The sequence below is a fragment of the Schistocerca serialis genome, chromosome 3, assembly GCF_023864345.2.
Source record: "Schistocerca serialis cubense isolate TAMUIC-IGC-003099 chromosome 3, iqSchSeri2.2, whole genome shotgun sequence".
Taxonomy (NCBI): Eukaryota; Metazoa; Arthropoda; class Insecta; order Orthoptera; family Acrididae; genus Schistocerca; species Schistocerca serialis.
In genome coordinates, this window is record NC_064640.1 from 369,758,552 (window position 1) to 369,830,640 (window position 72,089).

General features: G+C 44.4%; 1 pseudogene; it reads left to right on the forward strand.

Moving 5' to 3' along the window:
* The first annotated feature begins 22,691 nt into the window (after positions 1-22,691).
* On the forward strand, positions 22,692-22,809 carry LOC126471678 (5S ribosomal RNA; annotated as a pseudogene).
* Positions 22,810-72,089: the final 49,280 nt, after the last annotated feature.

Sequence of the window (72,089 nt, forward strand, 5' to 3'; positions counted from 1 at the left end):
ACATCACATACATCCATGCCCGAGGCAGGATTCGAACCTGCGACCGTAGCGGCCTCGCGGTTCCAGACTGCAGCGCCTAGAACCGCACGGCCACTTCGGCCGGCTGTGCATCGATTCTGCATCTCTTCCTAGAGACTGGAACAATATTTACTTCTGACGAGTCACATGTTATGCTACGTAGTTCCTGGGTCCTGAGGTAAACTAATTCCACAAAAGGGGTCATTTCACCCTTTTGTATCCTAACGGACTGTCAATCACGTCTTTTGGCCATTTCTCAATCAAGTGATCAAGTGGTTGGAGCTGTTTCTCACCCCATGTCCCCCCTTTTTTTCTTTTTCTCCCCCCCCCCTCTCTCTCTCTCTCTCTCTCTCTCTCTCTCTCTCTCTCTCTCTCTCTCTCTCTTTTTTAACTGTCGAATAGAGGAACTACGCGGTGATCTTATTTTCTTCGGCGAATAATTTAGGAGTTAGTATTTCGGTTACCATTTTATAGCCTTCTGTTTTGGTGGCACATAGTAACGAGTATTTGGAAAGTCAATTGCCCAATTTTTGGTGAGGAGTATAAGTGTTTGTCTTACTACAGTAAAGTCCCCTTCAGGCCAAAACAGTCCTCTCAGCCGAACAATTCTATCTGAAAGCACGTCTATGATATTTATCCAATGCGAATGAATAAGTCATAGATGGATGTACAACGTAACATCATGGATAGAGTGCCCACTGTGGCATTCCAGCGTGCTTGAACGTGTAGTGTATTCTAAAATACATTCTTCCGATGCATCCTACCGTAGCTCAGAAACAGGCCATGTAAACTCCACCTAAGTGTTGTACATAGTCAGCAGATGGCGACACAGCCCCAGTCTGAGCTGTTTCGTCCATTTACGAGAATGCTTGCTTCTCGACAGTGATATCCAATGCATGTAATGACAGGGAGAGTGTTCTTATACATGGTGATTCAGCTGTCCCTACCTATCGATTGTACGCAAGCCCCATTGCCTTTAAAACTACGTGTGAGATTTTCATATTCTCTTGCTCACTTCCTACGAACTATTGATCCTACAGAAAAAATGAACAGCACATTTTTGTAGAAAGTTTAATGTAGTTAAATTTTCAAGTGGGATACGTTTTCGCTGTAGACTATGGTTTTCGAGTTATTCAAGAAAAAGGCGTCTGAATATCACTTTTGTATGTTTTTCATGATTAATTCTAAAACTATGGCCTCTAGTGAAAATGTATCCGAGTACAAAATTACATTAAATTTCCTACAAAAAGGTCCTGTTAATTTTCTCTGTAGGACTAATAGTTTGTGCCTAGCGAGAAGGAGGATATGATATTCTTGTTCGTGGTATTTGTGGCTTGCATAAAACCCATAGGTCGGGTCAGCTGAATCCCCCTGTATAGTTCACGCAGGAAGCTGTCAAATGGTTCAAATGGCTCTGAGCACTATGCGACTTAACTTCTGAGGTCATCAGTCGCCCAGAACTTAGAACTAATTAAACCTAACCAACCTAAGGACATCACACACATCCATGCCCGAGGCAGGATTCGAACCTGCGACCGTAGCGGTCACGCGGTTCCAGACTGAAGCGCCTAGAACAGCACGGCCACACCGGCCGGAGTGGAAGCTGTCGCCTGAAATAGTTTCACTCCTGACTTTGAACTATGAAAGTGAACACTGGTCCCACACCTTTGACAGAATAACTGCAGAATATCTCTCATCGTGACAAAAGCTTGCGATTTGAAGTTTATTTGGTGTCCTGTATGCCAGTATCATCATTTATTTTTTCACAAAGCTCCTCGTTTAATCGTACGAGGTTCAACGTGCCCCGTTACAGTTTTCCCATTCCGAAAAATTCTGATACGGTCATTGACAGCCTAACTCATGACCTCTGGCGAAATATTCAATAATTTACTCAAATGGTATGGATAATTATTTTTTGCGTAGATGATTGTAGCAGTGAATATTTACGATGACTGAATGAGACTCCTTACCCTTCTTATGTTAACTGAACTGACAGCACTGTCGATGCATTGTAGTCCACAAAATGGTTGCTCTTTATGGACTTGTTTGTGTTTTTGTGGTGTAGAGAGGTGGGGGTGGGGTACGGAGACAAACGCACGCCATGAAGCTACTCCAATGCATTCTTAATACAAAGGGATCAATGGTCAAGAGTGACAATTCGGGTAAACTTTAAAATGTTGCCACGGTGTAGATCTTGTGTGACGTCTCCCTGAGGTTAATTTCCAAACCAGCTTAACACTTACCGTAAAACGGATATACGTCATCTCTGTTACACACAATCTATGCTATTTGAGAAGGCCAATGAAAATATAGATTATTCATAAAATAAAGTATATCTCAATTTCAAAATGTGTTTAGTGGTGTAGATAGTGTCGGAAGTTCCATGCGGCTTTTCGCGGATGATGCTGTAGTATACAGAGAAGTTGCTGCATTAGAAAATTGTAGCGAAATACAGGAAGATCTGCAGCGGATAGGCACTTGGTGCAGGGAGTGGCAACTGATCCTTAACATAGACAAATGTAATGTATTGCGAATACATAGAAAGAAGGATCCTTTATTGTATGATTATATGATAGCGGAACAAACACTGGTAGCAGTTACTTCAGTAAAATATCTGGGAGTATGCGTACGGAACGATTTGAAGTGGAATGATCATATAAAACTAATTGTTGGTAAGGCGGGTACCAGGTTGAGATTCATTGGGAGAGTGCTTAGAAAATGTAGTCCATCAACAAAGGAGGTGGCTTACAAAACACTCGTTCGACCTATACTTGAGTATTGCTCATCAGTGTGGGATCCGTACCAGGTCGGGTTGACGGAGGAGATAGAGAATATCCAAAGAAGAGCGGCGCGTTTCGTCACAGGGTTATTTGGTAACCGTGATAGCGTTACGGAGATGTTTAATAAACTCAAGTGGCAGACTCTGCAAGAGAGGCGCTCTGCATCGCGGTGTAGCTTGCTCGCCAGGTTTCGAGAGGATGCGTTTCTGGATGAGGTATCGAATATATTGCTTCCCCCTACTTATACTTCCCGAGGAGATCACGAATGTAAAATTAGAGAGATTAGAGCGCGCACGGAGGCTTTCAGACAGTCGTTCTTCCCGCGAACCATACGCGACTGGAATAGGAAAGGGAGGTAATGACAGTGGCACGTAAGGTGCCCTCCGCCACACACCGTTGGGTGGCTTGCGGAGTATCAATGTAGATGTAGATGTAGATGTAGATGTAAATGTAGATGTAGAACTGTTTCACGTATTATATTGTGAGAACCTTTTCTTTAATGCTAGCTTTGAAATTAGTTTAATAGTTTGAACTGATCTTCACTATTTCTTTAACAAGAACAGCAATGCCGCTGATGTGGCTGAATACGGAACGTTGCCCTTCTTGTCCTCCTTGGGGAATTTCTGGAGGATACCATGCTAGGCAGTTTGCTACACAGTATGCTGACCGACTTCCAGCGCTCGATTCTGCGTCCTCGTGTGCTTCGCTGAGACAGAGCACTCCGGTTCCTCATGAAGAAGTGTGTCCAGCTTTAGTCCTACTACTGTCACCCGTCTCTCCACTGGAGCGTGAAACACTAGTTAAAACCGTTAGTAATACATCGACTGTTGAAAACGTCGCTTCAAGCGTTTGGACACAGCTACTAATCCATGTGCTGTTAGCGCAGCCTATACTCTGAATTATGAGCTCCTCTCCAAGCTGTCCTTAGGTAGTTAGGTTCAAGTAGTTCTAAGTTCTATGGGACTAATGACCTCAGATGTTAAGTCCCATAGTGCACAGAGACATTTGAACCATGCAAGCTGCGGCAACACTTCATGCCGCTCGCCCAGTAAAGGATCTACTTAATACAGCCTTCCAAGAACACGTTATCTCCAGACGTTTTCCGGATGCGTGGCCAACAAGATCTCTTGATATGAATCCACGTGACTTATGGTTCTGGGGAATTCTAAAAGAACGCGTTTACCACGGACATGCCCACGCTCCAAGCTGGGTGTATTCTCTTCAAAGAGGAACGAAACGAAAATAAAGGTACTCGTGAAACCACACTAAACAATCACGTACGGTGAGTACTGTTGCTCTTCGTGCACAACACGCGGTTTAAGAGTACCCCAAATTAGGTAGGTGTATGTAGTCACTGCACCCTGTAGTGTAAAATGTGACTCGTCACTCCATAGAATATTGTTCGGCCGCAAGTCATCAACTAGAATTTGATTTTCACTCTGCAGCGGAGTATGCTCTGATATGAAACTTCCTGGCAGATTAAAACTGTGTGCCGGACCGAAACTCGTTTTCGAGACCTTTGCCTTTCGCGCGCAAGTGCTCAACCAACTGAGCCACCCAAGCACGACTCAGAACGCGCTTTCCCGTGAAAGGCAAAGGTCTCGAAAACGAGTTTCGGTCCGGCACACAGTTTTAATCTGCCAGGAAGTTTCAAGTCATCTACTTCTATCATTGCCATAAATCGACGAGCAAATTTAGAACGTTGCTGCGGATCATGAGGCTCAACCGTTTGGATCTTGTACGGAAACCAGTGTAAAACAGGCCGCAAAACTTTCAATACTGTTGAGCACGGGATGGACAATTCTCGTGACATTGCACTAACACTACCGGTGGCACGTGCTACATGATCAGATACAGCAATAGCAACCTCATCAAAAACTTCCGCCGGCATAAGATGCCTCTCTCTTTTAGGTGCCACACCAGTCTCACCCGTATTTTCGAATTTCATAATCATCTTATTTAAACCATTTAATGACACTGGGCCTCTCCTCAAACCTTTCAGTCGGCGATGTTCAAATGTGTGTGAATTCGTAAGGGACCAAACTGCTGAGGTCATCGGTCCCAAGACTTACACACTACTTAAACTAACTTACGCCAAGAACAACGTACACACCCATGCCCGAGGGAGGACTCGAACCTCCTGCGAGAGGTGCCGCACAATGTGTGAAATGGCGCCTCTAACCGCGCGGCCACTCCGCGCGGCGATAATCTCTCAATGCGACACTGTAATTGCTGCCGTTCACAGAAAACGGTTCCATTAACAGCGCACGGTCTCTCTTCTCGATAGTCATACTGTTCGCTCACGTTATGGCTTGTCAAATGACAGCGTGGATATCATACCGTCATACAAACAATGGACAGCTCCAGATTTGCACCTGGTGGCCACAGGTGGAACTAATTTTATTTTTGTGTAAATCTGTTCCACTTATCGCATTAGCACATCTACCAAAGTTCGCTGCCTTACGATAATTACATCCAAAACTGGACCTTCATGAGTAGCAGCACTTTAATTATCTGTAGGTGTTATATTTGCCATGGAGACAAGAGTGATCTCTTTCCAATACCTAAGCTACGTTTAATTCGAACGCTCGTGAGTATAGATGGTCAGTTTTATCACTCCTATGCCCGAATAGATGGGAGGTAACCTCAACCTGTCAAAAACCTTATACTGATTTGAAGAGTACAGGTTTGTTGAAGTTTTGAGACCGTCTGCAAGACGTGCACGTCTACCTTACGTGACAGAGCGTTAAAAGACAAAGATAGTGTTTCAACCATCAGCCGGTCACACAGTTGTAACTTTGCTGGAAAGTCTCTCTGTTCTGTTTCACTCACCTCCTATCCAGATTCTGTTTAAATATTTTTGTTGTTCCCCTCAAATCGAGCTCAATAAATAATTAGTTTTGAATACAGCAAAGGAATATTTGCGTTATCAGTTAACTTAATGAAAAATTCCAAAACTATTAGCATAACACTTAAACAAAATTCAAATTCTGAAGCGAGTTTTTGTTTGCAATTATTGAAGCAGTGCTACTACGTTCACATCAATACCCAGAAAACGCTAAGACTGCAGTTTAACGTGCACTGATTACTCTGTATTTTTCGTGATGAGGCTACATTTTGTATCGCATCTGAATTTTTTTGGTACGCAAGTTTTCAGGCTCCGAGGCAGCTGTCACGCTTCAAAAAATGGTTCAAATGGCTCTGAGCACTATGGAACTTAATATCTGAAGTCATCAGTCCCCTAGAACTTATAACTACTTAAACCTAACTAACCTATGGCCATCATACACATGCATGCCCGAGGCAGGATTTGAATCTGCGAGCGTAGCGGTCGCGCGGTTCCAGACTGAAGCGCCTAGAACCGCTCGGCCACATAGGCCGGCCTGTTACGCTTCATTTCAAATTACAAAATACTCCTCCCTCCACCATCTACAGCCAAAAAATTTTAGCACAAGAAAAATTTTTGGCGTTGATACTAAAAAGAGTGTGAAGTGGGGAGCTAGCAAACATGAAAAGCAGATGAAACAAAAATGGTAACCAACGACATATTTGAGTATCAGTGCCAAAGCAGAGTGTGGTGCAAATACCCTCTCAGACCGGCTACTGGCGAATTTATCCTACCTCCATTTTCACTTTTATGTGTTTCTTTTGGTTCCCTAAAACGTGCTCTGGTGATGAGTTCGTTCATCAGCGGTGTATCGCTTTCGAAGAATATCACCATTCAGAGTAAAGTGATGGCCTTATTGCGCAATTTTTACACCTGTTCCGATAATTTTTGTACGCTCGGAAATTGTTACAGATTACGACATAGATACAGTTATTGATTTACCCCGTGAAAGCAACATTTGCGACGACGGATGTGATTAAAGGCCCTGTTACACGGTGCATGGCGAGCTAACGATCGACTGTATGACTGAGTAACACTACAACTAAACCGAAGAAAAGCTGTTGCTCTCATACTTAAGAATATATTTCTCATGGTGTACTAGTGTGTTTCTGTTCGACCTAGAACTGAACTGACCACCAGAACATTATGATCACCGACCTATTACAGATATAAACCCGCCCAGTTGATAGCAACGTCACCTGGCGACAAATGACTGCTAGTCAGACACACTCATGGTGCATGTTGTATCAGTGAGCGTGCTGTCCGTGTGTAGAATGGGGAAGGCGTGTGATCTATCCGAGTTTGACCGAGGGCAGACTTTGATGACCTGGAGGCTCGGCATAAGCATTTAGGAAACTTCACGACTTTCCTGGTGTTCGAGGAGTGTCAACAACACGTGGCGAAACCAAGATGAAACCACATCCAGACGTCGTGGGGTTGGGCGGCCGCTCCACATTACTGAGGTCAGACGTCGTAGTCTGGGAAGACTGGTAAAACAGGACAGGTGGAGAATTGTGACGGAACTAACGACAGACTTTAATGCTGAACCGAGTTCAAGCGTGTCTGAACACACAGTGCACCGAGCACTCCTAACAATTAACAATGGGCCTCCGCAGACGACGACGCATCCATGTGCCAATGTTAACACCACGACATAGGCAACTACCACTGAAATGAGCACCTGACCATAGGCACTGAACTTTGGTGCAGTGGCAGAGCGTTGCATATTTTTGACGAATTCCGATACCTTCTTCATCACGCCGATAGGAGGGCGCGAATCCGTCGTCTTCCAGGGTAACAGTTCCTTGACACGTGCACTGTGGCACGGAGACAAACTGTCGGCTGCTCCATTGTACTCTGGGTAACATTCACGAAGCTCTCCATGGGTCCAGTGAAGCTCGTACAAGGTACCATGAGAGCCAAGGGGTATCTTACAGTGGTTGCAGAACACGTACAGCCCTTCATGACGATCATGTTGTGGCATTTTTCAATAAGATAATGCGCCATGTCACAAGGCCAAGATTGAGTGGTTCGAGGAACACAGTGTCGAGTTCCAGTTGATGTTCTGGCCCCCCAATACGACAGATCTGAAACCAATCGAACACATGTAGGATGTGATTGAACGTAACGTCAGAGCTCGTCGCCCCCCTTCCGGGAATTTACGGAAATTAGGTGACTTGTGAGTGCAGATGTGGTACCGGATCCCTCCAGCGACGTACTAAGGCATCACTGCTTCCGTGCCACGACGCGTCGTCGCTGTTATCCGTGCCAAAGGTGGACATATCGGCTAGTAAATAGGGGTCGTTACGTTCTAGTTGATCAGCGTGTGTCCGTATGCTGCGATATGTTTTAAGAAATTCGACCAACTCGATGGTAGTTGCTGCACAACAGGAATTAACACTTTTTGAACGCCGAATGGTAGTTGGAGCTAAACACAAGGTGAATATCATTTCAGAAATCGTTAGGAAATTCAATACTCCGAGATCCACAGTGTCAAGAGTGTGTCAAGAATATCACACTTCAGGGATTACCTCTCACCACAGACAGCGCAGTGGCTGACGGCCTTCAGTTATCGACCAAGAGCAGCGGTGTTTGCGTAGAGTTGTCGGTGCTAACAGACAGGCAACACTGAGTGAAATAACCGCATAATTTAATGTGGGCTGTACGACCAACGTATCCGGTAGTACAATGCGGTGAAATTTGGCGTTAATGGGCTATGGCAGCAGTGCCTCTCTTGGGCTCGTAACCATATCAGTTGGACGACAGGGAAACCGTAACCTGGTCAGATGAGTACGATTTCAGTTGGTAAGAGATAATAGTAGGGTTTGAGTGTGGCGCAGATCCCACGAATCCAAGGGGCCAAGTTGTCAAGAAAGATGCTGTGCAAGCTGGTGGTGACTCCACAATTGTGTGGGCTGTGTTTGCATGGAATGGACTGGGTCCTCTGGTCTAAGTGAACCGATCATGGACTGGAAACGGTTATGTTCGGCTACCTGGAGGCGATTTGTAACCATTCATGGACTTCATGTTCCCAAACAACGATGGAATTTTTATGGATGACAATGCGACAGGCCACTGTGCTATAGTTGTTCACGATTGGTTTGAAGAACACTGAACAAATCGAGCTAATGATTTGGCCACCCAGATCCCCCGACATGTATCCCATCGAACATTTGTGGGTCATAATCGAGAGCTCAGTTTGAGCATAAAATCCTGCACCGGCAGCACTTTCGCAATTATGGACGCCTGTAGAGGCGGCATGGTTCAATATTTCTGCAGGGGACTTCAACGACTTGTTGAGCCTGTGTCAAGTTCAGCTGCTGCACTACGTGGGATAAAAGGAGGTCTGACACGATATTGCAAGTTATCCCATCACTTTTGTTATCTCAATGTAGAACAGGCTTGTTATCGCGTTTCGGCGGAAAATGTTATGTACGATTCCCGAAACAAAAGCAATAAAATTTATCTTGAAAATTTATGTACTTATCAGCTATATTAAATCAGTGATAGTACCACAACGTTCGATCCAATTCAGTTGACGCATCTTTCTGCATTCGTTCCTTCCACTGGTAAAAGTATTTCTACATGGCATATGAGGCTACGCAGGAGCTCCATCGTTTTAGCCTTCCTGTGAAACCCGTCGGCATTGTGTACTCAGTTCTTAATCCACTATCACTAAGTTGAGCGATGTTGTTGAAACGTGTCGCAGAGTGAGGATACAGTTAGGGGAAGAGAAATAATCGTACTCTAATACACTCCTGGAAATGGAAAAAAGAACACATTGACACCGGTGTGTCAGACCCACCATACTTGCTCCGGACACTGCGAGAGGGCTGTACAAGCAATGATCACACGCACGGCACAGCGGACACACCAGGAACCGCGGTGTTGGCCGTCGAATGGCGCTAGCTGCGCAGCATTTGTGCACCGCCGCCGTCAGTGTCAGCCAGTTTGCCGTGGCATACGGAGCTCCATCGCAGTCTTTAACACTGGTAGCATGCCGCGACAGCGTGGACGTGAACCGTATGTGCAGTTGACGGACTTTGAGGGAGGGCGTATAGTGGGCATGCGGGAGGCCGGGTGGACGTACCGCCGAATTGCTCAACACGTGGGGCGTGAGGTCTCCACAGTACATCGATGTTGTCGCCAGTGGTCGGCGGAAGGGGCACGTGCCCGTCGACCTGGGACCGGACCGCAGCGACGCACGGATGCACGCCAAGACCGTAGGATCCTACGCAGTGCCGTAGGGGACCGCACCGCCACTTCCCAGCAAATTAGGGACACTGTTGCTCCTGGGGTATCGGCGAGGACCATTCGCAACCGTCTCCATGAAGCTGGGCTACGGTCCCGCACACCGTTAGGCCGTCTTCCGCTCACGCCCCAACATCGTGCAGCCCGCCTCCAGTGATGTCGCGACAGGCGTGAATGGAGGGACGAATGGAGACGTGTCGTCTTCAGCGATGAGAGTCGCTTCTGCCTTGGTGCCAATGATGGTCGTATGCGTGTTTGCCGCCGTGCAGGTGAGCGCCACAATCAGGACTGCATACGACCGAGGCACACAGGGCCAACACCCGGCATCATGGTGTGGGGAGCGATCTCCTACACTGGCCGTACACCACTGGTGATCGTCGAGGGGACACTGAATAGTGCACGGTACATCCAAACCGTCATCGAACCCATCGTTCTGCCATTCCTAGACCGGCAAGGGAACTTGCTGTTCCAACAGGACAATGCACGTCCGCATGTATCCCGTGCCACCCAACGTGCTCTAGAAGGTGTAAGTCAACTACCCTGGCCAGCAAGATCTCCGGATCTGTCCCCCATTGAGCATGTTTGGGACTGGATGAAGCGTCGTCTCACGCGGTCTGCACGTCCAGCACGAACGCTGGTCCAACTGAGGCGCCAGGTCTAAATGGCATGGCAAGCCGTTCCACAGGACTACATCCAGCATCTCTACGATCGTCTCCATGGGAGAATAGCAGCCTGCATTGCTGCGAAAGGTGGATATACACTGTACTAGTGCCGACATTGTGCATGCTCTGTTGCCTGTGTCTATGTGCCTGTGGTTCTGTCAGTGTGATCATGTGATGTATCTGACCCCAGGAATGTGTCAATAAAGTTTCCCCTTCCTGGGACAATGAATTCACGGTGTTCTTATTTCAATTTCCAGGAGTATATATCAAGACTGGTAACTTCTAAGTAATACGAGCGATCTAGTTAATTTTGAGTAGTTGCAGTGTGTCCAGCATCTAAATTATCCAATGGGTACTTAGACTTTTCTAAGACTCTGCGGTTCTATTCGCCAGTTGGTGCAGTCCACCATTCTCCGTCTAATTATCTCGTTGCCGATGGGACGTTAAATCCTAATATTCATTTCCCAAGCGCTCCGTCGTTCGCGCGTCGTCTAGCGCGAGCTTGCAGTTATTTAAGTAAAGCTTCATTGTAGATGGCCTGCACATGAAGTACGGAAGAATCTTTCGTGCCTTTTCTGGAGGTTGTTTCCGGTTGTGTCTGTATGAGCATGAGAATCTGCTAATAGAGAGTATCATATACGTTTCAATGTCAATAAATGGGACTAGAAGTTGCTTGGGACAGATAAAGTCTCCACCTAAGTACAGGCATCTTTAGTTAATCAGTCTTGAAAGGAACACGGCTCAGAACTTAAAAAAGACTGTGATTAATCTGCAAGTGAAATATATTTGTCATTCAATAAGTAATGGAGAGCGTGTAGCTTTCTAGAGGGATCGTCTGTAGGACCAGGAAAATTCAATTTCTTTCTGTTGTAATGCGGCTCGAGATATCGTTTAATACCAACACGTCAATCGTGTTCAGGGTCAGCTTCGGAAGTTCGCTGCTATCTTCATCCTCACGCCTTATTATTTTAAAAATAGAGTGACAGCAGGGTGCGATTAAAGCACCAAGGGATTACAGTTTGTCATTAGTAATGATAAATGAATTGTCAGAGGATCGATTAATAGGCTATGAGCACTTGTCCTTAGATCAAGAGATAAGAAGAGGAAATAAAGCAATCTAATTATGTCAGAAGAGTCGAGTGAGATGGAAGTGTTAATGATTTTAATTTCCCCTTGCCTAATCTATAGCGTTCTTGTTCTGTCAGTTTATTTTCTTTCTATTTGTGTATTCAGTTATCTATAGTTTAGTCCTTTTGTAGAAAATAATGGTAAATGTTTAAATTTTGTTAAAACCATAAAAACAAAAGGCGAAAACACAAACACAGATGCAGGCTCTCTGAAAAATACACTGTAAGTACAGTCACACATTTAAAGGGAAAGAAATGTTCTCTCTTGCCTATACATAATCTTAAATCAGTTTTATGCGAACAAGAATTTGAGCGGACCAATATCAAACAATGTAGTGATTCGTCCCATTCAGAAGATAATTCCTAGACGGCTCGGCTTCCAGTTTGTGGCTAACGCATTGAGCTTCCCAATCTCAAACATCAACATCGTGAGGTAACCTAATTTCAGTTTCGTATTTCTTACAAATACGCCTTCAGATGGTTCTTACAGACATTCTTGCTTTCCTGTTGGAAAACTCTGTAAGGGCCATCTTAAAATCAATGAGCAAGAAATCCAAAACCGGTAATGGTTTGATTTAAATAAATTCTTTAAACCGTACTTGTGGCTAGTTAATGATTAAAATTATGAACACTATAATTGTATTACAGCCACAGTTCTCATAATGCGTAATTTCGACGTTATAGCTATGAACTTTCAGTGTCTCCAAACAAATAGTCTAATTTGCTGTTTAGTATACTTGACTAATGAGTGTTGAGATACTGCAGACGAACAAATCAGCATTATCAACGTGCTGCAGATTTTGGACAATTGCGGGAAATACATTTTGATTCTGAGATACTGTAAAACAAAGCAAAAAATTCAAGCAAACTGCCAGCTCTTGCACATTCCCATCCATCTCTTCTGCCAAATGTATGTAGCAGAAAATCGAAGCTTTCAATGTTTTCAGGCGGTACGTCATTTATACAGAACGTCTGTTAGCGCATAACAGCGGAAGACCTTCAGGGAAATAACACCTGTAAGTCTTTGTGCAGGGAAGTGAAATTAGCGGTAGACATATAGTTTTGTTACATGTGGCAGGTTGCATGAAGTAACAACAGTCCTAAACCACGAAGTCGCAGTCAATCACTCTTAATAGTCATTCATGCACTCAGTGTTGGTTAAGATGTAAGCGTGGCTATTCGCCAGTGTATCCCGACATATGACGAAGTTGTTACTACCACGTAAAGCCATTGTTTTAAGTTAATCGAAAGAATCGAAATCCAAGAGTATGATTTTCCTAAATGTCTGAAGTTTCTTCAACCGAAATCGTTCCTTGGCCCAAATAATGTAGAACATACGCAGTTTCTGACTGTTCTACAGCCAAGTTTTGCTTAGTATGAAGTAGCAAAACCAACTTTAGTATACACAAAACAATAAAAGGAGTTCCTCCAATTAGAGTTTTGAGCGACTGCGTTACAATGTAGGTGGAAATAGCGAAAAATATAGAAAATCAGACTCTGGTAGGCGTAAAAATATGGTGTTACAGATGAACGAGAGAAATTATTTAGGAAAGAAAAGATAGAAACAGCTTCTGCGTATTTATATCATTAGATACACAACGTTAACTCTGTTAGAGAAGAATAGCGGCAAGAATCATCCCTTGCGTTATCGAACAAACCATCCTAGGATTCGCCATAAGTGATTTAGACAACCACGAAAGAACTAACGTTATTGGTTATACTTCACAATTCCGTTAATCCTGTGTCATAACTACGGTCCCTCTCGCTATTATTAAAAATGAAGAAAACAGTAAACACAAATTTGGTGACGGAAAAGCTTGGACGAATAGCCGTCAGTTATATCGTAATGACTATTTAGGGAACCAACCTGGATAGATCCCTGTTTTGAGCCCAGACGTTCACGTCAATCAATTATTGATACCCATAAGGAAGTAGTCTTAAGGAATCTTTTTATGGGGATCAAATTCGGACGGGTTATTGACCAATCCGCTTTGCATACAACGTGGTCAGGCTAAGTTTCGTACCCTCTGGACTGCATGAGTCACAAGTGGTAGAACGATTGACTAATTGCTCAGTAACGATATTTACTGTAAAACTGATCTGATCAGTATGCGTACCGGTCGTGCTGGTCCAAAGCTGTGAGATTAATACTTTTCATATTTCTCGTGAAACCCTTAGAATTCTGTCAGGATAGTTTATTACGGATACGGTAGCAGGTTCTACTGTTTCGTGTAACATCCTGTAACGTCTATATTCCACACCAAAAGAAATAATATTGAGAAAAAAAAACCAAATACCTCCAAGGTTTTTTATTCGAGGACAATAAACTGCAGATTTTTATGATCTAAAAATAAATTAGTGGAAAAGGAAAGTAGTTAAATAAGATCAAATGAGATAGCAGCTTATTATAAGTGCGATGGAAAGACGAAGGTAATACTGAATTAAAAATCAGGTAATTTGATTCACCCCCATTAACCATGGACCTTGCCGTTGGTGGGGAGGCTTGCGTGCCTCAACGATACAGATAGCCGTACCATAGGTGCTACCACAACGGAGGGGTATAGGTTGAGATGCCAGACAAACGTGTCATTCCTGAAGAGGGGCAGCAGCCTTTTCAGTAGTTGCAGGGGCAACAGTCTGGATAATTGACTGACCTGGCCTTGCAACATTAACCAAAACGGCCTTGCTGTGCTGGTACTGCGAACGGCTGAAAGCAAGGGGAAACTACAGCCGTAATTTTTCCCGAGTGCATGCAGCTTTACTGTATGGATAAATGATGATGGCGTCCTCTTGGGTAAAATATTCCGGAGGTAAAATAGTCCCCCATTCGTATCTCCGGGCGGGGACTACTCAGGAGGACGTCGTTATCAGGAGAAAGAAAACTGGCGTTCTACGGATAGGAGCGTGGAATGTCAGATCCCTTAATCGGGAAGGTAGGTTAAAAAATTTTAAAAGGGAAATGGATAGGTTAAAGTTAGATATAGTGGGAATTAGTGAAGTTCAGTGGCAGGAGGAACAAGACTTTTGGTCAGGTGAACACAGGGTTATAAATACAAAATCAAATAGGGGAAATGCAGGAGTAGGTTTAATAATGAATAAAAAAAAAGAGGAGTACGGGTAAGCTACTACAAACAGCATAGTGAAAGCATTATTGTGGCCAAGATACACACGAAGCCCACGCCTACTACAGTAGTACAAGTTTATATGCCAACTAGCTCTGCAGATGACGAAGAAATTGATGAAATGTATGATGAGATAAAAGAAATCATTCAGGTAGTGAAGGGAGACGAAAATTAAATAGTCAAGGGTGACTGGAATTCGAGTGTAGGAAAAGGGAGAGAAGGAAACATAGTAGGTGAATATGGATTGGGGCTAAGAAATGAAAGAGGAAGCCGCCTGGTAGAATTTTGCGCAGAGCATAATTTAATTATAGCTAACACTTGGTTAAAGAATCACGAAAGAAGGTTGTATACATTGAAGAAACCTGGAGATACTGAAAGGTATCAGATAGATAATATAATGGTAAGACAGAGATTTAGTAACCAGGTTTTAAATTGTAAGACATTTCCAGGGGCAGATGTGGACTCTGAACACAATCTATTGGTTATGACTTGTAGATTAAAGCTGAAGAAACTGCAAAAAGGTGGGAATTTAAGGAGATGGGACCTGGATAAACTGACTAAACCAGAGATTGTACAGAGTTTCAGGGAGAGCATAACGGAACAATTGACAGGAATGGGGGAAAGAAGTACAATAGAAGAAGAATGGGTAGCTTTGAGGGATGAAATAGTGAAGGTAGCAGAGGATCAAATAGGTAAAAAGACGAGGGCTAGTAGAAACCCATGGGTAACGGAAGAAATATTGAATTTAATTGATGAAAGGAGAAAATATAAAAATGCAGTAAATGGAGCAGGCAAATGGAACGTGAAAAATTTAAGAATGTTTATTAAAGAAGGCAATTTTACAGAAACGAAAAGAAATAGACATTACATAAAATGATACGGACCAGTCAGCCTTCTCTCCGTAATGTACAATATAGTAATTAAATTTTCACCAAATTGCGTAGAACAAACATTGAATCTTGACCAGGCAAAGGAATACGCTGACTTTGCAATCTGACATAGTACAATGGACCACCTGCAAGTCATGAATGATATTATAGAATGGAGCAATGCGTATGAATTACCAGTCTGTTCGATATCTATAAATTCCAAGAAAAAATTTTCCCTCAGTTTCAACAAAATCTGTACTGACAGTACCTGAGAAGCAGGGCATTGATGCAGTCTGTGTTACCCTACCGAAGAATATAGACAGCTATATTACACTGCATCAGGACAGTGACAGACCTGGAATCTAAAGATTAAATATCGTCAAAACTATTAATAGCAGTCCTAGAGGAAACATTCACATCCTTAAAGTGGTAAAACGAAGATGGAATACATGTTTATGGAAAATTCCAGAACCATCCTCGTTTTACCGACATCATTACATTGTTTGCCTCTAGTTCAGGTAAAGTTCGATAACGAAGTATAAAACAATGTGCAACCAATATATCAAAAAGAAAACAGTTCTAATTAAGAATGAGGTGACAGCTTTTGCATTTAGTGAAAGTGAAGACAGTGACTGGATGGACCGCATTAAGGATAAATAGAAGTGTAAAAATTGCCTGGACTGCATTTCACAGACCAAGTGAGAGTTTCGAAACTATGCTTCTGAACTGTCTGGAAAGTAAGGTTTGGAATCAGTTCGCACTATAGCTTTGACTGATAGCAGAGAGACAAACTATTAATGCGAAACTCATATAAATTCGAGGGTTGTCAGCGAGCAATGGCGATATACTTGTTGGAAATTATTAGGATAGTCAGAAAAACAAACAAATGAGGCAGTGAACATATTCTTGTGGAATGCATGGTTATGACCACAATGAAAATGAAATGGAGTGGGCGGAACGTGTAGCCAAGTGTATCTGATGAAAAGTACCCGGTCACGTATTAGTGGACATTAATATGGAATGTGTCCACTTTTCGCCTTCATGATGGCTTGAACTCCGCTGGAGGCACTCTCAATGAAGTGTCTGAATGTCTCTGCAGGAATGGCAGCCCATTCTGCCTCAAGAGCCAAAACCAGAGATGGTAGTGATGTTGGACGCTAGGTTCTGGAGCAAAGTCTACGTTCTATTTCGTCCCAAAGTTGTTCGATTGGGTTCAGGTCGAGAATCGGGGCGGTACATCTAGTTTCAGTAATGTTTGCCCACAAAATATTACCTCACAGGTGCTGCTTTATGACAGTTTGCATTGTCATTCTGATACAATCAATCATCCTCTTCGGATTGCTCCTGTACGCAGCACATAATGCTGTAAAATGTGTTCCTTTCTTTCCACATTTAGCGTTTTTTTTGAGTACCATAAGCGGACCTCTCCCTAAACACGAAATAGACCCACATACCGGTACACCACGTCCCCTGCACTTACCAAGCGAGATGGCGTATTCGTTAGCACACGGGATTCGCATTCGGGAGGACGACGGTTAAAATCCCCGTCCGCCCACCCAGATTTAGGTTCCCCGTGATTTTTCAAAATTGCTCCTGGTTCCCTTGTAAACGACACGACCTATTTTCTTCCCCATCCTTTCGTAATAGTGTTTGTGATCCCTCTCTAATGACCGTTCTGTCGGCGGCGTATTAAACTCAGAACTTCGTTCCCTTTTCCGTACATCACTGCTGGCGCTACACTTCACAACAGGGCGCTCTCCAGCCATTAGCCAAACCCAAACCCTACCATCGGACCGCCGCAGGCCACAGTGTGATCCATCACTCCTAATCACTCGTCTCCAGTCATCCGCTGTCCAGCGGCGCCACTCATTACACCACTTCAAGCGTCGCTTAGCACTGACTAGAAATTTGTGGCTTCTTAACAGCCCGGGCCCTGTATTCCATTCTTTTGAACTCCCTGCGCCCAGTTTTTGCGCTAGCTGGACTGCTGGTAGCGCTTTCGAAATCACGAGTCAATCCCTCCACTGATAAGACTTTTCACAACCGCCCTCCGGAATGCTCGACGGTCTCTGTCCGAGAATTCATGAAGACTGCCTGGTCTTAATTTAGCTGTAGTGTATTCCTTCGCGCTTTCACTTCACTCTCATATAGCCAAAAGACGACTTGAGCAGATTTGAAACGGTTGCATTATCCCTATTGAATTTGTTATTCGGGTGACATTCAATATCTAGTCCACGTTCTAAGTCACTGAACCCACTATCTTCATACAGACTCGGCAACATATCGTACGTTGCGTTGTGGAGTGTACGTTGTACCAGCGTTAGCAATTTCCCTTCCAGTTCCATTCACAAACAGAGTGAGAGAGAAACGACTGTATCCTTACATACGAGCCCTATTTTATCTTATGTTCCTGGTCTTTACGCAAAAGTATATTGGCGACAGTAGGATCGTTCTACAGTCAGCTTCAAATTCCAGTTCTCTAAGTTTTCTCAATAGCGTTCCTCGAAAAAGAGTGTCGCCTGCCCCCCAGAGATTCCCATTTGAGTTCCCGAAGTATCGCTGTACCATCTGCGTATTGATTCAACCTACCGGTAACTAATCTATCAGCCCACTTCTGAACTGCTTCGATGTCTTCCTTGAATCCGATCTGGTTGGGATCCCAAATACACGAATATTACTCAAGACTAGGTCGCAGCAGCGTCCTATATGTGGTCTCCTTTACAAATGACTCACTCTTTCCTAAAATTCTCCCAGTAACCCTTCCACAGTTCTCACAGGCTCGTTCCCCCTCATATCGCATTGCAACGTCATGCCCAGACATTTAAACGACTCGACTGTGTCAAGCAAGGAGCTAGTAATACTGTATCCGAGCATTATAGGTTTGTTCTTCCTGCTCATCCGCATTACCCTACATTTTTCCACATTTAGGGCTAGCTGCCATTCATCACATCAACTGGAAATTTTGTCTAAGTCATCTTGTATCTTCCTACACTCAACTGCGACACCTTACTGTACACTACGGGAACATCGGCAAACAACCGCAGATTTCTGCTCACCCTGTGCGCCAGATCACTGCCAGAGCGCTATCGGGCTGGGCTAGCACTTGGATGGGTGACCATCCGGTCTGCCGAGTGCTGTTGGCAAGCGGGGTGCACTCAGCCCTTGTGAGGCAACCTGAGGACCTACTTGATTGAGAAGTAGCGGCTCCGGTCTCGGAAACTGACATACGGCCGGGAGGGCGGTGTGCTGACCACATGCCCCTCCATATCCGCATCCAGTGACGCCAATGGGCTGAGGGTGACGCGGCTGCCGGTCGGTCGGTCCCGTTGGGCCTTCATGGCCTGTTCGGGCGGAGTTGAGTTTGTCCGCCAGATCATTTATGTATATAGAGAATAACACATTCCCCTGGGTCAATGCTGACGATACTCTCGTCTCTGAGAAACACTCGCCATCGAGGACGGTGTACTGCGTCCTATTACTTCGTAAGTCTGCAAACCACTCACGTATCTCGGAACCTATTTCTTACGCTCGTTCCTTCGTTTACTGTTTGCAGTCAGCCACCGTATCATACGTTTTTTTCCACCCATCCATAGTTCGCAGAATACCATGTGAGAAAAGGGCAACCTGAGTTTTTCACGAGCGATGCTTTCTAAAACTGTTCTGATTTGTGGACATAAGCTATTCCGTCTCAAAGAAATTTGTTGTTAGCGTTACAGTTTTGCAATATATGGCAGTAGCGGCAAATGGTGGTGCAGCTGGGAGGTCGTAAGCGTCATACAACAAGCTCAGGCATTTGTATACACAACATCAACATGTTAGTCGATTTATGATTGATTCTTAAGTTATTCTCGATTGAATAAGTTAACTTACGAACCTAGTTCCCGTCATTTGAGGGAAGTTTTTGTTTTCTGTTTTAACATGAAGAAATCGGCGGCTAAGGCTCGTTAGATGGTGGTAAGACCTATGGTGAGGCAACTGTTAGCGAAAGAACGTGCAGAGAATGGTTTAACGCTTCAAGAAGGGTGATTTTTACGTCGAAGACCGGCATGGCGGTGGAAGAGAGAAGGTTTCCGATGCTACTGAAACCAACGGAAACAATCACAGGAGATCGTTATCGAAAGCAATTTTTGCGTTTGAGCCTAGCACTGAAAGACAAACGGCCACAATACAGCGATACACCTGAAAAGGTGATTTGGCAGCATGCAGCATGCCTCAAAACGCGTCAAAACATATTTGGAGATATTGGAATGACTGACTATCATCCTAATACCAGTGGCACTCTACCGGGCAGAATAGCACACATGAATAAGTTCGAAATTGGATAGGTTCATGGATCTCTTCAAAATATGCCCAGTTCTTCTGCCTCGAGTTTCGTGTGTTGACCGAAAAATGGGAGAAAGAAATGGCCAGTACTTTGAATTGTAATTTTTTGTAAGTTTTCCTCAATAACGCCTTGAACTTCGAGAAGAAAACCGGCGGAAGGAAAGTAATATATTCAGTATACTCGAACTGAGAGTTTGCTCAAGAATTTAGCAGCAAACCTATGTTACGGATATACTTCTGTACCTTTTCGGGTCGCTTCTTTTAACCTTCGTATATAGAGGAGCCACTTGCGCTTTTTCCACTCACTTGGGACTTTGTGTTGAGCAAGAAATCTGCCATAAATCTGCTAAGTAAGGGGCCACTGCCATAGAGTACTCTTTGTAAAATCGAATTGGGATTCCACCCGGACCTAGCTACTGATTTGTTTTCAGCTCTTTCAGTTGCGTCTCTACACCAGAGATAATTATTACTGTCCTCCCTATGAGAGTCTGTGCGATGGTCAAACGCCGATGTGTAGATACGATCCTTCTGCGTGAGCGAATTCTAAAACGCGAAATTTAAGACTTCAGCTTTCCTTTTGGTATCTTCTATTGCCATACCAGATTGCTCCACGAATGACTAGATGGAAGCTTTCAACCCGCTTAGCGATTTTACGTAGGACCGGAATTTTCTTGGGTTTTCGGCTAGATCGTTTGCTAAGCTATGATGGAGGCAGTTGTATGCTTCGCACATCGATTTTTTGACAGATTCACGTATCTCTCACAAACTTTTTCCTGTTGCCATTTTCACGCTCTCTTTTGAACCGAGAATGCAACTGTCTTTTCTTTCTCAGCATTTTCCGAGTTTTTTTTATCAAACCACGATGGGTCTTTTCCATCCTTAATCCACTTACTCGACACGTACTTCTCCAGAGCACCTGTCATTCCTCTACTTCCATCATACTGAAACTAAATGATGTTCGTGCATTGACTAAGTGGGATTCTAAGATATGCGTACTGATCTTTCTTGCAAAAGTACTCTCCTAGCCTTCTTGATTGATTTGTTGACTTTAGTAAACATCGACGCAGTGATGACATCATGATCACTAATTCCTGTCTCTATACTGATGTCATCGATAAGGTTAGGCCCATTTGTAACTACAAGGGTGTTAGCTGCTCAACACAGCTCTCATAAAACGTGTTCAAAAGTACTCCGCAAGATTGTTCGTCCGTACACCCAACAACGAATCCTTAGACGTCCCAGTCTGCACTCGGTAGGTTAAAAATCAGCTCCAATTAATTCTGCATGATTTGGGTATTTCTGCGCCACTGAGCGTAGAATTTCTTGAATGACAAAAGCTGTCATAGCGGAATCAGGTTGCCGGTAATAACACCCAAGAATTAACTCGATTCACCTACACTTATTACACACGACTAGATAACTTTACAGTCGTACCCAAAATTGACCTCATTAGAGACATTAGTTTTGTCTACTGCTGTGAACACTCCCCTTCCTATGGGAGCCACAGGTTGTAGACGACTACACTCTGCACGCTCGATAGCCGCAGGCAAGGCTTCCTCCACATCTCGAATGAGGTCCCCCGGCAGGCATACCGAGCGCACATTGGCTTTCTTTCTGATCCTGAACGCCATTTTCGCAGAGGTTCTAACGCACCTAACATTGGAGCTCCATATAACTAACAAATCCCTTTCGCCCCCCTCCCCCCCCCCCCCCGCCCACCTCTCACCAAGCGTACGCCTACTAGGATCCTGCTGAAAGAGCGGCCACCTGTCCACTCACAGGGTGAATGCAAGGACGGAGTCATGCTCCACGTTGATCCTCAGTTCCAAGTGACGCGTACGCGTTACACCCACCACTCCCAATGCGGTGAGGGCGGATCCCCCGCAAAGAGTCCACTGGAGCTGCCTCGGCAGCAGAGCCCGTGGACGAAATAACTGACACCTGAGGCTTCCCATGCCAGATGCTCCGCTACCGCTACACCCAGAGGCAGCAGTCTGAAGATGGTTTACCGTAGCCAAAAGCATTTCCAGCTGTTTGAAAACTGCGGCCTACTCCTCGTCCATCTGCACACAGTGTGCACACACCCTGTCCATCGCAGCACTACTAAGAAAGCATAGAAAAAGCTAAATACGTAACTTGCCTCTCTGCAGGGTGTATCAGGCGACAGTTGGCACCTGACTACCTGAAACAAATGGTTGCTGGCTCTTATAAACAAACAAATGAATAACAACTGGTCTACAGGTTGCTCGACCTTAAAGTCACAAATCGTGAGATTACACTTCTTAAATGGAGAATCTCGCACGGAATTTGCTTCTCTGGAGCTGACAGACCCACTCCGTTGTTACTGCTTCTCTACGGACAGTACTATACTGCCCACCACCTTTTATACGGTCGGGTCGGCCTCTCGTAACATCTAGTGGTCAATCCCACATTACGTAGGGGTGGCCAGATACTTTTATCAGATACTGTAAATCGTATGTGGATCAAGGAAGATCTGTGCTGGAAATAAAAGACCGAGACAACGACTTAATGGAAAGTGGGCAGGCGAAGCTATACACGAACAAATAGCTGAAGGCGGTAATGCATGACAATGGTGATGGCATGATGGGAATTGTTTATGGAGTGGTATTAAAAGAAAGGATGACGTAGGATGCCAACGGCCGTGCCGCAGTGGTAACACCGGTTCCCATCAGATCATCGAAGTTAAGCACTGTCGGGCTGGGCTAGCACTTGAATGGGTGACTATCCGCTCTGCCGAGCGCTGTTGGAAAGCGGGGTGCACTCAGCCCTTGCGAGGTAAACTGAGAAGTAGCGGTTCCGGTCTCGGAAACTGACATACGGCGGGGATAGTAGTGTGCTGACCACATGCCGCTCCATATCTGCATCCAGTGACGCCTGTGGACTGAGGATGACACGGCGGCCGGTCGGTCCCGTTGGGCCTTCGTGGCCTGTTCTGGAGGAGTTTTTTTTATGAGGTAGGACGAATCCAAAAATCCACTGCTCAGCAAACAGCCCGCAGTAAGCGCCAATCACTATTAAGTCCCACTAATTTAAGAGACGGGGGACACAACACACAGCCTAATATTTACATCACCGTGACTTACTATAGTAGTTCAAATACAATCATCTATGTAGGACGATGAAAGTCTCTTACGCCACTAGCATGGACCGCGGAAATGTCAATCATCCGACACCCAACTTCTGTTCTTCTTCTCGTATAATACACAGAAAACCATCGAATTGTCCAGTTGATTTCTGTGCAGGCAGCTTGCAAAAAATTTGGGATTCAGTTCTTCAACTACTTATTCTACGGAAGTTACGTTCATATGGAAGATCTAAGGGGATAGACGGGAGTGATAAAATCCTGGTATGCAGGAAGAGGCACGATATGAGGGATGGATAATGGCTAACTGAAGCAAACGTATCTTGCCCCATGGCTAGAATAAACGTTAAATGGCCTGTGATATTGATGGTGTACATTAGTGACTTAACAAATAATGTTAACTGCCGCTGCAGATATTTATACTTCAGAGTGTTACATATGCCGAAGCGATATTCGAAAAAAAAATGCCCGAGCATCCATGAGAATTTGCACCGTTTAAAACATTGCTAAATGGATTTAAGTGAAAAGGCATACGTCATTGATCCCGCGCGCCAGCACTGTGGGCAGAGGCACAGGATTCGGTCACTGGAGCACTTCCAGCCGTTGGCGGCGTGCCAGTCTGTCCAGAGAAACGCTTCCATTTTAACCGGAGAAAGAGTTACAGCAGCAATTCCTGTCACCCTGGAACGGCCGATACACATGTCACGACCCTAACTCACTACAAAATCAAAACAACGTCGCTATCTCGCAGGGTAAGAGACTATTCCGTCGGTGAAACAAGGTGTCAAAAGGGCAGAGTGTCATCCTTCCGAAACACATGGTCTCATACAGACAGAATACAAATCAAGTGCTATGTCATCAGTAGCACAATATTCTAAAGTTACAGGATTCCTTTCGTCGTATCATAGAGATTTCATTATGAACCAGAATCGTCAGTCTTACTGGTCTTCAGACATTCAAATAAACGCTGTGATTTCTTCAGAGATAATAACGGCTAATCATCAAATAATTCCAAATAATTCCAAGACATTTATGTTATTTTCATTGGTACTCGGGGTAAGAAACTGCTAATTATTCCATTGATTTCCGATATAGAGGTATGGGTGTTATCCTAATATGTCTAATTTTCCACAGTGAAGTAAGGGAATGTATTGTCAGCTTGAGGAATGATGATAACAGTTCACGAAACAGAGTAATATTAAGAAGTAGAAAAACATATTTACTGCTCTGTATGACAGTCGCTTGCTAAATAGAAAACCTCTTCATTCAGTGACTAAAAGTATCTGGAGACAGTACCCGAGAGGATTTTTCTTATAAATAGTATTCTTTTAGCCTGCCAAACAATTCATTAGGACTTGGAATGGGGTGAATATTGATTGTTGCCTGAACATTAATCATCACCTTAGAGTTGCTTCAAAAACATCTAAGTCCTGCTAGGTTTCGTAATAACAACGATAGGGGTGGCCATGTATCTGGAGATATGGCCTCGATAACTCAAAGAAAAGTTAAGCATGCCAATTTTGCCTTTACATAGTATACAGTTATGTACGTGATGGCTCAGGCTGCGGATAAACTGGAAACTATTAACAGCTATAATATGATATGAACTCCGAAGGACGTTGCCTGATCTGACCCGAATTATGAGTTTTAAAAATTCGTGACATAGATAATCTAGAGCTGATATGGTATTGCAACTGACACTAGTTAATTTGTTAGATGATGAAGAACCAACAATCTAAACCAAATATATCCTGAGACGTTGTACTTGTAGCTACCAAGAATGGCAGTATATGGACAACACATTAATATGAAATCTCTATCAAAAATTGTTGCTTGATCTGTTAATCACTGTAGTGTAACAAATAACTGTACTACACTGCAAGGGCAAGTGACTGTAGAGTACTATACAAGCATATGTTGCTCAGCACATGAGAAAAACCGAAGCGCATTTGTCTTCTTGGAATGGGGCAGACAAATATTTCATACATTTACTATGAGCTGGCGTATTATGCTGTGGGCACTCTGGCTCAAATTGTTTACATCTGTGATGACTCAAGCCACGCTCCCTTAACTATGACTTCATAAGTCACACCTGTTTTTTCAGTGACGTCACGTTGGTGGTAAATTTAAAAATTTCAAGATGACGAATTGTGGGAAATTTAAACATGCAATATAACAGCGGTGGGAGGAAAGTTTAATAAGCCAAGATGGTGGTGGTGGTAGAAATTTCTTTTAGCATTTATTAAAAATGGAACAGCAGATCGTTGCGCCTAAAATTCAAGATGGAAATGGTGGGATGGTTTTTAGCATCTTTTACAAACGATAAAGGCCATTCGCGATACAGTATTTTTTTCCTAAAGCAAATCATGCCAGTCAGTTCGCATAGCCCACCACGCTGAAAGACATTGGATTTATTTCTGCACCATATTCAAAAGAATGCAATTATATAACAGTATTTCCAAAAATATATGTTATCTTCTTCATCCTAATTGGGGTCATGTTCAGAAGTAATCGATTATTCAGCATAATTTCGTATCAAATGTTCATTTTGTGCTGGTAAACCTATTTTCTCTGTTTAACTGTAGAAACCAAACGATGCTTGAACTGATTAACATAATTGCGCACTCAACTTGTCAGAAAATGATTTAATAGGATGAGAAAGACACTGTACAGAAATCCGGCCGTTGTGGACGAGCGGTTCTAGGCGCTTCAGTCCGGAACCGCGTGACTGCTACGGTCGCAGGTTCGAATCGTGCCTCGGGCATGGATGTGTGTTAGGTTTAAGTAGTTCTAAGTTCTAGGGGACTGATGACCTCAGATGCTATGTCCCATAGTGCTCAGAGCCATTTTGAACTGTACAGAAAAAAATGCTACAGAGTGTAAATGTAGCATTTAACATGTAAACTTCTTTCTATGTCTCACTAGGCTACTGCTAAATTAACTTTTGCATACACAGCAATGATCTCCATGAAACAGAACTCAGTTTATCACCTAGTATGAAACGCTTATCATCCTTGGCTGAACAGCAGAATTTATTTTCAGAATTATGAAGAATAATGTGTTTGGTAAAACAATGGAAAATGTATTAAAGATTAACGACATAAAAACTAGCGACATCCATTTCAAATAAGCCTTTGACAGCATAAATCGGTAGAATTACACAGAGCTGAGAGAAAATCATATATGTGGCAAACTAATAAATCTAATCAGAATGACAATGATAGAGACAAGAGCAAAATAAAAGATGTTGTAACAGGACAAATGAAAGGTTCTTTTTCAATAAAGGAATGAAGCAAAATGATAGTCTCTCCACTGTCATATTCAATATACCAGTGTACAGCGTAGAAAATAAACTCAATAAAACCATATTTAAGAAAACTAGCCAGATATATTCGGATGCTGATGACACTGCAATAGCGTGAAGAAATGCCAACACACTTAAAGATATCTGGCAACGGAAACAGAAGCATTAAAAAATCTGCGTTATAGTAAATGGAAATAAAACAAAATATATGGTAATGTTACAATCTTCAGACACAAGACCTAAATATAACTGGGAAATGTTCAAAGGAGTATTCTGTCGCAGTTACTGGGAAGCTTCAGTGTCAAATGATAACAGCATTGGAAAGACTATAAGGCAAAAGACACAAGCAGGGAACAGAGCTTACTTTGCAAATCTACAGCTCTTCAGAAACAGCCTTGCTACAATAAGAACGAGAATCTTAATATAATTGTAATTCCTTACATCATCCAGTTGTCACTGTACTAACCAAAACCAACTGCGGGAACGCCTTGGGCTGCGAATCGGAGCTGCCAGGCAGGGAAGCCGCCGGCAGTGGAGCACGCACCACCGGGTAAACACAGGACGAGTCGGACGACAGACCAACGACAACTGACAACAACCGACTATGACCGACACATCAAGGAAGAGAAACAACGGAGGCTTGTGGAAACCACAACACCAAACACCAACAGTAAATCCACTCAGAACCAGAGCCAGACAAATGTCAACAACGAGCAACGACCAGAACGCAGTACCGCCGAGATAGAAACGAAATCCAGAGCGAGTACCAGACTGACTGGACTAGAGTTTTTTTTTTTCCTTTATTGTGATTTTAATACCAGTAGAACAGGTAGGCTGGCAGCAGCACAATACGCCGCTCTTGAGCCAAAGATAGTACAATGATAAAACAGAGAAGACACATGGGTTGGAACAAAACGGCGGGGAAAAAACAGTAGAAACATGAACATAAAAAACATGAAGCCGTTCACACTCGATGACAATCCACACTACAAACTGTTGACACGAAGCACAAACACGGAAGATGTCGATGACACTGGTGAACGATGGAGCGAGACGGCACACACGAGACACTGATGGCGATGACCTCCGGCGCGCGAATGTCCACTTAGCGTGTGCGAGTCTGGACTAGTTTTTTTTTTTTTTTTTTTTTTTTTTTTCTTTATTGTATTTCAATTCCCCATCGGGGCGGGCTGGCAGCAGCATATGCGCTGCTCTTCAGCCGAAAGACATAGAACAAAACAATAGAAGACATTTAAAAACAGCAAAGGAGAGAAGAAGGCGAACATAGATATAAAAAAGGGAGAACATCATGGAAGGCAATATACAAAAAACGGGGTGACTGTAAAATGGAGATAAAAAACTGTTTAAAAGTAGCACACACAAAAAGCCACACACTGCGACGATTAAAAGAACACAAGGCACAGTAAGACTGGAGCATAAAGGTGTTGACGGATGGCATAGAACACAACGTAACACTGACGGCGAACCTCAAGGCAGTACACAATTAAAATCACACCTCTTGACGCACACGAGAAACAGCACGAAACACAACACTGACGTGGCACACTGATGATGATCAATACAGAGGATCTGCCAGGTTCAAGGAGATGAGGGAGACCTGAAGAAGGGAGGGAGGGGAAGAGATGGGGGAGGGGAATGGGGGGCGCTCGGAAGAGGGCCAGGTAGGGAGGGATGTGGGAAGGAGAGAGGCAAGTATGGGGTGCAGGGTCTCAGGGGAGGGGGGGATGGAGGAAAATCCGCTCTGGGAGAAGGAGGAAAGAGGAGAAGGGGGCCCTGGGGAGGGGGGGGGGAACAAGGCCGGGTTATAGTTGGAAGGAAGGGTATATGTCACGGCGAAGTTCGTCATCCGGGAGGGGGAGGCGTTGGAAATTGCCCTGATGAAGGAGATGGAGGGTGTGGAGGTGGAGAGAGGGAGGGATACAGCGATAGAGGCGCGGCAACGGGCGGGGGCTGGAGAGGAAGGAGGAAACCAGAGGGTGGGGGGGATCAACCCTGCGAACAATGTAAAGGATGCGGAGATGTTGGAGGAACAAGAGGAGGTGGGGGAAGGGGATAAGTTCATACAGGAGCCGTGTGGGGGAAGGAAGGCGGATACGGAAGGCAAGGCGGAGCGCATGGCGTTCAAGGATTTGGAGAGCCTTGTAAAAGCGGGCGGGGGCGGAGATCCAGGCGACGCTGGCATAACAGAGGATAGGACGGATGAGGGATTTGTAGGTGTGGAGGATGGTAGAAGGATGCAATCCCCATGTCCGGCCGGATAGGAGTTTCAGCAGGCGGAGGCGGGAATGGGCTTTCTGCTGGATGGTCAGGAGATGAGGGGTCCAGGTGAGGTGTCGGTCAAGGGTGAGGCCAAGGTATTTCAGGGTGGGGGTGAGTTGGATAGGACGACCATAAAGGGTGAGGTAGAAATCTTGGAGGCGAAAGGAGCGAGTGGTACGGCCTATGATGATTGCCTGGGTTTTGGAGGGGTTGAGACGGAGGAGCCACTGGTTACACCAAATGGTGAACTGGTTAAGGTGGGTTTGGAGGGTACGTTGAGACCGTTGAAGGGTAGGATAGAGAGCCAGGAAGGCGGTGTCATCAGCATATTGGAGAAGGTGAACTGGTGGGGGTGGCTTGGGCATATCAGCTGTATACAAGAGATAAAGGAGAGGGGAGAGGACAGAACCCTGGGGGACGCCAGCCGTGGGATAAAAGATACGGGAGTTGGTGTTGTGGAGGGTGACATAGGAAGGACGGTGCGAGAGGAAGGAAGCGACCAGACGGACAAAATTGATAGGCAGGGCGTAGGTTTGGAGTTTAAAGAGAAGACCGGGATGCCATACACGGTCATAGGCATTTTGGAGGTCAAGGGAAACAAAAATGGCGGAGCGACTGGAGTTGAGCTGGAGGGACAGAAGGTGAACAAGGTTGAGGAGTTGGTCGTCAGCAGAGAAGGAGGGTCGGAAGCCACACTGGGTAAGGGGGAGGAGGTGGTGTTGAGCAAGGTGCCGATGGATACGGTGGGAGAGGATGGATTCAAGGACCTTACTGAAGACGGAGGTGAGGCAGATGGGACGATAGGAAGAGGCGGCAGAAGGGGGTTTGTTGGGTTTGAGGAAGAGGAGGACGCGGGAGGTCTTCCACAGGTCAGGGTAGAAGCCAGTAGAGAGGATGACATTATAGAGATGGGCGAGGACAGTTAGGAAGGAATAGGGGCTTTCTCGAAGGTGACGGTAGGTGACACAGTGACCAGGGGCCGTGTTGCGTTTGGACTGGAGGAGAAGTTTAATGTCTTGTGCTGTGATGGGAGTGTTGACGTCGGAGGGGGGCAACTGCCCCAAGTACTGGAGACTAGGAGCAAGTGGAGTGACTGAGGTATCAGCACGTTCCATGACGGTGGGGAAAAAGAGAATAATCAAAGTGGGGATCATCGGGGATGGAGAAGACCTCGGAAAGGTGGGAAGCGAAGTGGTTGGCCTTACTGAGGTTGTCTGGAAGGGGGCGATCGTTATGGAGAAGGGGGTAGTGGGGAGCGGAAAGGGAACCAGTAAGACGATGGAAGGCAGACCAGTACTTGGAGGAGTTGATAGGGAGGGTGGCATTGAGTCGTGTGCAGGTCTGGCGCCAGTCCCGGCGTTTCGTTGCTGTAATAAGGTTCCGTACGTGTCGCTGTATTTGCCGGTGGCGTTGGAGTGTATCCCTGTCACGAGTGCGGAGGAAGGAGCGATAGAGGCAGCGGGATTCACGGAGGAGGAGGACAGCCCGCGGAGGGAGAGTGGGACGGTGTGGGTGGATGGTTTTAGTAGGAACATGGGCCTCCACGGCGTCAGTAATTACCGTCTGAAGGAAGGACGAGGCGCGGATCTGGACTAGGGCAGAGCGGGTCCCTATATACGAAACCGGAAGGAGCGGCTGTTGGCCGCTGTCTGCACGTGGCGTAGCGGTGGCGCCCTCGGTGCGGAGGCGGAGCCCTCTATGGGCTGACAACGTCCATTTGTTCTGGCGCGTGTTCGACTTCCGCTGCGGAAGGTACTAGAGTCACATATGGGCCAGAGATATGGATACTGACGGAAGATAATGAAAACACTTTAAGAACCTTTGAGCGAAGAGTACTACGCAAAATTAGTGGCAAAGTTCGGAAGGAAGTAGGCTCAAGGATACAATGTAACATCGAGCTACAAATGTTAATACCGGGGAGAAATATAGTAAAACTCATCAAATCACAACGAATACGGTGGCTATGACATGTGGAGAGAATGGCAGATGATAATATACAAAAGAAAATGATGACAGGTGTGCACCATGCTAGTGGATGAAAAAGGAGAACTAGAAGAAGGTGGACTGATGTAATACAGGATCTCACCAGTGTGTGAGTCCAGGGGTAGAACAGTGGTGCACAAAGCAGATAGCATGGGAGGAAACAGTTGAAATAGCCGAGACCCGCTAGGGGCTGTAGGGCTACAGAAGAAGAAGTGTGTTTTGTAAAACTATGGAAAATTTACGAAAGATGAAAGACATGAAGTAGATACAGAGCAGCTGCAATGACTGCATCACCTAATTTTTGAAGGAGCGTTATTTTAAAGAAAATTCCAGTGTTAATTAATGTCCATTATAATTATCTGGGCTGTTATGCCGTGGTCGGTTGATGAATTCTGTGGTGATTCCCAACGTTTCGTCTCCGACTGCGGGAAACATCTTCAAGGGGGTCCGTACCTTGATGGAAGGTCCAACACACACACTGGCTCGCTACTGACTGTCAGTCAACTGCTGACTGTCAGTAGCGAGCCAGTGTGTGTGTTGGACCTTCCATCAAGGTACGGACCCCCTTGAAGATGTCTCCCGCAGTCGGAGACGAAACGTTGGGAATCACCACAGAATTCATCAACCGACCACGGCATAACAGCCCGAATAATTATAATGGACATGATATTTCCGGCCGTGAAAGTTTACATTTTAGTGTTAATTAAACCGACTTAATGCAGTGTTTTATAGGCCAATAGCAAGACGAATAATAGTTTCAGATATTTTAATTACTCATCTTATAGACTTTCATTATGGAAATATACTAAACAAGTTTCTATCAAATCATGTAAAACTGTATTATGAGGATATCAAGTGGTTTGATACTTCATGTTTCCTTGTAAATAACGGATACAATTTTCCACTTGTAAATAAAGAAGAAGTTGGATTACTGAAAGTCATGTTGAATGATGAACCTTTAACTGAATCTTACGGTCAAAGAATCAGGACGCATAACATGCTGTGCAAAGAGTGTGAAACAGGATTAACCGTTAGCGATTACCGGCAATGCGTGTTGAATTCTAATGTTAAATCAACTATACATTATGTTATTGTATATTATGACTGCACATACTCGATTTTTAAAAGCTGAATCCACAAAAACACATTTGAGACTACCACACTTCGTAGATTTCGTACCAAGTATTTTAACTTGGACTACAGAACTGTATGTAGAAGTCCTCTTCACCACCAATAGGTTACAAAACTAGAAATCTCATAGTATTGCAATGTGCAAAATCTCTCGCGACACATACACAGAGGACAACAGCATCAAATTAGTTGCTTGTACTAATGCCTTCCTCGCTTCATTACTTATCTATTTATAGCTGGCAGAGGTTTAACGATGGAGCAGGTTTCCTACAGAGATCCTTAATTGATAAACCATTAAACCTTTATTTGCAAAATTTTATTTACACAGTTTTGCATACATTGATACTTGAGCAAATAGCCTCTCAAGTTTCAGCAAACATAACCTCTTCAAGACCAGTGAACAGCAAGCAAAACTTTACACGTTTACAGTAAAACAGAGGCTAGCTACCACAGCTGATGAACTAATAGTATTGGTTCACTAAACACTGCAGGGCAATGAATCTTTATACGATCTACAAATTTAGTCTTTTAAGGAAACCATATATAATAAAACAGAACCTAGAAAACAATAATACCACCAATCAGGACAAATGCGTGGAATATGAATACACTCGTGAACCTTTACCCAGACGAATGAACACACCGCATTATGTGAACACCTTAATGTGTTCAATTTCCTCTGAGCTGGCTTCACCATTTTTGCCAACGGCCTTGCCGCAGTGGTAACACCGGTTCCCGTCAGATCACCGAAGCTAAGCGCTGTCGGGCTTGGCTAGTACTTGGATGGGTAGGCGTCCGACCTGCCCTCCACCCTTGGCAAGCGGGGTGCACTCAGCCTTTGTGAGGCAAAACTGTGGAGCTACTTGACTGAGAAGTAGCGGCTCCGGTCACGAAAACTAACAACGTCTGGAAGAGCGGTGTGTTGTCCACACGTCCTTCCATATCTGCATCCAGAGACGCCTATAGGCAGTACCGTTAGGGTCATCCGAGACTTACTTTTAGTGTCAACATTTTTAGGCTGCCGTGAGTCCCAACCGCCAGTGCACCCACACCCTGTTCTAAGTATATGCAATGTATTCGCAGCTGCGTATACGGACAACCATTAGCTGTATAATGGAATGATGACAATGAAAATTTGTGCCGGAGCGGGACTTGAACCCGGATTTCCCGCGTATCGCGAGCGGTCGCCTTATCTTTTGGCAATTCCGAGAACGACTCACGATCAAACTCAACCTTCGATATATGATCAATCATGTCTCTACAACTTGTACTAGTACATCCATTGTGTACACTACTGGCCATTAAAATTTCTACACCAAGAACAAATGTAGATGATAAACGGGTATTCATTGGACAAATATATTATACTAGAACTGACATATGACTACATTTTCACGCAATTTGTGTGCGTAGATCCTGAGAAACCAGTACCCAGAACAACCACCACTGGCCGTAATAACGGCCTCGATACGCCTGGGCATTGAGTCAAACAGAGCTTGGATGGCGTGTACAGGTACTGCTGCCCATGCAGGTTCAACACGATATCACAGTTCATCAAGAGTAGTGACTGGCGTATTGTGACGAGACAGTTGCTCGGCCACCATTGAACAGACGATTTAAATTGGTGAGAGATCTGGAGAATGTGCTGGCCAGGGCAGCAGTCGAACATTTTCTCCTCCTTACACGAGGCATCACAACAAAATTTCACCAGGCAACGCCTGTCAACTGCTGTTTGTGTATGAGAAATTGGTTGGAAACTTTCCTCATGTCTGCACGCTGTAGGTGTCGCCACCGGCGCCAACCTTGTGTGAATGCTCTGAAAAGCTAATGATTTGCATATCGTAGTATCTTCTTCCTGTCGGTTAAATTTTGCGTCTGTAGCACGTCATCTTCGTGGTGTAGCAATTTTAATGGCCTGTAGTGTATATTCGCGCCCAGGGGAGATATTTTACTTGAAGGTCGCTCGCCCGGATAAATATGATATTGCAGTGCCTGTGTTATTCCGAATTACGATGGAGTTTGCTGCATCTCCATCTACATCTACATACTCTGCAAATCATATTTAAGTTCCTGGCAGAGGTTTCATCGAACCACCTTCACAATAATTTTCTATTATTCCAATCTAGTACAGGGCGCGGAAGAAGCGAACACCTATATCTTCTTATGATGATCGTTTCTCCCTGTGTACGTCGACGTCAACAAAATATTTTCGTATTTGGACGAGAAAACTTGTGATTGAAATTTCATGAGAAGATTCTCCCACAACGAAAATTCCTTTGTTTTAATGGTGTCCAACCCAAATCCTGTACCATTTCAGTGACACTCTTTCAGATATTTCGCGATAATACAAAACGTGCTGCCCTTCTTTGAACTTTCTCTATGTACTCCGTCAATCCTATCTGGTAAGGATCCCACACCGCACACCTGTATTGTAAAAGAGGACGGACAAGCGTAGTGTAGGCAGTCTCTTTAGTAGATCTATTACATTTTCTAAGTGTCCTGTCAATAAAACACAGTCTTTGGTTAGCCTTCCCGACAACATTTTCTGTGGGTTCCTTTCAATTTGGAGTTCATAATTGTAACTCCTAGGTATTTAGTTGAATTTACGGCCTTTAGATTTGACTGATTTATCGTGTAACCGAAATTTAACGGATTTCTTTTAGCACTCATAAGGATGACCCCACACTTTTCGTTATTTATGGTCAACTGCTAATTTTTGCACCATACGTACATCTTTTCTAAATCGTTTTGCTATTTGTTTTGATCTTCTGATGACTTTACTAGACGATAAACGACAGCATCACCTGCGAACAACGTAAGACTGCTGCTCTCTGTTTCTTTGGCACATGCTGCTGTCGACGGCGGCTCCAAGACTCTACTCCCGCTGCCAAGCCATATCAGGAGTGGACACTCCCATAAGCCCAACACGAGGAATATTCTCAGCATACGTCCTGACCAGGTTCAAAGTCAAACTCACTCTTTAGTTCCACCCTTGCGCCCTGCTTAACACCACCCTTTTGGCCGCTACGCTCACATTTTTCTCCAGCGTAGGCAATGAATATTTTTGGTGCCAGAGCTCGACTGCGGAGACGAATCGTTAGACAAGTATCAACCCCCTCCCCAAAAGTGAATTCCGGGAGTGGGGGAGGGTTGGCACTACGGTTTTACATCACTTACAAACGGATATCTCTTTCCCCGCCATCCAGCTTGAGGTGACTTAAGCATGTGCGGATATTTCTGTGGATCTGCAGGTTCTCCACCAGGAATCTCACTAGAGACAAAACCTTAATGATCTCCCATGGACCTGCATGCCGCAGTAGCATCTTCCCCATTATTCTCTTTTCCCCTTTACTCTGCCCCCGACATTCCTCATGCACACCTTGTCACTCACGGCCACTGACGCTCCATGCCTCTCCAAGTCATAAGGGTGGATTTCCCTCCGTTCAGCGAGAATAATGTTCTTCCTCGCTGCCTCCCACTTAAATCCAGATCATAGGGACCAACGCGCTCTGGTAGCAGGTCATTAGTGGACCAGTGGTTGCTCATTGGGGTGTTGATCTCGAATGCAATGATCAACTTGGTCAGGGTCGTTTTGTGCACTTTATAGCAGTCAGTGTTAAATGGCAAGTTAAGGGAATTCAGCGCTCTCTCCCATCTTCTCTGCGAGCTAGAACGATAGACGATGAGGCCGGATTTAGAATTCCGGTTAGTGTGTTCAGCGTGTGTACGTTGGGTGCAGTAATTATGTGCCTGATTCCACGGCTGAGGCCAAACCACCGGAACTCGTGTGTGGTAACTAACATTCTAGGTGGGCCAAAGCTAAAAAAAAATTGTTGATGGATGCTGAGTGGCCCTTGCTTGACATAAGCCATAGGAACGGCGTAAATGCAGCCATGACCACGAACACAAAACGATTACCATCCTTGGTGTACAGAAGTGGGTCAAGATAATCGATAAATAATTTTTCTGAGGTGGAAACGCGGGTGGACTGCAAGAGGCCCCTTCTGCTATTGATGTCGGGTTTCCGTCGCTTACACTCCTGACACCTACCCACAAACTTTTGGACTTCGGATTTCATGCCGTTCTACATTATATGCTCGCTAATTTTCAACCGCGTCTTTTGAACGCCCAAGTACCCACCACACGACTGATGAAAGTATCTAAAAACGGTCAGCACCAATCTCCTGGGTAGGCAAATTTTCACCTTTCTTTCATGATTAGTGTGATAACAGAGCATCCCTTTCTCCATTGAGTAACCATTCACTGGACGCTCCTCCCTCAGCTGCTTTCGGATGGCATTCATCTCCACCTCTGTTTCCCCCTCTTGTGGAAAATCCCATGACAATGCAGGAACTTTGGTCGGTATGGCAGTGGCCATTTGTGGACTAGGCACATCAGTCACACCCATACCTGCAGATAACGATGCCCATGGCTTACCTTACGCTCGCTCTTCCTCTTCCTGACTGAACATGCGACTCAATGGATCGTTCACGTGGTTCTGTGATCCTCTAATATGTCCTACGTCATACTGGAAGTCCGAAATTCGCACTGCCCATCAAACTATTCTCCTCGCTTTGTGTCGAGGGGTCAACACCCAACTTAAGGTCTGGTTCTTTGTTTCTAATTGTAACCTCCTTTTCTCCAGGTAGAACCTGAACTAGTTCAAGTTAATGCACCAAATAGTGCAATTTTGGCCCAGACAGCGCCCTTGACGCATATGCAAAAGGCTGTGTGGGCAGCTGACCGACGTGAGTGTCTTTGCTAACAGCACGACACCGCCTGCAGCGGCTCTCCTGGGCTTGTGACCATATCGGTTGGACTCCAGACTAGTGGGTAACCGTGGCCTGGTTGGATTAATTCCGATTTCAGTTGGTATAAGCTGACAGTAGGGTTCGAGTGTGGCACAGAACCCACAGAGCCATGGACCCAAATTGTCATCAAGGCACTGTGTAAGTTGGAGGTGGCTATATAATGGTGTGAGCTGTATTTACATGGATCACTGACTGGAAATTGCTACATTCGGCTACTTGGAGCCCATTTGCAGCCATTCATAGAGTTCATATTCCCAAACAGTGATGGAATTTTCTGTGGATGACAATGCTACTAGTCACCAGAGCACAGTTGTTCGCGATTCGTTTGGAGAATATTCTGGATAGTTCGAGCGAATGATTTTCCCACGCAGTTTGCTCGACATTAATCCTGTTGAACATTTGTGGACCTAATCGAGAGTTCAGTTGGTGCACAAAATCCTGCACCGACAGTACTTTCGCAATAATGGATGGTTATAGAGACAGCATGACCCAATATTTGCTCAAGAGACTTCCGACGACTTGTTGAGGCCATGCCACGCGGAGTTGCTGCCTTATGCCGGGCAAAAGGGGATCCGACATGATATTAGGAGTTATCCCACGACTTTTGTCACCTCAGAGTACATAAACTATGAGAAAGAACTTGCCCCTCTTCTAACGCCAGACCACCGTATGTCCCTGGAGGAGCAGCGAAGTGTTCCTGATGGTTGGAAATAAAACACAGTCCATTCTTGTTTACAAGAAGTGTCGTTGAACAGACGCACAAAATGAAAGGCCTGTATCTCTGACATCAGTCTGTTACAAAATTCTGAAAATTGCTTTGTGTTTTGTGCTCACATACTATGACGTTTCTGGAGACCGAACATCTCCGTAGGAACCAACATGAGTTTCGACAACGATCTAGTGAAAACCAGCTCACTCTGTTCGCCCACGAGACCCAGAAAGCAGTAGATACATGTCCCCAGACAGATGTCGTACTCCTAGACTTCGGGAAGGCAAGAGCAACAGTTCCGTACTGCCACTTAATGAACAATTACGAGCTTACGGAATATCAGACAAACTGTCTGATTGGACTGAAGAGATTCTAGCGATCAGAACACACTTTGTCATTCTAAATGGAGAGAAGTCTTCAGTCGTAAAATAACATTGGGAATGTCTCAGGTGGATGTTACACGATTATTTCTTTTCACGATGTATATCAATGACCTAATAAATAGTGCTGGAAGTTCCACAAGGCTTTTTGCGGATGATGCTGTTGTATGCAGAGAAGTGAAACTAGAAAGTTGTAGCGAAATGCAAGAAGACCTACGTAAAATCTACGTTTGGAGCTGGGAGCAGCAACTGACCTTGGACATAAACAGATGTATCATATTTGGAATACGTAGACAGAAAGACACTTTGTTACTTGATTACACAATGGCAGAACAACCACTGGAAGCAGTTACTAGGAACGTGCGAATGGAGCAGTTTGAAATGGACTGACCATATAAAATTAATCGCGAGTAAGGCAGAAGCCAGACTGCAATTCACTGGAAGACTCCTCAGGAAATGTTGTCCATCAACAAAGGACGTAGCTTACAAAAGACACGTTCTATCAGCACTCAAATATCGCTCATCAACATGGGATCCGTAACACATACGACTGATAGAGGAAATAGAGAAGATCCGAATAAAAGTGGTTCATTTCAGTATAAGTTCATTTCCTAAGCCCGAAAGTGTCACAGAGATGATCAATCTCTCCAGTGACAGACGCCGCTAAGTAGGCGATCTGTATCATGGTGTAGTTTATTGCTAAAGTTCCAAGAGCTTTCACTCGTAGATGAGTTCCTTCCTCCCATGTATAAATTGCAAAAAGATCTTGAAGATAAAATTACAGAGATTCGAACACACACGGGCGCTTATTGGCAATCGTTCTTCCCGTGAACTATTTACGGCTGTAATAGGGGAAGCGGGTAGTAATACTGGTACATAAAGTACCGTCCACCACACACAGCAAGATGACTTCCAGAGTACAGATGTAAATGTTAATATAGATGTACTTGTAGATCAAATGAAAATTACTAGGGGTGGCCCAGTTGTGCATGCAAGTATGGGTACCACACCTCACACGGGTATATTAATGAAGGGATCTATCTAACTACATAAGGAAACTAGCAGTCACTATAATAATTATGTTTATTACTATACGACATCAAACAAAAATGATTTACCCACTGAATCAAGTACATAAATATTTAATAAGTGTACAATGGATTACAAATACAAACAATAGCCATGCCGCTAGTGGGCGGATTCATATAAGCACAGTGTGACAATACATCACAATTATGGCCAATGACTGCGAAAAGTGATTTGTGATTTTAAGAATGACTCCTGGGAAAGCAAGAATGAACACCAATACTTTTTCTACAGTGCATGATGGGTGCAACTAGCTGGCTCTGGATACTAAATATGCACAATGAAACACTGATGCAAATTAACTAGTAGCGCACTCCTCTCGCTCAAGTGGCTGTATCAATGACGCAAGCTTACCACTCTTAAGCTTTGTGAATGTGGAAGATGCCCGCAAGCAGCAGTTGCGAATAATGAGTCCAGTTCAGCCTCTGCAGTTTGCTCTATGGCGGAGACATGTCTCTCTGCGAATATCTTCAGCGGCTGTGTAAAGCAAAGTGCCTTCTCGACAGCATCCCTGAAGCAAGAGTACTCTTCGATCTCCCTTGCACATGTGTGTTCTGACTTAACTCCAAGAAACTTAACCGATTCTGACAGTGTCGTAACATCACCACCCAATTGCAGCAGACCTTGTGAGTTCTCCTCAATAATAATTTTACAAACAAGTTTAACAGTTTCCCATTCTCGCAGATTATGTCATGGTTAACCAACAAGATATGGCACAGGGAAAAAGGCACAAAACCTCTTCCACTACATGGCAGATTTCCAGTATTGGACAACAAAAAATTCTGAGTGTGTGCAAGCGTGTGAACTCACTCCTTCTGCAGTAATAATTATGTGAACCAGTCACAGAACCCCTAAAAGTCTTTGAACAAATATTCCTTTGTGGCATGGCAACATTCAATGGCTGGCGTATTACTTTGAAACTCTGTGTATTCACGTGGCCTTCAGATCTCATCTAGTTGAAAACAATTCCTTTTTGCTTGCCCCAGAATGCAGTTTTTGTGATACGCAGCTAGGTCTCTTCATTGTTCTTGCTGTGTGGGCATGGCAGATTGCCACTCCTTGTTCTTTACCTTCCAGGAGCTGGCTTTCAGCTCCAAACAGCTTTACGACTGTTATGTTCTTCTAAGTTAATTTCCCTGTCATGACTCAGCTAAAAATCCACCAATTCTGCAGAAATAACAGGACTCTCTCACTATATTGATAGAAAAGGATATGAGGAAGCAGTTAACAGTAAAATCATTGGCAGCAGTGTATACTGTTAGTAGTTTCCATGTAGCGTTAAAGATTTGACTTTGTGCCTATTGGGAACCGCATATTAAGTTACAAAAAAGACTTCGTGTCAGTTTAGTTATAAACTGCCATGTAACATCACCTCATCATTTTTAAAATGGATGCCAATAAAGCTGTGCTGAGATTAACCTGTAGCACAAGTGCATCAAAGTCACTTTTGTCGGGCTACAGATACTAATGTTTATTTTTGTACCACCATCAACTAATTACTTTCATGCTATGTATATCATGGGTGGAAAAGGTTGTCGTGGTTCCAAGGGAACAAAATGGAAATAAACGTACATATTTACTCACAAGCTGCCTCACACGCATTCGTGTATGTTGATGCAAGGGTAAATTTATTTGGAATGCATGTAAATAAAAAAGGAAACAGCAATACTACACAAACATTCTAATTAGTTTTAAAATATTTCTGAATGAAGTATTACAAACCCAAGATCTCAGGGGTTGTAATATGTCAGAACGAGTGAGAAGTATGGTTTGAGAGAAAGGCGTGACTCACGCCAAAACGTGCAAGGAAACACTGGCAGGTGTGTCATTGACTTTACTGTATCGAAGGTACACATCGGGCCTTCCACTGATCACGGTGATGGCGCTGCATGGCTTGCATGTGTGTGTTAGCGCCAATGTCAATGCTGGAATCTGATGTTTCGGCATCTAGCCGTGTAGCCATGGCTAAGTGGCCGCCATCTCTGTTGGCTCTACAGGTAGCCTGGGACCCAGCTGGCTGCTTCCTCAAGTGTAGCTCTTGGACTCCTGTAGAGCCTATTGTCGTCATTGTAGTGAGCCTTAGCATCTCCGGCCTTCTGCCCAGGGCAGCTTGGTCAGTGACTACAGACTGCTCTGCAGCCAGGAGGCCGTGGGTTCATGCCCCGGCCCGGCCCCTGCGGATGGCAGCTTGCAATACAGCAAACGATGTGACCCAGAGAGCAGAGGCCAGCAGCCCTCTCGCTCCTCGTGCCGGTGCAGGCCACCCCGGCGCAGCTATGGCGCACTAATGCAATGGATATTGGTGGTAGTTTCAGTGGGCTGGGTTGCCACCAATATCCATCATCAGAAGGTCGTCGTGGTTGGCCTGCAAGTTAAACAATCGTCATTTTCTCCCGTTGTCGACGCAGACTGAATGGCGACCCGACTTCCCTTTTGAGGAGCTTTCCTCAGCTTTCTTCAGCCCCTACACACAGGGCACTAGGCCCTGTTATAGCTGCAGTGTATGTGTTCTTCACAGCACATCAATGTCCTGTGCTGACCTGATTACTTCACACTAGTATACAGTGCCTGCCGGTCTGTGCCTTCTCACCTGTGGGCATATGATAAACCTGCATAGCAGAATCATTTGCTGAATATCAACATTGCCCACACCTGCTACCCAATGTAACAATCCGTACCTTAACTACTACCTTACAGCTGTAGCTGTGCGAGATTTACAAAAATTCTTCAAATGCATGCTTATTCATGGCGCAGAATATCACCTTTCTTCTGAGAAGATTCACCCCGAATCTTTAACATCGTGCTCCCACTCAACTACCTTAACTCTAATAATTGACATATTGAGAACAATCTCCTGAATTCACCATATAGGTCTTCCCCTCACACTTTACTAGTATCAACGACCGCTTACCATACCCTTATACACTAATTAACCCTTATACACTAATTAAGACCTTAAAATTAATTTCTTACGTGACCAATGACAGTCAGCCACTCTACTGGTAATTGGTATGTTGGTGCATCGCCGGCCGGTGTGGCCGTGCGGTTCTAGGGGTTCAGTCTGGAGCCGCGTGACCGCTACGGTCGCAGGTTCGAATCCTGCCTCGGGCATGGTTGTGTGTGATGTCCTTAGGTTAGTTAGGTTTAAGTAGTTCTAAGTTCTAGGGGACTGATGACCACAGATGTTAAGTCCCATAGTGCTCAGAGCCATTTGAACCATTTTGTTGGTGCATCCACAGCCTGTGCCCTCTTGCGCCTTACCCAGAATTACAGTACGCAAAAGTCTGCTAGAAACAACTGGTGGCTCATACGGTCAGCACTAGTACTTTGTGCTCCTGTTCTTCTCGGAAGTGTCGTACAAAATGGTTCCAATGGCTCTGAGCACTATGGGACTTAACTTCTAAGGTCATCAGTCCGCTAGAAGTTAGAACTAATTAAACCTAACTAACCTAAGGACATCACACACATCCATGCCCGAGGCAGGATTCTAACCTGCGACCGTAGCTGTCGCGCGATTACAGACTGTAGCGCCTTGAACCGCTCGGCCACCCCGGCCGGCTGTGTCGTACATTCCGCTATATTTGTTCCATAGAAATTTCCCTTCCCTGGGACTGTACTAATCTATCCGAGGAAAGCAAAAGCTCCAGATTGAGTGTGTCATTTAAATACATTAAGTTTTGAATGGTAATACCCTCAGAGATCCTTCTGGCCAATGCCACTTATTCTGCGACAATGTCATAACAGTTGAGCCTGTAAGTATAGCTGAAAGATGAAAATTCGTCCCCACCACCTCACAAGTTGAGCCATTAATGATCATTCTGCTTTCCTGAAGTCCGAGTTTTTTCAACCGTACCAGTTTGCCTCCTTTGTAGCGACTCAGTTATACAGTTTCCGGCGTGAATACAGAGTATAACCAATGTGGACACATCCTCTGGAAGTGTGTTCGGACTGGCAGAAGCTCCTTCCCACAGCTCGTCCCATTTACTTCCCCCAGAAACAACCTCGCTTCACATGTCCACATATCAGTTCATACTTGGTCACCAGGACTGATCACAACCTTCCTTTGTGCCCAGCTTTCTAACTCTACCCGTGACATTACCACGTGAAGCTGTCTGTTCTTTGAGTCTAGCAGTACTTCCCATATTATCACCTGCATCTAGTTCCCCAGTAACCCCCATGCCACTAGATACAGGTGAATGCTGTAGCGCCAGCCGGTGTGGCCGAGCTGTTCTAGGCGCTTCAGTCTGGAACCGCGCGACCGCTACGGTGGCAGGTTCGAATCCTGCCTTGGGCATGGATGTGTGTGATGTCCTTAGGTTAGATAGGTTTACGTAGTTCTAAGTTCTAGGGGACTGATGACCTCAGATGTAAAGTCCCATAGTGCTCATAGCCTTACGTTGCTCAGCAATTCCAGGTTTCTTCTTTTTACCCTAACTTTCACTTCCTGGTTGGTTGCCGATAACTGTGGCAACCGCTCCATCATTCCTTTAAACGGTTTTGTGCGCCTGACAAGTATAACAGACGATTTTGTAGGGAAGTGTATCTTCATGTTGACCAGTGAGGTCATTTCACGACCCGGTATGGTCCCTGCTATTTTATTAAAACTTTCTTCTTTTTCCCTTTGACATATATGGACTAATGACCATCACCCACTGCCACACGGTGTTGTGGCAATTTGCACATGCGCCTGTTCGGTTGTTCCTGGTGTTCTAGTGCGCTCGTGTTTGCCTTTTACACATTCCTCAAAACTTCCCTAATTCTTCTGGCAAACGTCCTCATCGACTCATCATCTGGTCCTAATTTAGGAATGAAAATGTAAGATGGAGATGGCATTTTTCTCCCATATACCACATTAAATGGCGACAAGCCGTTTGCAGTGTGAACCTTCAAATTATAGCCACACTGTAAATAGGTGTTCCAATCGTCGTGCCTGGAAACTATGTAATAGCTCGAAATCTTTGTAACTGTCTTGTGCACACGTTATGTTTTCGAATTGGTCTGCGGATGAAACGGACTTGTTCTTAACTTCCATATACGCAACATATGGCATTTACAGTACTAGCCCACTGGTCCAGCATCGATACCATTGCCAAAAAGCGAGAAAAATGATCAATGATTCTGAGAACGTATCTATTTCCTGCAGGTGTTTTATTAAATGGTCCAAGGACATCCAACCCCAACATAGAAGGTGCACTGGACGCCTCTGGTAACCTTTGCAATGGCACTTTCTAATGGGTAATGTCGGCGCACTGCACACATGGGACACAGTCCTTAACATACTGCTCCACGTCATCCTTCCTGTTCGTCCACCAAAACTGCTCTGTTACACATCTGTCTGTCGTATGTCACCCACCATGACCTGACGACATATGGTCAAGAGCTTGCCATAAAACTTCCTTCAAAAACCCCTGGAACCACCACACAATAAACCCTCGTGCATAACGAAATGTGGCTGTGAATTAAATGCCTGGCACTCTTTATACTTTGCGTGTCCGCACTTCCACTATTCAACGCTCTCTCCTAGCATACTAAACATTTCCACCCCTCAGCTTAACGAATCTGCATTTGCGTGTGAGCCCCCTGGGTTATGGATTACCTCGTACTCGAATTCACTAAGCTTAAGTGCCTCCCGACTTAATCTACTACAAGGATCTTTCAAAACAAGCAACCGTTTCAATGAGGCATGGATGACAAACTTCCTACCACACAGATAACATCGAGAATACGTAATACTATTTATGACCACCAACATATCTTTCTCCGTTGTTGAGTTGTTACGCTCCATCTAGTTTAACCGCCTTGAAGCTTAAGCTACCGGATGTTCCTGACCATCTGTCATTTGTCCCAAAACACAACCGACTGCCCCGTTTGATGGATCACATGAAAGTGTAAACCCTTTCTCGAAATCCAGAAAAACTAGTACTGGATCAAAACTAATATTTCTTTCAATTTTTCCAATTTTAAGATTATATTAAAATTATGTATCTGATCCAAGCTCTTTATCATCATACGATAAATAAAAATAAAGAAAAGTTTTCCAAATGCCTCCTAATATTCGTACAACCGATGGAATTTCGTCCCGTTCTTCAGTGTCTTGTTCAAGTGCTGTCTATTTTCGTAAAGTCCTTTATGAACTGTCAATAATAATTACAGAGGCCAATGAGCAACTGTACTTACTTAGTTGTTTGTGGTATTGGAAAATTTTGAACTGTGTCTGTAAGATGAGGATCGGCCTGTAACCCACGGTCACTAATCACGTGCGCCAGAGAGTTTACCAGAATTTGTGCAGAATGGCACTTGTTCACACTTAACATCAAACGTGCCGATCGTAGTCTGCAAAAGACATAATCCAAACGTCTCACATACTCTGGTAAATCCTTTGAATAGACAATTGTGTCATCGAGACAAACCAAACAAGTTTTTGGCTTTAACCCTCTCAGTACCTCAGCTACTAACCGTTGAAAAGTTGCTGGTGCGTTCATTAGTCCAAATGGCATAAGTTTCTAGTGAAAATGTTCTGCTGGGATGGTAAACGCTGTTTTCGGCCTATCTTCAGGCGCCGCCTCCATGTGATTGTATTCACTCCCGAGGTACCCTGTTCTAAAAAACCGACACTGGCCCAGATTATCCACAATTTCCGTGATGTCTGGAACTGGATAAGCATCCGGCATGGTTCGCGCCTTTAGATATCTGTAGTCACAGCAAAATTTATATTTCCATGTCCCGTCCGCCGATTTCTTCGACACGATGAGAATATTTATGCTCCAGGGACTATCGGCGCTGAGTGGCCGCGCGGTTTGAGGCACCATGCACGGATTGCACGGCCCCTCCCGCTGCAGGTGCGAATACTCCCTCCGCCATGGGTGTGTGTGTTGTTAGGGACCGATGACCTCAGCAGTCTGATCCCTTAGGAATTCACACACATTTAAACATTCTGAACTATCACTCGGTTCTATGATCCCATCCCATAGCTATTGTTCAATAAATTCTTTTATCAATGGTTACAGCTGCTTTGATATACGATATGGCTTCCTATAAATTGGTGCGCTATCCCCTGTCGGTATGTGATGTTGTGTGAGCGTGGCTGTCGGTAACCTGTTCGCACGAAATAAATCACTAAACCTCAATTATCAGTTTTCCATGGCCATTCGATCACTGCCCTTCAGATGACCTACTTTCCCTTGTAACAGTTCCGTATCGAGGGTTTGATTGTGGCTTTCCTGTAGGCTCGATCTATCTGTCAAAGTCCTCATCTTCCAAGACTTCCATAGTGGCTATTATTACATGCTTTGATAGTGTTACCTCCCCTCTGCCATTGTTATCCACATTAACTGGAATCATCTGTTCCCCATTTTTGCGACTCGCATCCGCCAAATTCCTGCAGATAAAACAATACAAACTTTCCAGTTCTTCATTACTTAGGAGTGGTTCAACCACATATAATTTTTCCCTCGGCAAATTGGTATCCACTTATACCCGCACTGTCTTACCTTCCGGTATTTTATCCAGCTAATCAATTGTTACTAAAAACGTAAGTAGTTTAGTTGGTCTCATCTCCATGGTAGGTGAATCTTGCTTCCTAATGCGCCACTCCCGACCACATCTATAACACTTGAATTCAGAAGCGAACACATGGTGGCCCTCCCTCTGCTTTGTGGCCATATCCGCCTCCTCTGTAAGTGCTGCGATCCTAAGAGCTGACTCTAAGTCCTCTGGTTTATCCATCCGAGCCCTCCGTGACATTTCAGCAGGTATACCACTCAAAAAAATCCATCACTTCATTTTCTCTCTCCTTTAACAGTGCCTATTAGCTTCTGCATTCTGGGCCTGTACACATGTCTTTGCATTTAGCTTTCGGATTCTATCCAACAACGCCCCTAAAGACTCGTTGCGCTGCATCTACTATGTGCTTCATTTCTCCAGAAAAAATCGCTCACTGTTTTACTCAATGTCTCGTTGTAGACAACGTTCGGCGTCCCCAGCCAAAGGCATTTCAGCAACACGCACAGTTGCTTAATCTCACCACCCATGTACTCTCCCAGGGTCCTTAATATTATTAACGAAAATTATCACGTCCTTCGTTGGCTTCGCTGAGAGGGGATTAATCATGGCGACCAGTGCTGGGTCATATGGAAGAGAAGGCACTCTCAATCCAGACTTACCTTCAAATGACTCTGATTGTGACAGGTAGTGACACCCTTTAAAAGCCTCTAACTGACAATTAAGTTCGAAATTTCTCTGTTTCATGCCCTCAAACTGCCCTATTAACGCTTACACTTGCTGAGTTAAAGCAGAAACTGCACCCGAGGTAGTAGCATATGTTTCTACCATTTTGCATACTCTAATTCCAACTTAATTCATATTCAAAATACGAAACACAAACTCCCATTTAACACAAAAACGTATTCACAAATTAATTCCTCCAGCGAATCTTCGCCCATCTATACTCAGTATAGCTGCTAGACAGTTGACCAATACACCCACATACAAAACAAACAGCTGCTATAGCTCTGGTATACAGAAACCATGCCCAGACAAATTGCAAAATGAACACCTCACTGACGCTAAATTATCACATCCACCATTATCTCTAAACAAAGATAAGTTCATGAGTTCCTGTGGATTCACAAAGTTAATTCTAAACATCGTTGACCCTCCCTCACACAGCTAACTATAGAAACAAGAGCAGACAGCAGTGATAATACACTCCTGGAAATTGAAATAAGAACACCGTGAATTCATTGTCCCAGGAAGGGGAAACTTTATTGACAAATTCCTGGGGTCAGATACATCACATGATCACACTGACAGAACCACAGGCACATAGACACAGGCAACAGAGCATGCACAATGTCGGCACTAGTACAGTGTATATCCACCTTTCGCAGCAATGCAGGCTGCTATTCTCCCATGGAGACGATCGTAGAGATGCTGGATGTAGTCCTGTGGAACGGCTTGCCATGCCATTTCCACCTGGCGCCTCAGTTGGACCAGCGTTCGTGCTGGACGTGCAGACCGCGTGAGACGACGCTTCATCCAGTCCCAAACATGCTCAATGGGGGACAGATCCGGAGATCTTGCTGGCCAGGGTAGTTGACTTACACCTTCTAGAGCACGTTGGGTGGCACGGGATACATGCGGACGTGCATTGTCCTGTTGGAACAGCAAGTTCCCTTGCCGGTCTAGGAATGGCAGAACGATGGGTTCGATGACGGTTTGGATGTACCGTGCACTATTCAGTGTCCCCTCGACGATCACCAGTGGTGTACGGCCAGTGTAGGAGATCGCTCCCCACACCATGATGCCGGGTGTTGGCCCTGTGTGCCTCGGTCGTATGCAGTCCTGATTGTGGCGCTCACCTGCACGGCGCCAAACACGCATACGACCATCATTGGCACCAAGGCAGAAGCGACTCTCATCGCTGAAGACGACACGTCTCCATTCGTCCCTCCATTCACGCCTGTCGCGACACCACTGGAGGCGGGCTGCACGATGTTGGGGCGTGAGCGGAAGACGGCCTAACGGTGTGCGGGACCGTAGCCCAGCTTCATGGAGACGGTTGCGAATGGTCCTCGCCGATACCCCAGGAGCAACAGTGTCCCTAATTTGCTGGGAAGTGGCGGTGCGGTCCCCTACGGCACTGCGTAGGATCCTACGGTCTTGGCGTGCATCCGTGCGTCGCTGCGGTCCGGTCCCAGGTCGACGGGCACGTGCACCTTCGACCGACCACTGGCGACAACATCGATGTACTGTGGAGACATCACGCCCCACGTGTTGAGCAATTCGGCGGTACGTCCACCCGGCCTCCCGCATGCCCACTATACGCCCTCGCTCAAAGTCCGTCAACTGCACATACGGTTCACGTCCACGCTGTCGCGGCATGCTACCAGTGTTAAAGACTGCGATGGAGCTCGGTATGCCACGGCAAACTGGCTGACACTGACGGCGGCGGTGCACAAATGCTGCGCAGCTAGCGCCATTCGACGGCCAACACCGCGGTTCCTGGTGTGTCCGCTGTGCCGTGCGTGTGATCATTGCTTGTACAGCCCTCTCGCAGTGTCCGGAGCAAGTATGGTGGGTCTGACACACCGGTGTCAATGTGTTCTTTTTTCCATTTCCAGGAGTGTATAAATAAAACTTAGACACACCGCACCATATTGTGCTGAGCTGCTACCTATGTCAAGTGCCACTGCCTCCCTCACCACTCTCCAAAACCAACAGTCTGCCGGCCGGTGTGGCCATGCGGTTCTAGGCGCTTCAGTCTGGAACCGAGCGACCCCTACGGTCGCAGGTTCGAATCCTGCCTCGGGCATGGATGTGTGTGATGTCCTTAGGTTAGTTAGGTTTAAGTAGTTCAAAGTTCTAGGGGACTGATGACCTCAGATGTTAAGTCCCATAGTGCTCAGAGCCATTTGCACCATTTTTGAACCAACAGTCTCATCAAAACGTATTGTTGGACATGGACGAACACTTTCCGGCACAACGTATTGTGCTGGAAAGCAGAAGAACCACTTCCTGACTTCAAATTCTTAAAACCTCACAAGCTCAGGGGTTTTAATATGTCAGAATGACAGATAGGTGCCCGCATCTCGTGGTCGTGCGGTAGCGTTCTCGCTTCCCACGCCCGGGTTCCCGGGTTCGATTGCCGGCGGGGTCAGGGATTTTCTCTGCCTCGTGATGGCTGGCTGTTGTGTGCTGTCCTTAGGTTAGTTAGGTTTAGGTAGTTCTAAGTTCTAGGGGACTTATGACCACAGCAGTTGAGTCCCATAGTGCTCAGAGCCATTTGAACCATTTTTGAACAGATAGGTATGGTTTGGGAGAGAGGGGTGACTGACTCCGAAGCGTACAAAGAAACACCTTCAAGTGTATCATTGACTTCATTGCATCGAAGGTACACTGCGGGCTTTCCGCTGATCCCAGTGATGGCGCCACGCAGTGTGTGTTCGTGAGTCAGTGGCAATTCCAGTGCCGGAAGCTGCTGCATTGACGTCCGGCTGCCCAGCCTTGCAGAAGTAGCGCTCCTACTCATGACATGGCTGAGTGGCCGTCGCACGTGTTGGCTGTGCAGGTGACTGTACCCATGGGCCCCACGTAGAATGCTTAACGTAACCAGCCGACCACCGTCGTTGTAGTGAGCCCTAGTGGCTCCGGCCGTCCGCCCAGGGCAGCTCGGTTAGTGACCACAGAGAGGTCTGCACCCGGGAGGCCTGGAGTTCGCGCCCGCCAGACGATGTCACCCAGAGAACGGAGGCTAGTAGCCCTCTCGCTCCTCTCGCCGGCGCAGCTCCAAGGTGTGGTCCTTTTCCCTACACCTCAGACGTACTTCCTCTGGCGGCAGCAAGTGGAGTGCTCCTTATTATCAGCCCGCTTCGGCCGCTGCACACAGGTTGTGCCGTTGTAACTGCAACGTATGGGTTCTTCACTGCACATCACTGCCCTGTACTGCTCTGATTACTGCAGACTTATACAAAGTGCCCACTGAACAGTGCCTTCTCGCTTGCGAGCGGTGTTGTAAACCTGCCTCACAGAATTGTTTGCTAAATATAAATATATGCCTCACCTGCCATTCGATGTGACTATCAGTCCCTTAACTGCTACCTTCCAGCCATAGCTGTGCGTAATTTACAAAAATTCCCCAAATTCACGCCTGTACTTTTTCGTGGCACAGCAGAAGTTTATGCCTTAAAGACCTCACACACTTGTGTGTGGCTTGTGTTTAAAATACACATTTACCTGGAATCAAATTAACAATTAGTTACTACATTCACAATCATTGTATCACAATACCAAATCATTCATTCCTTTATAAACATAACCTACTACATGGTTTATGACGAACACTGAACAAAGACAGACATAAAAGTACAACGACATTTAAAAGAACATATACTTGACAACCAAAACATAATAAAACGAAATTGTATCACAGTTGTGTTTCTGTATGATTATGCGGAACCGCAAATTATCAAACAATCAAAACATATAGTCGTGGCGACATATGAAAGAATATACACAAATAAAAATCCCGAATACCAAAAACGTTATACAAACATTCATATACACTCAAGCGCTAAAGAAACTGGTATAAGCATGCATATTCAAATACAGAGATATGTAAACAGACAGAATACGGCGCTGCGGTCGGCAACTCCTCAATAAGACAATAAGTGTCTGGCGCAGTTGTTAGATCGATTGCTGCTACTAGCCGGCCGGAGTGGCCGTGTGGTTCTAGGCGCTACATTCTGGAGCCGAGCAAACGCTACGGTCGCAGGCTCGAATCCTGCCTCGGGCATGGATGTGTGTGATGTCCTTAGGTTAGTTAGGTTTAATTAGTTCTAAGTTCTAGGCGACTGACGACCTCAGAAGTTAAGTCGCATAGTGCTCAGAGCCACTTGCTGCTGCTATAGTGGCAGCTTATCAAGATTTAGATGAGTTAGAACTTGGTGTTTTAGTCGGCGCAAGAGCGATGGGACACAGCATCTCCGAGGCGGCAATGAAGTGGGGATTTTCCCGTACGACCATTTCACGAGAGTACCTTTAATATAAGCAATCCGGTAAAACATTAACTCTCCGACATCGCTGCGGCCGGAAAAAGTTCCTGCAAAAATGGGACCAATGACGACTGAAGAGAATCGTTCAACGTGACAGAAGTGCAACCCTTCCGCAAATTGTTGCAGATTTCAATGCTGGACCATCAACAAGTGTCAGCTTACCAACCGTCCAACGTAACTTCAGAGCCGAAAGACCACTCGTGTACCCGTGATGACTGTAAGATATAAAGCTGTAACCCTCGCCGGGGCCCGTCAACAGCGATAACTGGAAACATGTTGCCTGGTCGGACGAGTCTTGTTTTAAATTGTATCGAGCGGATGAACGTGTACGGGTATGGAGACAACCTCATGAATCCATGGACCCTGCATGTCAGCAGAGGACTGTTCAAGCTGGTGGAGGCTCTGTAATGGTGTGGGGTGTGTACAGTTGGAGCGATATCGGACCCCTGATACGTCTAGATACGACTCTGACGTGTGACAAGTACGTAAGCATCCTGTCTGATCACCTGCATCCATTCATGTCCATTGTGCATTCCGATCGACTTGGGCAATTCCAGCAGGACAGCGCGACACCTCATACGTCCAGAACTGCTACAGAGTGGCTCCAGGAACATTCTTCTGTGTTGAAACACATCCGCTGGCCACCAAACTCCTCAGACATGAACATTATTGAGCACATCTGGGATGCCTTGCAACGTACTGTTCAGAGGAGATCTCCACCCACTCGTACTCTTACGGATTTAGAAACAGTCCTGCAGGTTTCATGGTGTCAATTCCCTTCCGCACTACTTCAGCCATTAGTCGAGTCCATGCCACGTCGTTTCGTTGCACTTCTACATGCTCGCTGGGCCCTACACGATATAGTACATATTTGTAAACAAGTTTAATAATCAGGACACTGAACACTCGAAGTTAATACAAAACAAAATCATTGATACATCATACCTGTGCATAATAAAATACTACACACATTCACAATGGAATTTAAGTTGTGGCAGCAGATAGTCCAGTCCATTCGCTGACTATCGTCCCGTTCGAAGAGCTTCTCCACCTGTGCAGTTGGATGCGGTCGCGCGTTGTCATCCATAAAAATGAAGTCAGTGCTGAATACACCACTGAAAATATGTACATGAGGAAGGAGTTCTGTGTCACAGTAACGTTGACCGGTGAGTGTACCGTTTTCAAATATGTGGAGATCAGCACGTCCATGCAACATTATGCCTCTTCACACCATAAAGTCTGAACCATCAAAATAATCATGTTCGACAATGTCCCAGAGTGCATTCTGTACCCTCATATGGCGAGAGTTTGGAACTTCATGCGAAAGTTAATTTCTTCCTTGTGTTTTGCATACCACTATACTATTGCAGTACTCCCTGTTATGGAAAACCAGTTGGGTTGCTTTCGCCTCACGTACTTAGATACCTTGCCTGCGAATTCAGTGGGAAACAGATCTAGTTACTGTGATGACCAGTGTAACTGAACATTTTGATGAGTATTTTAAATGGTACAAGAAGTGCGGAAATGGAAATCTCCTGTGGGCAGCTCTCATTACTCTGACGCTGAAGGTACTGGCTAAATGATGTTCAGGACTTATCCTGCATTGTTTAATATTCCCTCAGAAACACTACAGGTGCATAGATATTGTGAGCCGTTAATCTCCACTGCATGATTCTTGCAGTTCATCGTGCATGTTGATGCTGATACGTCCGCTAGTTTGTGCTCTTATGGTCAACCGTGTCCCCAAGAATGATCGACATGGACACGGGGACAAAATCTGCCATCATCACAAAGCACAACTTTCGATCATACATCCCTTCTATTTCTCTATACGAGCAAATAAAACCTTCGTTACGATAAAGTGTGACAAAGACACTGGCGGATATAAGCTATGCTCGGAACCAATCTGCCAGTAAACAGTTCTTGATGATCATAACTGACACTCTTGGTTTAACACTGGTCTTACCTGGAGCTGAGGTCGCCACATGAACAGTAATGGCTCCTAGTGGATGTGGCGACGCAGCAGTGAATCTGTATGTCGCTGCCCTCTGGAACCATGAAGGTGTTGTGAACCTTCCTTTGGACGCCAACTCCATGACTGATGAACAGCTGACGCATCATGTCCAACGCGCTGAGTAGATTTTCGCTTTGGCATCCCAGCCACGCACTAGGACCCACCAGACCTTAGAAACGTGATAATTTGTACAGATTGTAATTGTTGACGCCAGTCTGCAAAGTCTGTGATCTTTACTAATCCAGCCAGATCCTCGAAACAACCGATACCTCTTTCAGTGCAGTGAATAGACTTAACAGGTTCTTTATTTCAGTCTTCTTCACAATTTTATTAAATTTTATCACTTATTTTATCCTGTGAAGACAGTCATAATATCTGTACTCGTAAGCTATTGTATAGAAGACCGTCACAGTATTTGCGTGAGCTTCAAGCAACATAACTTTGCTGTTATTTCTTATGTGATAGCGCAGGACAGCAGAGAACATGGGACGAACTGAAGGTAACACTCATTAATGGCTTGTGTTAGTGGTCAGCAAGATGAAACGTTAGCGAAGGCCAAGAGATGAGGTGATGTTGGTAGAGGATAGCTGTGGTTTACATTCGCTATTTGGCGGCTCCAGCATTTAGTGAAATAAACCACAAATTTCTTAAATTAATATATCCTCTTTTTAAAATTCATGTTTTTGGTCGTTGTTGAACCCAGGGAAGATATTTGACATAGCCAGGCGAAACATGTTTTGGTAAATAAAATTACAAGCAAATATTTAATAGTAAAATTCGGTTGCTTATGAAATGACAACCAAATAAGGGACACGTACCGCAACTGAGCGAAGATGTCTGCACGCCAGAAAAATTAAAATGTATGTTTTGTGAGGTATAACCAATTAACGCAGTTCATCAGTCTTCGTAGGTACAACACATTCATCTAACGAGTTTAAATCCTAGCCAAGTGTTATCCCAATACAAAGTTTCGGTGGTACAGAGAGAGAAAAAAGGGATCTGTACAGTGAACATGTAATCCGATCCATTGTGGCCGTCTAGTGTTTGATGTGGTAGTTAGATTAAAATAAAGTATTCTTGGAACAGGTAATGCGGTCAACTACAACTCGTATAAAGTATAACAGTTCCGCTAGAGGAACTCCAGGTTGCAACGGCGAAGCATTTACCAGTATTTAGGTGTCAAGAGGAACGCCATATCGACATATTTAGTCATTACTTTTATGTCATACCATCATAAACAGTTATAAATGCAAACATAGAGATACCGGAGGCCTATTAAAACAAGAGAAAAACTACAAAGACTACAAAAGTGAAGTTCTGGAGTCCAATTCTCAATCGGATATACAACTTTTTGTATCATTTAGCGCAGGGCTGCCCACGGAATTCCAAACTTCACCTGGCCTCGTGTGCGGGCCATGTGTGAGCCATGGCTCAACCTCTCTCGTCCATACCCAGAAGTACTCGACAAGCGCGACATTTCACTTAGTATTGCAGTGTGGCATTTTTTCGGTTGCCACTGTTCTCTGCAGTGCAGCAGAACCGTGATGTCAGCGTTTTCTAGCCTTTGTAATTTGTTACTGTTATGAAGGACGTTCACAGGTTCAGTGGATATTTGCACAAAAAGAAGCAGTGTAGCGATCTATCATCACAAGACTTTAAAAGTGAATCGGAATACAGAAAAGAGGAATGAGAATTCTCAGTGTCTTTTATGCAATCACATAAGCGACAGTTATTGAAAATTTGCTACGAAACGAGATTACACTACCATGCAGAAAGAATTTAAAGATTTAGTTGACAGTGAAAGAGCAAATAATTACAGTGATCGACAGACTAGATTCATTGTTCAGTACATCAAGAAGGACTTTCTGCTAAAATTGCAGGCATGCAGCAAATGAGGAAACTGGTGATACGAATAGTAAAATTTTGGAAATAGTTCGCATTATTCTATTGCTAGGTGCAAAGTTTTCGACGGAGTTAACGAAGAGTATGGAGACTTTATATATTACTGCAAAGTACGTCGGTTAAGAAAAGGGCATATCTGGAACGAGATTTAGATTTAAAACTAGCTATTATTGAATATATGAAGGAAAAATAGGTGCAGGAATGAAAATTAAAACATCTAGAATTGCCTGCTAACCTCGCATTTTAAATGGACGTAATTGCACACTGCCCACAATAAGACACTGAAAACGGATAAACAACTTCTTTCTGATTTGATGGGGATGCTTTAAAAAGAAAATCGCATTATAGAAGGGACAGATTCTTACAAACGCAGTCCAGTTGCCTAAATTCACTGCCGTTAAAGAAATCTTGAGATTTGATGAATTTATTGTGGCCTTGAAAGAATTGCAAAGATAGTTTTTTTTAACGTTTTGAGGACACTGTCGATCTTAAACCTGTTTTCGAGACTGATTTCTGCTACAAGTGAAAGCGACCCTGTGTATGTGAAGATGTTACTGACTGACCTGCAAAGTAATTCCCATTTTAACGACAGATCGTTTTACGTAAAAACTATCCAGGAACACTATTTTGCTTTCCGCAGGTAGAGTTTCCACGTCTCAATAATGTGTTTGCAAAAGTACTACAATATTTAGACCGACCTATTTCTGTGGAAGACCTATTTTCGATTATGAAACTAAGTAAGCCGCAATTACGTGGCGAAATCTCTTAAATTGTCTGCGTCTGTTCTTATGCCGACGATTTGTACCAGAAAAGACTTATATTATGTCTCCAGCACACCAAAAATAATTAAATAATACTGAAAATTTGTTTTGTTTGTGTGGTGAGCCTACTGTAAGACATTCAGTACACACACCATCAGATTATTTGACTTGTCGCTCTAACGAAGTAGGCGTGTGTCAGCAATATGGCTCGTGGACTTATCGTGGTGTGTTTATCTTCTGCCTTTTGGTCAGATGATAGGAATGCCACTGGCACGCTTAGAGTAGCAGATTGACGGTGACCAACTTTAAACAGAACTTGATTAATTTTCACACACATTTATTAAAATAATAACAAGCATAAAAATTACTTAACTTGGTTCTGGATGCTATTTACAATTGACAATCTGAAGTTCCTTTGGTATTGGTATGTTAATCTTATTCTCACATATATCTCTGATACTTAACAAACGTGTCTAACCATTTAATATTCATGGCTATGTACAGGAATATGGTAATCTTATTAGGCGCAGACTGAAACTCGACTATATACTGGTACAGATTGGTGCAGACAAATGCAGACTGACAATCAGAGATCTGTACACTCGTTATAATACCTCGCACGTTCATGTATCACTGCGCGAGTGTGATCCGCGAGGAGAAAAGGTTCTACATTAGCAGCAATCTCATTGGCTGTGTTACATATTAATACGCGAAGCGGAGGAAGCAGAATTTGGTCCGTCTCTATGGCAGCGCCATCTCGTACTGCGGAGACGGACGAGCGCTGCGCCTGCGCTGTTGTACTTAGCGGGACACGCTCTAGTGGGAAAGTTGTGTACGTGCTGACTACCCGGAACTATGTACACAACAGTTTGTGATCTGTGTCGTTGAGAAATGTGAAATCTGAAACCAAGTCGTATGCATTGCGACTGCACTGACATTTAAATTCGACGCGTTCACCGTTTCCCCCTCCCAACCCTTCAGGCGCTCACACAGCACGGCGTGGTGCAGAGGGAAATGTGCGTCGAGGCTGAGCGCTATGGCTCTCGTGTTCGGGCATGGTCCGTGAGCCGAAATCTTGGCCGCCCCTCATTTAGCGCTTCATTAACCACCGGTAATGATTTGTAAAGTGCAGAGTTGCCTTTTGCTAGTGAGTCTCCCATAGAACCGTTCTCATGTAATAGGCTGTGTAAGTCAGTCAGAGACCACTGGAAGACAAGGGCACTGCACATCTACCATAACCATATCAAATAAAGAATTTGTCGTATTCCAGTCTTCGTGATGTGGACAGCTTTAAAGTACACGTGAGAAAACTTCAGCTCACTACATATTTCTAAAGTAAAGTTCATTGCAAAACTGATGTATATTTGCATAAAAGTTAGTGATCATAATAGTTGTTAACACACTGATACAAGAGGCTTTGAGAGAAATCTTCACTGGGAACATAGCAATAAAGTATGGGTATTCGAAAGTTAATCCTCACACTTACAATAAAAATATTTATATGTATTCAGTGATACACATTTGGCTTCTGGAATGTATGTTTAACCATCTAAACCATGTGGAGCTACTTACCATCTTCTAACAAACATATGGAGACATTTAGGTCTAAGTGCAATAATATTAGAGGACTAGAGGATAGAATTTCCTGTAAACTCAAGAAGGGTTTAATGCAGTTTTTTATCGATGTGAACCCATTATTAATAGAATAATTTCAGGAATATAGAAAGATTAGTGGTAAATTTTAATTACTGAGAGTGATACTGAATTGGAGAAGAGAACGGCTGTGGGCTGTTGTTCATGTGGTTCTGTGAAAATTTTTGCGTCAACATATTTAAGAGCCTTAAATCACAGTAGCAATGTCTCGAGTGAGACGTTGCTTCCAGTGCAAATACGTCAAGGTGATGATGTTCGCAGTAGCAAATGTAACTTCTAACAGCGTTTCCACGTGCGTAAGAGCAACTGCTTCACCAGTAAAACACTTTCACATGAATGCCTCTGTCAAGTGAAACAGCAGAAATCGAGCAATGCTACACTATGGCGTTGCTGCTACATTGAAATGTATATAAATTCGATTATTTTCTATGATGAAAAGAAATTAAGGGGAAAGTAATAGTTCTAAGCCCGACAGAAGACATACCAGTGGACATCGAAAAATGTGCCCCTGTAAGGATAGGAACACATGCATGTTACATTTCACCGCTCACTCACTCCCGTTTCTTAGGATTCTCTGTCTGGCTATACTCCTCCGACCATCAGGCCAAGCAAATTTTATTGAACACTGTACTATGGTTGAAGCGTTCTACCATTAGTTCAAATTTCTCGACGATAGAAATTCGCTCCCTGATCAATGAGCCATTCGAGAACCACTATGTGAACGTCATCATCGTTGGAAGATCTCTTTCCTCCCCCCCCCCCCCCCCCAACACACACACACCACAGATGTTTTTCCGCTAGCTGAGAAGATGTAAATCGCATGGTGCAAGATCTGGACTTCCCGAACATCATTACCGAAGCCTGTGCAGCCTTGAGCAAATTGTTGGCACCATTTCGCTGTAGTTGGAGGCGACATTGCTTTTGGTTCATATGCTACTAGAATTATCGGTGAATCTGTGTGGAATTTAGACAAGAATCGTACTGTCCTCGTACTTCAACATTGAAGTGTGTTTCCACTTGCGGGATCATTTCAGACGCACAGTGTAGGGCCCCTGTTGCCCATAGCGCAGCAGAACTGTGTCTGCGGCAACATGTACTCTCTTCCACAATACGCCATTCTTTGTGCGCGGCCGACTTCCTTCCCCGTCCTTCCCTAATCCGATGAGACCGATGACCTCCTGTCTGGTCTCCTTCCCCAAAACAACCAACCAACCTTTGTGCGCGATGATGTTAGCGTGGAACGACATGTGTAACATACTTTTGAAGTCCCATGTAATTTGGAGAGGTAGAATCTGAGGAATACGTTACAATATGTTATTTTAAAACCGGCTAAAATGTTTTCTATTACGTAAACTGTGTTATTGTGATTCCATTAAAATACCGTTTTCGTAAATAATGGCAGATTCCAGATTTCTCTAGAGCTACTCTTCTTTATCGTCCAGACGAAGGTGGAGCATCCATATTGCATTTAAGAATGACGAAGTTCGTGACAATTACGTCACTGCAGTTCAGTGAGTTATTAACCTACGTGTGAGCATCGCCTTTTTGTCCATGATGGCTCACACTGAATCAACAAAATACCAATTCACCTACTAATTCTCTTTTCAAGACAATGGGATATTACAGGAGGTACATGGTTTGCAATTACTCATAATAAAAGACTCTTATCGCTATTGGTGGGGATATCCGAGCATTTACTATATATTTCTGAAGCTTTACACTCGCATTCTAACAGGAAACAGCAAGTTTCTTGTTTTAGAAGAGTGTATCGTTCCCATCAAGAGGGAAATCGGTACAACACGCAACAGATTTTCTCGTATTTCAGTGTAGTCCACAATGACTTTGGGTTTGAAATAGAACATGGAGTCTCCACAGAAGGAGAGCGGTGGCCGTAATTCAGGACGCAGCTGTTGTACAAGGGGTGCAAACACGTCTCGTCAGCAAGTGTCTTGACACCTTTACGCTGCAATAACGGATATGACTCGCCCTGGCTGCGAACATTAAGCTGCCAGACTGAGTATTGAAATACAGCACCGCGTTTACAGAACTGTAAATCCATGTTCCAGCGTAAAAGGAGCAATCTCAACAGCTTTCGTATTACGTAAATTTTCTCAGAGTTGTTATTCTCGGTTATTTTTACTACGTCTATTTCAGTAAAATCTGGTCCAGAGATGTCCTATTCAGGAAATGCTGCAATATTTTGTTCATTTCTCATTAACCATCCACAATTAACCACGAAAAAGCTTCCATTCATTCGGTGATTGAAGATGATACTACAGTGCCACATATGTCGAGTATTTTTACTCAGCCTATTCCACGGAACAATTTGCACATGTTTAGCTTGTTAAGTACAACAGTACTAGCACTTACTTCTATTGCACCCTTTTTTAAATATAAATTAAGCTGATTACCTGTAAGCTGATTCATTCCGTCATTACTATTTGTCTGCTGGCCGAGGTGGCCGAGCGGTTCTAGGCACTACAGTCTGGAACTGCGCGACCGCTACGGTCGCAGGTTCGAATCCTGCCTCGGGCATGGATGTGGGTGATGTCCTTAGGTTAGTTAGGTTTAAGTAGTTCTAAGTTCTAGGGGACTGATGACCTCATATGATAAGTCCCATAGTGCTCAGAGCCATTTGAACCATTTTGAACTTTCTGGCTTGATTAAATAGCCGCTCCATTGTACCGCAGATAACACCACCTTAAGATATCTGGATACTCCAGAACATGTAAAAATCGTAGAGAACACAGCAGTATTCCAGTATAACTAGTAGCACTAATAATAAGAACGTTTAATAAAATGTCTCGGCAGTTATATCATGTGCACGGCAAAGACCAGTGTCACTGTATTCGTAAAGGACCGTTTAGTAAGTAGATCAGAACTGAATCTTACACTTTCTTGTGCTTCTGAGGGCTAAACAAAAATTTATTCGTGTGTTTAGGGCAAACGAAAAATAAATCTAAAACTATAAAGGGTTGTAGTTCTTATTACGTACTCTGATCTCCACAGAAATAATAAGGATTAAATACTTTTTGAGAATATCGCTCCTCAACCAGTCCCACACAGCACCGCATTTAATGTTTAGGACTGTTGAAGACTATCTCCTCCTCCCTAAACTATCTACAGCTACATACTTACTCGGCATGCTACCTTACAATGTGTGATATAGAACAATTTTGGTGCGACTATCATTCGGGCCTTTTTTGTTGTTGCGAAGGTACGAAGGAACAAGACTGGCCTTGAGACTCCTTATTTGCTTCAATTTACCGATTTTCCCACCAAGGTCACTGCGTAGCTTATACGTGGGAGAACATAATATGTTACTTGTCTCTTTTTAGAATGTACGCTCTTAGATTTTCAGTTGTGAACCACTCCATGCTTCAGGCGCCTCTCTTTTAGCTCTGCAACCGTAGTTTGATGAGCATGGCGGTCATGTTCTCACGCTTTTTTGGCTAAGTGGGCCGCTCTTCGCTACATCTTCTCTGTTTCCTCTATTAATCTTGCCTGGTAATGGTCCCAGATTATCCGTTCGTATAATCAGTGAATATAAAATGGTTTAAAAGAAGTAGTTAATACTTAGAAAAGTGATAAATGATTAGAAAACACGTTGAAACATACTGCCTGTTGACAGAATTGTACTTGAGGAAACAGAAAAAACTAGCGATTTGTGACAGACGTTACATCTACATCTACATTTATACTCCGCAAGCCACCTAACGGTGTGTGGCGGAGGGCACTTGACGTGCCACTGTCATTACCTCCCTTTCCTGTTCCAGTCGCGTATGGTTCGCGGGAAGAACGACTGTCTGAAAGCCTCCGTGCGCGCTCTAATCTCTCTAATTTTACATTCGTGATCTCCTCGTGAGGTATAAGTAGGGGGAAGCAATATATTCGATACCTCATCCAGAAACGCACCCTCTCGAAACCTGGTGAGCAAGCTACACCGCGATGCAGAGCGCCTCTCTTGCAGAGTCTGCCACTTGAGTTTGTTAAACATCTCCGTAACGCTATCACGGTTACCAAATACCCCTGTGACGAAACGCGCCGCTCTTCTTTGGATCTTCTCTATCTCCTTCGTCAACCCGATCTGGTACGGATCCCACACTGATGAGCAATACTCAAGTATAGGTCGAACGAGTGTTTTGTACTCCACCTCCTTTGCTGATGGACTACATTTTCTAAGGACTCTCCCAATGAATCTCAACCTGGTACCCGCCTTACCAACAATTAATTTTATATGATCATGCGACTTCAAATCGTTCCGCGCGCATACTCCCAGATATTTTACAGAAGTAACTGCTACCAGTGTTTGTTCCGCTATCATATAATCATACAATAAAGGATCCTTGTTTCTATGTATTCGCAATACATTACATTTGTCTATGTTAAGGGTCAGTTGCCACTCCCTGCACCAAGTGCCTATCCGCTGCAGATCTTCCTGCATTTCGCTACAATTTTCTAATGCTGCAACTTCTTTGTATACTACAGCATCATCCGCGAAAAACCGCATGGAACTACCGACACTATCTACTAGGTCATTTATATATATTGTGAAAAGCAATGGTCCCATAACACTCCCCTGTGGCACGCCACAGGTTACTTTAACGTCTGTAGACGTCTCCCCATTGATAACAACATGCTGTGTTCTGTTTGCTAAAAACTCTTCAATCCAGCCACACAGCTGGTCTGATATTCCGTAGGCTCTTACTTAGTTTATCAGGCGACAGTGCGGAACTGTATCGAACGCCTTCCGGAAGTCAAGAAAAATAGCATCTACCTGGGAGCCTGTATCTAATATTTTCTGGGTCTCATGAACAAATAAAGCGAGTTGGATCTCACACGATCGCTGTTTCCGGAATCCATGTTGATTCCTACATAGTACACTCCTGGAAATGGAAAAAAGAACACATTGATACCGGTGTGTCAGACCCACCATACTTGCTCCGGACACTGCGAGAGGGCTGTACAAGCAATGATCACACGCACGGCACAGCGGACACACCAGGAACCGCGGTGTTGGCCGTCGAATGGCGCTAGCTGCGCAGCATTTGTGCACCGCCGCCGTCAGTGTCAGCCAGTTTGCCGTGGCATACCGAGCTCCATCGCAGTCTTTAACACTGGTAGCATGCCGCGACAGTGTGGATGTGAACCGTATGTGCAGTTGACGGACTTTGAGCGAGGGCGTATAGTGGGCATGCGGGAGGCCGGGTGGACGTACCGCCGAATTGCTCAACACGTGGGGCGTGAGGTCTCCACAGTACATCGATGTTGTCGCCAGTGGTCGGCGGAAGGTGCACGTGCCCGTCGACCTGGGACCGGACCGCAGCGACGCACGGATGCACGCCAAGACCATAGGATCCTACGCAGTGCCGTAGGGGACCGCACCGCCACTTCCCAGCAAATTAGGGACACTGTTGCTCCTGGGGTATCGGCGAGGACCATTCGCAACCGTCTCCATGAAGCTGGGCTACGGTCCCGCACACCGTTAGGCCGTCTTCCGCTCACGCCCCAACATCGTGCAGCCCGCCTCCAGTGGTGTCGCGACAGGCGTGAATGGAGGGACGAATGGAGACGTATCGTCTTCAGCGATGAGAGTCGCTTCTGCCTTGGTGCCAATGATGGTCGTATGCGTGTTTGGCGCCGTGCAGGTGAGCGCCACAATCAGGACTGCATACGACCGAGGCACACAGGGCCAACACCCGCCATCATGGTGTGGGGAGCGATCTCCTACACTGGCCGTACACCACTGGTGATCGTCGAGGGGACACTGAATAGTGCACGGTACATCCAAACCGTAATCAAACCCATCGTTCTACCATTCCTAGACCGGCAAGGGAACTTGCTGTTCCAACAGGACAATGCACGTCCGCATGTATCCCGTGCCACCCAACGTGCTCTAGAAGGTGTACGTCAACTACCCTGGCCAGCAAGATCTCCGGATCTGTCCCCCATTGAGCATGTTTGGGACTGGATGAAGCGTCGTCTCACGCGGTCTGCACGTCCAGCACGACCGCTGGTCCAACTGAGGCGCCAGGTGGAAATGGCATGGCAAGCCGTTCCACAGGACTACATCCAGCATCTCTACGACCGTCTCCATGGGAGAATAGCAGCCTGCATTGCTGCGAAAGGTGGATATACACTGTACTAGTGCCGACATTGTGCATGCTCTGTTGCCTGTGTCTATGTGCCTGTGGTTCTGTCAGTGTGATCATGTGATGTATCTGACCCCAGGAATGTGTCAATAAAGTTTCCCCTTCCTGGGACAATGAATTCACGGTGTTCTTATTTCAATTTCCAGGAGTGTAGATTCTGGGTTTCCAAAAACGACATGATACTCGAGCAAAAAACATGTTCTAAAATTCTACAACAGATCGACGTCAGAGATATAGGTCTATAGTTTTGCGCATCTGCTCGACGACCCTTCTTGAAGACTGGGACTACCTGTGCTCTTTTCCAATCATTTGGAACCTTCCGTTCCTCTAGAGACTTGCGGTGCACGGCTGTTAGAAGGGGGGCAATATTAGCAACTCCTAATCCACTAAATTGGTATCTGAGATAAGCTTAAGCCTGTAACTTCTACAGGTGGAAGATACATTTTACACACATAATAAAGCAGGAGATTTTCCATCCTCAAAAACAGTCCTCGTGCTTAGGAATGTCCGAGATGGGCAGCTGTACACTAGTAAGTATTGTTTATAGTTTCAGCTTGTGTAATTTACACTTTTATGCTGCACGAGCTCAGAATACGTGTTTATGGGACTCACGAGCTGCTTCTCATATGAATTGCGCCACAGAACAAGTTCATTTTAATTTAATTGTGAAAGGTAGCTCTCGTTGTCAGAAGATCTCGCTTGTGGAATCTACTGTGTCCTGACGCAACGTCGTTCACGCTGTGCACTGAGTGCCGGACTGCGTTTTTTTAATATTGCAGTTTCTGCAGTACGAGATCATTCTAGACTTACCGTATTGAGAACCACGAAGCTAAAATTTGCGACGAGGTGGATAAATAAATGCTCTTTGTTGGCTCTTGTTGATTTTGAACGAGACCAACATACGTGACTATACGGATAGAATAAAACGTAATGTTCTCTCTGCTGATACCTGACGGATAAATAACTAATGAATGGCGAAATGAGAAGCTAAAATCTGTTGCTTGTACAAGTAATTGTTCATTCAACTGCTCGTGAGCCTCCAGCACTATTCATAAATTGTAAATCGAGGAAAACTCAGTTTATAGGGCCTCCGTAATGCATGATTGAATTTCTTAGGTGTTCGCTACGTTACAATGCAGTGGCCAACCAAAGCATATGTTGCATTAACCATTAGAAAATTCAGTCACAAGTTTAATACATGGAGGGGGTAATCTGCTGTGAAGTAACGTTCACTATTCGCTGCGTCTTTAAATTTTAACAACCTGGGTATATTCAAAAGCAGTAAAGTAACACTTATCACACTTAATCGTTCATTACTGCAATAATAACTGTCTGAGGGGGGGGGCTTGAATAAATTTAACAGTACTACATATTCGTGTGAACTTCGACAAATTCACGACAAATAATTAAAGTTCCTTGAGCACAAGTCTAAAGCTGAAGCTCCGTAAATGCGAAATAATGGAATTCCGAGCTAAGATCACTCTCAAAATTAACCGCAGTAGAGATTTTGAAGTTTAGACTTGATCACCTAACCCGAAATATTGGAAGTCCACACACTGAAAATATTTCAGTGTGTTCATTATCGACACACGTGAAAATCGCAACTCCACAACCAAATACTTAGAAATATTCCGATTCATGCGCCCGGCGATGTACTGTGGTACGCAGGTCCTGTCTCTTCCAGATCCTAGCTCCGACTGATGCTTGAACGCAAGAAGCATTAAGAGAAAATTCAGGTTTTTATGCATGGAATGTACATTCCGGTCTGTAATTCAAGAAAGGTGATATTTACAAAAAAATCTACTATAACGCTCACAGAGACCTATCCATAGACACTAAGAACCGCTTAAGATGTTGTCAAGAAATTACTGTTTAAAGATCAATACGTACATAAAATATTTAATGTTAAATATTTTAAAAACGACGCTTGGTATTGTGGGTGTGTGTTCACCACGCATTCGTCTTAATTTTGTCTTTGCAACCATGTTCCTGACTTCTCTGTCACTAGCTGGGTTTAGTTTTTAATATATTTTGTCTTATTTGACACTTGTTCTGTCCAGTCAAGTCGACTACGCTCGCTATTCTTCCAAATTTTTCCGGGAGGACGACGGTTCAAACTCGCATTCAGCCATCCAGATTTAGGTTTTCCGTGATTTCGCTAAATCGCCCAAGGCAAATGTCGGGGTAGTTCCTTTGAAAGGACACAGCCGATTTCCTTCCCCATCCTTGACACAATGTGAGCTTGTGCTCTGCCTATAACGACCTCGATGTCGACGGGACGTTAAATCCAATCTTCCTTCCTTTTTTTTCTTCCAAATTTCACGCTAACGGCAGTGTTTTCCTGACCGCACAGCCAGAGCCTGCTTCTACCCGACCTGTGGTCTAAATTTCTCATAATCAGAGCTCTGCCAATCACTGTGCCTCTCAGGGTGCCGCGATCTGTTGATGACAGCGCGAGGCGTGTGCTGCTACTGGGCCCTGATGCACTCAGCTCAGAGTTTTGGGGGAGTGTACTGCAGATCAGCGTTTGAACTTTTTGACCATTTTTAAAATATATGTTTTCTGAGAACAATTCTATAACATTAGAGGTAGAACCTGTGTGGCTTGTGTGACTATTTCAACGGGTAAAATATAATGGAAGTCAACTTCTTCACGAAGATTAACAATACAGGATAATTCAAGAGGAAAAGTATATGTTTTGAGGCGTGACAGTATTATCTTAGTGATACTGAACAAGAAAGGTCATCCAAATGGCTCCGAGGTAGAGCACATTTAACGTACACTTTCATTTATTTTCTGTATTGTTGTCATTATCATTGTTTACAACGTACTACAGCAGAGAAAGTTGTGACGAATAATTTGATACGGAACGCTTTTGGTCTTTCAAGTCGGGAAACTATCTCAAATTTGTTGTGTGCTACTTTGTACACAATGGTGGGGAGAGGTGGGCTATATAGTGATGCACCAGCTGTGATGGTAAGGCTGGACATGAGCAGAAATGATTAGCTAACGCGTAAATACAGTAAACCAAAAATTCACTTAACAAGTAGCTCTCTCCAAGCATTGCGAATAAATTATATAAAAGAACAAACAACAATAAATTTCAAATATTACAAGAAGCAAGCTAAGACCGTCGTGCAGTGTAAGGTTCCCATTACTAATTCACGAGCGAACTATCTAAGGCTGATTAAGACTGTAGACTGCCGAAGAATGGGACCGAGAAAGGGCCATACAGCTGCCGTCGACCGTCCAGTATCGCAGCAGCAGAGGGTGCTTGTAGTGGGAGCCGCTAAAGGCGTAGATAGGCGGGCGCACGTCATTGGATCCGCCGGGCTCCCGCGCGACCGCTATAGGCGTCTGTGGGAAACGTGCGTTTCCGTTGTCATTGTGAGACGCTGATGAGGGTGGTATCGATCTGCGATACCATAAAATTGGCCTACAAAGACTACCTAAGCTACAGCGTACGCCCGTCACACGAGATTTTCAATATTCTCACGCTCTCTGCTTAGTAACTATTAATCCTAGAGAAAAAATTAATAGGTCCTTTTTTCTAGGAATTTTAATATAGTTTTATTTGGTACTGCGACACATTATCGTTAGGGTGTGTAGTTTTCGATTTATTTAAGAAAAGGAACAAATCTGATTTTTAACGTGTTCTATCTTGGAAACCATTCGGAATAGGGCATCATACGTTTTCTTCAGAATCACTAATAGCATGAGCCTTCAAAGCATGCACCCTTCCTCCTGACTCATCCTGTATTAAAAGGAAATACAAAACATTTCTCATGTGGAGCCTAGACTATATCACTTTAGCCTACTTCATCGCATTATTTATCACAGAATCTTAACGGTCGTACTAAGAGCTTCAGTGAACGTCAAGTACAATGTTCAGAAAAAATAAAACACCTTGATTGACTATAGAGAGGACATTTGTTCTGCAGAAATGATTAGCATTTCAGTCACCTCGGTTCAGCCTAGAAGGCACAGGGTCCGCTATGGGCTCTGATAGCTTGTTCCATGCGTGATGGCATCGACGAGTGTTAGGCATGGATGGTGTCCTATGGTATAGCCATCCATGCTGCATTCACCTGGTCCCAAAGGTCATCTGTGGTGATCGGCATTGGGTCACAGCACTGCCCGCGTTGTTTCACCATACTACACACATTTTCGATTGGCGGCAAGAGTGGTGGTATGGCGGGCGAGGGCACCAAGAACGCAGGTGTTCGTGTGGAAACATGTGGTCGTGAATTGCCTTGCTGATAAATGGCGTCTGGGGTGTTGTGCCGAAAGCGTATGGCTACGGGTCGCAGGATGTCATTAACGTATGTCACACTGATCACAGTGCCCTGGACACGCGTCAACTGTGATTTGTGATTTTACCCAATAGCACCCAAAACCATACGGCCTCGAATTGGTGCTGTATGTCTTGTGCTAATGCAGTCCTTGTGATGCCGCTCCCACCTTTAGAATTTGGAAGAGAGTATTCCAGTCAATATCGTCAAAAGATTTCTCTAAGTCTACAAATGCTATAAACGTAGGTTTATCTTTACTTAATCAATTTTCTATGAGAAGTCATAGAGTCAGTATTGCCTCGCGTATTCCTACATTTCTCCGGAATCCAAACTGATCTTCCCCGAGGTCGGCTTCTACCAGTTTTTCCATTCTTCTGTAAAGAATTCGTGTTAGTATTTTGCAATCTTTTTTATTAAATAGATAGTTCGCTAATTTTCACATCTGTCAGCACCTGCTTTCTTTGGAATTGGAATTACTATATTCCTCTTGGAGTTTGCGGGTATTTCGTCTTTCTCATACATCTTGCTCACCAGATGGAAGAGTTTTTTCATGGCTGGCTCTCACAAGACAATCAATCGCTCTAACGGAATGTTGTCTACTACCGGGGGCTTATTTCGACTTAAATCTTTCGGTGCTTTGTCAAATTCTTCACGCAGTATAATATTTCCCTTCTCATCTTCATCGACGTCCTCTTCCATTTCCATAACGTTGCTCTGAAGTACATCTCCGTTGTATGGACCCATTATATACTCCTTCCACCTTTCTGCTTTCCCTTCTTTGGATACGACTGGCTTTCCATCTGAGCTCTTGATATTCATACAGGTGATTTGCTTTTCTCCAAAGATCTCTTTAATTTTCTTGTATGCAGCATCTATCTTACCACTAGTAATATATGTTTCTATGCTTCTACATCTTTACATTTGTCCGCTAGTCATTCCTGCATAGCCATTTTGCACTTCCTGTCGACCTCATTTTTTAGACGTTTATATTCCCTTTCGGCCGGCCGAAGTGGCCGAGCGGTTCTAGGCGCTACAGTTTGGAACCGCGCGACCGCTACGGTCGCAGGTTCGAATCCTGCCTCGGGAATGGATGTGTGTTTAGGTTAAAGTAATTCTAAGTTCTAGGGGACTGATGGCCTGAGAAGTTAAGTCCCATAGTGCTCAGCCATATTCCCTTTCACCTGCCTCATTTATTATTTTTTAATATTTTCTCCTTTCATCGATTAAATTCAATATGTCTTGTGTTACCTAAGGATTTCTACTAGCCTTAGTCTTTTTACCTACTTTGTCATCTGCTGCCTTCAGTATTTCGTCTGACAAAGCTACCCATTCTTCTTCTACTGTATTCCTTCCTCCTCTTCTTGCTAGTCGTTCCCTAATCCTCCCTCTGAAACTCTCTACAAACTCTGGTTCCTTCAGTGCATCCATCCCCCTAAATTCCTGCCTTTTTGCAGTTTCTTGAGATTTAATCTGCAGTTCATAACCAATAAATTGTGGTCAGAGTCCACATCTGCTCCTGGAAATATCTTACAGTTTAAAACCTGGTTCCGAAGTCTCTGTGTTACCATTATATAATTAATCTGAAACTTTCTGGTGTCTCCAGGTTTCTCCACGTATACAATCTTCTTTCATGTCTCTTAAACCAAGTGTTAGCTACGATTAAATTATGCTCTGTACAAAATTCTACCAGACGGCTTCCTCTTACGTTCCTTTCCCCCCAGTCAATATTCACCTACTACTTTTCCCTCTTTTTCTTTTCCTACTATCGAATTTTCGTCTCCCTGAGCTATCTGAATAATTTATTTTATCTCATCATATATTTCGTTAATCTCCTCTTATAAACTTGTACTACTATGGTGGGTGTGGGCTTCATGTCTACCTTGGTTACAATAATGCATTCACTATGCTGTTCATATTAGCTTACCCGTGTTGCTTTTAGTTATCGATTATTAAACATACTCCTGCATCGCCCCTATTTGATTGTGTATTTATAACTATGTATTCACCCGACCAGAAGTCCTGTTCCGGCTGCCACCGAACTTCACTAATTCCCATTATATCTAGCTTTAACCTGTCCATTTCCCTTTTTAAATTTACTAACCTACGTGCCCCATTAAGGGATCTGACATTCCATGCTCAGATCCGTAGAATGACAGTTTTGTTTCTCCTGATAACGACATCCTGAGTAGTCCCCACCCGGAGATTCAAATGGGGGACTATTCTACCTCCGGTATGTTTTACCCAAGGGGATGCCATCATTATTTAACCATAGTGTAGAGCTGCATGCCCTCGGGAAAAATTAAGGCTGTAGTTTCCCCTTGCTCTCAGCAATTCGCAGTACCAGCACAGCAAGGCCGTTGTGGTTGATGTTACAAGGGCACATCGGTCAGTCATCCAAACTGCTGCCCCTGCAACTACTGAAAAGGCTACTGCCCCTCTTCAGGAACCAACGTTTGTCTGGTCTCTCAATAGATACCCCTCAGTTGGGCACTGGGGTTGCACCTACGGTACGGCTATCTGTATCGCTGAGGCACGCAAGCCTCCACACCAACGGTCCACGGTTCGGGTTCGGGGGGGGGGGGGGGGGGGGAGGGTCTTTAAACACGCCTTTCTTGCCACAGGAGTTTATTTTAGCATCTTCGTAAATATCTCACTCTAGCTAAACGATATTGTGTCTAAACGAGTTGCTCTTAGTTAGATCTTCGGTATCTCTTCTAATAATCCAACCTTGTTAGGGCCAAGTTTGATGAGCAGTACTCAAGAATCAATCGAACAAGTGTTCTATCAGTCACTTCTTTAGCGGATGAGTCACATTCCCGGTCGGTATAAACGTTTATTTCTAAGTCCTAAGTATTTTAGTCTGCAAATCCACGTATTAGGGTCTATGCTGATTGCTGCTTCTAGATGCAGCTCCTTCTTCTTGTTAACTGCTTAATTTCGGTCTTTAATCACAATTTCTGTGCTTTTTGTTTTACAGAATCCGCTATGTTGGTATTGCAACATGAAAGTCATTTTAATCACATAATAGGAAACACTTAATACTTAGTGACTACGATAATATGTGCTGTTTTGTGAGGATGAAGTTTTGTCATTCCCGTGAATAAAAACGTGAGAAAGATATTCATGTTTTCTGTGATTTTACTGCCCTCTGTGAATTTAAAAATATTCATTTTTCTGTGACTTTGATTCTTCATTAATAAAATGAGGCCTAAATTGTGACTAATTAGAGAAGATGACAAAATACGGAAAGTGCAATAACATTTACCTCTGCTCTGATCAAAGCAGAATCTGGAAGCAGGAATTCTTGAATACAAGTATTTCGTACTGATGTGGTACGAAATAAAAGTACAAAAACTTCAGCTTTGTAGAAATTAAATGTGGAATCAGAGTATACTGTGTCTATTCGAAGAACAGTCATTGCATACTGACGCCATGTGATCGGAAGAGGAAAATGACAAACTTACTTCCTGCTGCCGTCATGTCCCTGCCAACACACGAACATAGCTAGGAGTCAGACTGAAGAAATTCACCGAAAGCCATGAGGTGCGTAACAGACAGAATTTTGAATGCAGTAAAACATGTTACCGATCTAAATTCAAAGCATATAAGTTTGCTCTTAAAAACGCTTATTTCTTCTAGACCTTAGATTAACTTTTCGCAGCGGTGACGCATTTTTGTGTCATCCATCTCCATCGCTGTGCTCATTTAAATTCAGAATAGTGCTAGTGGAGACTCTGTTTCGACTAAAGCTTACGGTCGTCAAGAAAGGTATTTAATAGCACAAGTAGGTTAACTGCTATGAATTTCATAAAAAGATTTGATTTTTTATCGACAGGAGTACAATATTTATACAAAGTTATTTCTTTCATTGATTACTTCCTGTTTAACACATGTTTATGGTGTGTACAGGCTAATGATCTGCACAATTAGCCTCTTTC